Source organism: Silene latifolia, chromosome Y, assembly GCF_048544455.1.
Source record: "Silene latifolia isolate original U9 population chromosome Y, ASM4854445v1, whole genome shotgun sequence".
Taxonomy (NCBI): Eukaryota; Viridiplantae; Streptophyta; class Magnoliopsida; order Caryophyllales; family Caryophyllaceae; genus Silene; species Silene latifolia.
This window is the reverse complement of record NC_133538.1, coordinates 240,823,357-240,895,445: the sequence shown is the minus strand read 5'-3', so window position 1 is coordinate 240,895,445 and position 72,089 is coordinate 240,823,357. Positions and strand designations below refer to the sequence as shown.

Here is a 72,089-nt window from a genome sequence, read left to right as displayed (position 1 = left end):
TGTTTAGCATAACACAACAGTTTCAGGAGAAGTGCAATAAGAAAGAAACTGTCATAGCGGAATTGAGAGAACAAGTCGCGTAGTTAACACTCGCAAAAGACCAAGCCAAGCTTCTACCGACACGCGACTCAGCCAATGCAATGAATCTCCAAGTTGGCCTTACTCATGAAGAGCCAAAAGTACCAGAAGTCGGGGTTTTGATAGCTGAAGATACCCCGGAGGATGACATAGACGAGTTTCTGGACGAAATTGTTGCTGCGTGTGTTCCAGATACTCGATCGAGTGAAAAATCTACTCGATCGAGTGATTTAATTCATCCTGTCACTCGATCGAGTGGTAATTATAGTCGATCGAGCAGTGCACATATCAAGGATGGTCGATCGAGTGATATTCTTACTCGATCGAGTAAGTTTGCTGAAGAAATCACTCGATCGAGTGATAAAAATGCTCGATCGAGTAAAGCAGAAAAAGGGAATGGTCGATCGAGTGAGGAAACTGGTCGATCGAGTATTTCTCAACGTGAAATCACTCGATCGAGTACCAGAAGCGGCGGAGACCCTATTTTACTATCTAATTCCGCTACCGTGTCATCTTCCCCTGCTGTGGAGACGTCACGCATTGATAAAGGTAAAGAGAAAGTTGCGGGTCCACTCATTGCTACCAGAGCGCCCTTCCCAGGTCGTCTAAAGGATGCAAAGATCGAGCGACAGTACGGTAAGTTTGTGGACGTTGTGAAGAACCTCCAAGTAACTGTCCCTTTTACCGAACTAGTTACTCAGGTACCTACTTACGCTAAGTTTATGAAAGATATTGTGACGCGTAAGAGAGATTTAAGTGAATTTGAGACAGTTTCATTTATGGAAGAGTCTAGTAATTTGCTTTTAAACAAGGCTCCACCCAAAATGAAAGACCCGGGCAGCTTTTCTATTACCTGTATTATAGGCAATGTGGTCATTGATAAGGCTCTTTGTGATTTAGGAGCCAGTGTCAGTGTCATGCCCCTATCTATCTGCAAGAAACTGAACATGAGTCACCTTAAAGTGACTAACATTACCGTACAGGTGGCTGATAGATCTGTTAAGAAGCCCTTAGGTGTCTTAGAGGACGTGCCTGTGAAAATAGGCAAGCTCTTTATCCTAGTAGATTTCATTGTTTTAGATATAGCTGAGGACACCTGGACCCCAATTATCTTAGGAAGACCATTCCTTTGCACAGCTGGGGCCGTTATTGATGTCAAACAAGGGCGTTTGACTCTTGCAGTAGGGGATGACGCGATCACTTTCAGTCTGCCTAGTACTTTGGCTCGGCCAATGATAGAGGATACTTGCTATTCGATGATATAATTGACGAGTCTATTTATGACTTTTGGTCGGGTTCTTTTATGAAGGACCCACTAGAAGCTCTTATGCTTTTTGATGAGTGTGCAGATAGCCCAGATGACGATGACACTGTGTTGGATTTTCTTGTTGATGATTTAGATGAGCCTGAACTCACTGAAGCTGAGGGAGAGCAAGTGGAATAGATGACTAGCACTCTATGCTCCATTGAGGTAAAGGTACCAGAGCGTAAGCCTATCCCTTCTCATCTAAAATATGTTTTCTTAGACGATACTAAGCAATTCCCAATCATTGTTAGTGCTAAGCTTGATAATGATCAGCTAACCTCTTTTTTAGCTGTACTTATGAGAAACAGGAAAGCACTGGGCTATTCATTGGACAATATCAAGGGGATTAGTCCCGATATTTGTATGCACATGATAGAGCTGAAGGAAGATCACAAACCTTGCAGACAGGGTCAGCGCAGACTGAACCAGAAGATGCAGGATGTTGTGATGGCTGAGGTAATGAAGCTGCTCGACGCAAGTATTATTTATTCTGTTGGTCATTCCAGATGGGTAAGTCCATTGCAGGTGGTCCCGAAGAAAGGAGGGACAACTGTAGTTGAGAATGATAAGGATTAGTTAATACCTACTTGGGTAGTGACTGGTTGGCGGATGTGCATAGATTACAGACAACTCAATGCCGCCACCAAGAAAGATCACTTTCCCCTTCCTTTTATTGATCAAATGGTAGAAAGGTTAGCTTCTCATAAATTTTTCTGCTATTTAGACGGGAACTCTGGGTTCTTTCAGATCCCTATTCACCCAGACGATCAAGCTAAGACTACATTTACTTGTCCTCAGGGCGTTTTTGCTTATCGCAGGATGCCTTTTGGTTTGTGTAATGCCCCTGCCACCTTTCAAAGGTGTATGATGGGGATATTTTCAGAGTATATCGAGTCTATTATGGAAGTTTTGATGGACGACTTCAGTGTTTATGGAAGTGATTTTTCAAACTGTCTGTCTAACCTTGAGAAAGTGTTGCAGCGCTGTATTGAAATTAATCTTGTGCTGAACTGGGAGAAGTGCCACTTTATGGTCAACGAGGGAGTTGTCTTAGGGCACTTAGTTTCTAATAGGGGAATAGAGGTTGATAAAGCAAAGGTGGAAGTGATTCAGCAATTACCACCTCCTGTCAATGTTAAGGGGGTGAGGAGTTTCCTTGGCCACGTCGGTTTTTATCGCCAGTTTATCAAGGATTTCTCAAAAATTGCTAAACCACTTACACAGTTGCTTCTTAAGGATGCCCTTTTTATGTTTACTGATGAGTGTCTTTCTGCTTTTCACAGGTTAAAGAAGGTTGTAGTCTCTGCGCCGATCATACACCCTCCCGACTGGGACTTGCCGTTTGAGATAATGTGTGATGCTAGTGACTATGCACTAGGAGTGGTGCTAGGCCAAAGGAAAGACAAAGCTCTGAATGCAATCTACTATGCGAGCCGAACTCTAGATGAGGCTCAAGTAAAGTACACTACCACTGAGAAGGAGCTGCTAGCTGTAGTTTATGCCTTAGAGAAGTTTCGTTCTTATTTAGTTGGGTTAGAAGTTACTGTTTTTACTGACCATGCAGCTTTGAGGCATCTCCTTGCTAAGAAGGAGGCTAAACCACGGCTATTGAGATGGATACTCCTTCTTCAGGAGTTTGATTTGCAGATTAGGGATAAGAAAGGAGCTGAGAACGTTGTAGCGGATCACTTGTCGCGACTGATGCGACAAGAAGGGGAAGATTCTCTACCTATTGATGATTCTTTTCCTGACGATACTTTAATTGCTGTTATATCGTCTATTGTTAACCAAGAACCTTGGTATGCAGATATAGCTAACTTCGTTGTCAGTGGCAAGTTGCCACCTGACCTTTCTCATCGGTAGAGGAAGCGTTTTCTGTATAACGCTAAGCAGTACTTCTGGGATGATCCTTATTTGTTTAAGGAATGTGCAGACGGTCTCTACAGATGGTGTATTCCGCAATGGGAGGCCAAAGTAGTCCTGGAAGGCTATCACTCCTCTTCCTATGGTGGTCACCACGGTCCATCGCGCACCGTGGCTAAGGTACTTCAGTCTGGTTTTTACTGGCCTTCTTTGTTTGGTGATGCTAAGTCTTTTGTTTCAGCTTGTGATGCTTGCCAACGATCAGGAAACATTTCGAAGAGACATGAGATGCCACAAAATGGCATCTTAGAGGTTGAGGTTTTCGATGTCTGGGGCATTGATTTCCAAGGACCGTTCCCGTCTAGTAAAGGTAACAGGTATATCTTAGTGGCTGTAGATTATGTGTCAAAATGGTTTGAGGCCATTGCCTCACCCCATTGTGATGCCAAGACCGTGATAAAAATGTTCAAAAAGGTCATATTTCCCCAATTTGGTGTCCCTAGGGTCGTCATTAGTGATGGGGGAATGCACTTTAAGGAAAAGAAACTAACTTCTATTCTGTCTAAAGTTGGTGTCCAACACCGGCGTGGTTTGGGGTATCATCCCCAAACTAGTGGTCAGGTTGAGGTCTCTAATCGCGAGTTGAAAGAGATCTTGTCTAAGGTAGTTTCTAAATCACGGAAGGACTGGAGTCTTAAATTAGCAGACACATTATGGGCCTACAGAACTGCCTTTAAGACACTAATTGGTACATCACCTTATAGGTTAGTTTATGGGAAATCATGTCACTTACCTGTTGAATTGGAATGTAAGGCTTGGTGGGCAATTCGTGAGCTTAACTTTAATCCTAAGTTGTGTGGTCAGAATCGTCTTTTGCAACTAGATGAGTTGGAGGAGTTAAGGCTAAATGCCTATGATAGCTCGCGCATATACAAAGAAAAGACGAAGAGATGGCATGACAAGAGAATTCTACCTCGGGAGTTCCACGTTGGGCAAAAGGTGCTGCTGTTTAATGCCCGATTGAGATTGTTTCCTGGCAAGCTGAAGTCCAGGTGGAGTGGTCCTTATACGGTGACAGTTGTTTCCAAATTTGGATCCGTGGAGTTCGAAGACTCTGAAGGTAGTAGGTTCAAGGTGAATGGGCAATATGTGAAGCGTTACCACGAGGCAAATGAAGCAGACAATCGTGTTGATGTCCTGTACTTCGACGAGCTAGACGCGCTAGTTAATTGATGCTAGAAAGGTCGTGCCGGACCTCTTAAATCAGCGCTCTCCGGGAGGCAGCCCGGACTGTTTTATTGTACTTTTGTTGAACATTTTATTTTTCTTTAGCTTTATGTTGAACTTTAGACGCTGTTTCACGAACTTTTTATGCTTTCCTTGCTTTTAACGCGTATTTTGCAGGTCCAGTCACTCGATCGAGTAGTTTTTCTACTCGATCGAGCACTTTTTGGGTAGTTTTCACTCGATCGAGTGATATAATTACTCGATCGACCAGAGCCAAAATCACGCTTACTCGATCGAGTGGTTTTCTACTCGATCGAGTACTTCCATATACCAGTTTGCTCGTTCGAGCTGTTCCAAGTTGCTCGATCGAGCAGTTATGTCTTCCAGCTGCTATTTTACGTCTATGGAGCTACTGCTTGACTTTATTTGACCTCCCATGTTCATGGTCGGTTTGGGGAGGTCCCTTTTTACGACGTTTTTGTAAGTTTTTCGACTCCACTTTCTTTTCAGTTTGCATTTATTTCCCTATTTCTGGTACAATGAGGACATTGTACGGTTTGGTTTGGGGAGGTATGCATCCATATCTATGTCTGTCTGCATGTTTTTCTTGCATTTTTGCTTGCACGTTTAATTATTTTCGCATGCATTGTTGTTTTAATTAATTAAAAAAAAAATCACAAAAAAATCATAAAAATTCAAAAAATTCATGGTTAATTTGAGTCGGAACGCTTGAACACTGACGCCACATTGAATCCTTACTTGAGCCTTGCATATTCTTGACGTTTAGTTGGCATGATTATGTGGATGATCTACGAGTTTTTGTTTCTCTCTTATCTGAACGAATAGACTTGATTCATTATATCGGCAAGCTACATTACATTCTGAGGTTAGACCTTTATAAACTGATGACATTCATGACCGGTTTCATCTAGGATGTGAGTAGTACTCTCTTTAAGGCATGTAACATCAATTTGCATAAGCATGAGTCTAGTCTTCTTAATACCTGTATGCATTGGGTCTGTGGATGGTGACACATGTTAGGAGAGGTAGTTCCCTTTATTTCATTCTACCCATGAGCCCCACATATCCAAATTGCCTTTTTGTCCTATTAGCTACTTTCTATAATACTTCCTACCCTAGCCGAGCTAGTGACGAGTAGTTGTTGGAATGTTTTATTGCAATATGGTTATTTTATTTGATTTCAGAAGTTGGTTGAAGAATTGAAGGGAATGAAAAAGAAAAATGATGGATGAAAGATGAAAAAGAAAGAGAACGAAAAAAGAAAAGAAAAAGAAGAAAAAGAAAGAAAAATCATGTGTGGAAATAAATGAGAAATTGTATAATGATCTTCATTCCCATACTTTATTTATATCTTATGGGGAGTTGACGAGTTTGTTTTGGTGTTTCGTGAGTAGAGTGCATGGTTTTTGCACCGTTTCATCTTGTTATATTGAGTACGAAGTTGGGATGCAGTTCAAATTTGGATTTCGTTGTTGCTAGCCTGGCTATTAACCCTACATATCCAAATTCATCTTAGCCCCTTCTTACCCATTACCTCACTTACCCAAATGTAAGTCCTCGGCATGTGTCTTGGTCATTAGTATGGTTGGAATGCATATGTACGGTTGTAGAGACTTTATTCATGTTGACTGCATGCATGTTCTTATAGATCGAGTTAGGTGAGTGTCTTTACTTCTTCCTATCTTTCACATATATACTCACCTTGTGCCTAATTCTGAGTGATGAGCGACCCGTGAGAGTCCGATATCTTTTGAGTCTTGCAAGGTCGACGGTTCAGTAAGTTTGAAACATTGGTTTAACTCGTTTGCACTTCTCTTTTGCCACTTTGTCATTTGTTGCATTAAATTGGTTTTGGTGGGCGATTTGTAGCTGATGCGTTGGTCCCGTTCCACTGTTTATTCTTAGTTGCATTCATATTTTGCTTGGGGACAGGCAAAGGTTTGGTTTGGGGAGATTTGATGCGTGTATTTTTATATAAGGTTTTTACCTCATTTTTACACGCATTTCTGTACTATTTATGTAGCATCTAGCTACAAATACCCCCGAATATTCTACTTTGGTTCGTTTTATGTAATTTGCAGGAATAAACCAAAGAGGAGCTAAATCAAGCCTATTTTGTCCCAATTGCATGCATTTATGGAGAATAAGGAGCCGGAGCTTGGAATCTAAAATTTTGGAAACGCGTGAGCTGGTTTCGGAAGGTGCTTTAAGGTCTTACGTGCCAAGATAGCTCGATCGAGTGATTTATTACTCGATCGAATGCTTTCTATACTCCCAGTTGCTCGATCGAGCAGTTCAAGGAGCTAATCGAGAAGATCTTGCAAGGAGTGCACGATCGAGTGGTTTATTTCCACTCGATCGAGTGGTTTGGTGCTAGTTTGCTCGATCGAGTGGGTTATTTCCACTCGATCGAGTGGTTTGTCCTGCTTTAGTCTTTTTCCGCCTAATTTTCGTATGGGCTTTTGTAATTAGTCGATAGATTAGGTTTAGTTGGATTTTTCGTATAAGACTGAAGGAGGGAACAACGTAACTCCTCTCTTCTCTTCTCTTCCTCTCCTCTGACACTGACTTTACTCTATATTTTTCTACTGTTTATTGGTTTTCGCTATCTTTCCACACTTTTGCTACTCGGATTTAGATTGTATTGGTACTATCATTCTTCTTTAATCTCTTAATCTTATTTATTGCTTTAATTTCTTCTCTCCTTTATTGTTATCATAATTGCTTTAATCCGATCTTTATCAGTTTTGTCATTATGTTTAGTTTCAATTATCTATTTGTTATTATTGTTAGTTCAATGATGATGCGTAGCTAATTCCCCTCTGCTAAGACTATAAGGGATCCATAATTATGAAGGGAAAGTAATCGATTTATTAGGTTAATGCTGGTATAATCTTTGCTGTTAACTGCTGCAATTAATTGTATCTGTTTAATTGATTCGACGCAATTAGGCATTTATATCCTAGTGACCCTTGACCTGGACCGAAAGGTTGGAATAGGCGAGACTAGTAGCGAACAATAGGGCATTATAGTTAGGGCGAAAGCTAAGCTGTTTATGCTTTAGGGCGAATTGAGACCGAAAGGAGATATTCACTGCCCCTCAGACCGTATCTGCATTGACCTGAGACCTAGATTACTTGACTGAATGATTATGGTGAACCGTCTGTCTTAGCTGTTTTTCTCTACTTGGTTAATTTTTATTCTCTTATTCTCTCTTCCATCTCCTCTCATTAGTTTAGAATATCACAATTAAAAACCCCCCAAATTGGTTACCTTGACGGACTTAAACGAGACTGACATTTTCCCATCTCCCTGTGGATTCGACCCGACTTTCCTAGCTATATTAGTTAGAGCCAGTTGGTTATTTTTGATAGGTATACGACTGCCCTACCAGTATGAATGTGACATTAGTAGCCACGTCCCGTGCTATGGTTGTTAAGAGGTTTTCAAGTAATGGCTATTGGTTTCCATCCATGTATTTTCTATTCAATTGATCCGTTGTTTACCTTTTTCATATGATTCGATGCCTAATCTCATATCCATGTTTGGTTACCTTGAATGCATGTTTAATATAATGTACCATGCCTAACTCATTATGAACGCATTATGCCTATCTCATTATGATTATCGTTTATATCCCCTTGTTCATTATTATTCAAGTATGATGTATGATCAATATGTCTAAATAAGTTCTTGCTTACGTGTATTTTGACATATTGTGGCTGGGAGAACCCTGAGTTACTCCCCACTGAATGTGGCGTTCATGTTTACATGAATGACAAGTTTGTGATGCAGATTATTGGGAAGACGTGTGAGCTAGCGAGAACGTTGACCCTTGGACTTTAGTTATTGTTTTCTTAGACTCACCTATCTTTAGACTCGTGCCTATTCGTGGGATATCTTTTCCCCAACGCACTTTGTTTTTAATTGTAAAACTTATTCATCTTACTTTTCATTTTCATTTGATCACTTATGGTGGATTTCACACTTTAAACTCTAAAGGTTTTAAAAATCCCGTATTTTCCGCTTAGATTAATGCTCATGTACATCCTAAATATAAAGCATGGAAGGCGACCGAATTCCTCTGAATCTTTAAGTAATGCTCATGTACATCCTAAATAAAACAAATAAACATCAAAAAGTGAAGTTCCAGATTAATATCAATTAATCAAACATCTATACAATTAAATTACATAGTATAATAAATGAACTTACATAATTTGAGGTTTAGGTTCGACAGCAGAAAAAAATAAGCTCATAATGAAACAAATAAAATTTTTATTTAAATAGTTTAAATTTTTTTATTTAGATAATTTAAATTAGTTGAAGTTACAATTTTAGTATGGTAGAGTTACATATTTTGTTGATAAAGTTACATATTATGGCAGTAAGGGTTTATTCTGAAAAAAATCTAAATGACTAATATATAAAAGTCATAATTAAATATTTATTTAAATACTTTAAAAAAACAACTTACATCCACAGCACGGGCTTTCAACTCGTCGTCATCCTCAACTCCTTCAGGTAGTTCAATTTGGATGAAATTTTTGTCAGACTGCGGGCGAGAGGAAGATCCAATAAGAAACTGACGATCGGCGATAAGAGTGACCGGCGTAGTTGTGGGCGCATGAATGCAGTGCGGATACCTAACCGTAGACCATTCCTGGAGACCCAAACCTCTGTCCCCAACCTCACCCTTTATCCTACTCTTTAACCTCGCTTCATCCCAATGCTTGATAAGCGGCAGATCATGGACACAAGTATCACCACGGTAATCAAACCGCTGGAAGTAAGTAATCATAAGGAAGGGAATACAACCAAGCAAATGTGTGTGTCTTTTTTTGACGTCTAGGCCAGCAGTAACAAGGGCTTTTAAAACGTAAGAACACCAGTCCAACTGTGAGATGTCGCTAACATCTCCTACCGCCCTTAGAAGTTTGAAATCAACACCGTCATTAGACGTCGGGGCAAGAAATGACGACATACACAACAACACAAACAGATGACAAAAGTAATCTCCGCCTTTTATATCAGCTTCAATAGCCTTTTTAATAATTCCTAACGGAATCGAACCGTTTGAACTTTTCACACCAAACTGCTCTCTCCAACTATCTTTTAAGGACTTGTTTTCAGGGCTCTTAGAGCCTTTCATTTGTCCATTAGGAACAAGATCAAGCTCTTTCGGACCAAACGGTAGAAGGAAGCAATCATGTACATCATGTTTGCTCACCATAAATTCCTTCGACTCAGATGCCCTAAAAACGTATGTGTCATCATTAAAAACTTCCAAAAATAGTAGTACATCAAGAGGGAATTTCGGGAACCTCAACTCCAACAGGCCACCAAACCCAATTCTCCTCACAGATGTCCGTTGAGCTTCATTCAACTTAGGTAGTAGTTGAAATAACCTTTTCGCACGACATTTGACAGAGATTTGTTACGTAGGAGGGTCCCCCTCTTCAACTTCTTCAACTTCTTGGTCATATTCTTCATCAGACATCTACAATTCAAAGATTGAACAATTTTAGAAGATGAAACAGACAAAAACTTTAGAGAATGAGCATTAAAAAAAGGAAAATCATGAATATAAAAAGCTAAAAGACATGGGACTTGACAGGGGTTACAAACTCAAGCACTGAAGTTATATAAATATGCCATAAAGTTATAAAACTTAAAAACATGGGACTTGACCGAAGTTACAAAATCAAGGACTGGAATAACTTAAATATGGCATAAAGTTACAAAACTAAATGCCAATAAAGGGTCTGCAAGTGGGGAAAAGTTACATAACGAACTTGGCTGTAGTTACAATGGAATTTCAGTGGAGTTACAAACTTCACGGCTACAGTTACAAAGTTAAGGCCTACAGCTACAAAGTGTTTTGTGGATTTAAATTGACAGATTTACAATTTTAATAAACACAAAAAAACGAACTTGGCTACAGTTACAAAGGAACTTCAATGGAATTACAAACTTAAGGCCTAAAGTTACAAAGTGTTTTGTTGCTTTAAATTGACAGATTTCCAATTTTAATGAACACAAAAAAAAAGAAAAAAAAAACAGAAGTACAACAAATCTATATAATCTTGTAAAAAAAATTCAAAATTCAAGCGAAATAACAGTTAAAAAAAATAAGGTAATTAGTCTCTCTTAAATATTTTAGTCCGAACAAACCAAGTGAGTCTTAAGTGTAAATGGTGTATAATGCCAACTTTAGCAGACAAAACATAATTCATACACAGATTTAGCAAAAAAAAGAAAAAAAAAAAACAAAAACACAGATTTTACATAAAATAGAAAGAAACATAAAAACTACAACATAAATAAAAGTAAAAAAAACAAAAAAAAACGAGCAAAAATACCTTATCAAAGCGGGTTTATGCAATTAAAATGGAGATGATGATGCAAATGGCGGGATGAAGGAGATGATGATGCAAAGACGAAGGGTTAATGGAGATGAAGATGCAAATGGCAGTTTGATGAGTTTGATTTGGTGAAAAATAAAAACTGATAAAGAAGATGAAGGGTTTAATGAAGGGTTTGATGAATATCAATTTACTCTCTCCCAAATGAAAACGTATGAAAGAAGAGAAAATGTGTTGAAAATGGGATGGATAGTTAGAGTGATTAAATTAATTGCATGCATTGAAAATTGGTGTGATGTATTTTTTTAATTGCATGCATAGATTACTACAACCAGTAATCATTAGTGTGGGAGAGAGTGAAAAATGTGGGAAAATGTAAATTAATCTCAGCCATCCATCAAAACTAATCTAACGGCTTATATAAGAACTTATGGACTCAACTAAAAAAGGACTTACATGATCCCCTTTCTCTCTCTCTCTCTCTCTCTCTCTCTCTCTATATATATATATATATATATATATATATATATATATATATATATATATATATATATATATATATATATATTCTTGTAAGTTTTGTTTCTTATGGTGAGTTTATGCTTTGAAATCTCAACCACTGGATTATATTAGAGATGAATGGACAAGATCTAATCTCACCTGTCATATAAAACCACTGTTATTTACTTATTTTCTCTTTTTCTAGTGTTATTTTTTTTACTTTAATTTTTTTTTCTCTTTTTTTATCTCGTGTTATTATGTTGTTATTGTGCTTTTTTTTACGACTTTGGTTTTTTTTCTCGTATGTTTTTCTCTAATTTTCTCATTATGTTACCTTTTTTTCTATTTCTTTTTGTACCAGATTTTTTATTACTTTAATTTTTTTTTCTCTTTTTTTTACCTTCTGTTATTGTGTTTTTTTTAATTTGATTTTTTTTACGACATTGAATTTTTTTTCTCTTTTTTTTTTACCACATGTTATTGTGCTTTTATTGTTATTCTGATGTTATTCCGATGTCACTTTGATTTTTTTTACTACTTTTGATTTTTTTTTACTTTTTCCTACCACATGTTATTGTGTTGTTATTTTGGTGTTATTGTTATTCTGGTGTTATTGTCATGTTATTCCGGTGTCACTTAGATTTTTTTACTACTTTGATTTTTTTACCCTTTCTTTTACCACATGTTATTGTGCTGTTATTGTGGCGTTATTGTTATTTTGGTGTTATTCTGATGTTAATCCGGTGTCACTTTGATTTTTTTATTACTTTGATTTTTTTACTCTTTTTTTTACTACGTGTTACTGTGCTGTTATTCTGGTGGTATTGTTATTCCGGTGTTATTGTGATGTTATTCCGGTGTCACTTTGATTTTTTTTATTTTTTTTTTCCCGTGTTATTGTGTTGTTATTATAGTGTTATTTTGATGTTATTGTAGTGTTATTCTTATGTTATTGTGGTGTTACTTTCATGTTATTATAGTGTTATTGTGGTGTTATTCTCATGTTTCTCTAATTTTCGCAAAAGGCAAATATAAGAGAAATGAGATGGGTCACCGGCTAATACAAATATACAATGGCGATTTGCATAGACCGACATGCTACAGTTGCTATAAAAGCTAATGTTATGAATTGTTTCAACTTCCGTAAATAATATCATTAACTGAGGTAGCTACTTCGCTCATACTTTATGAATTTCGGGAAGCTAATGTTGTGAATCAGCAATACCAAACCCACGCACCTCCCTCCATCATCAATTCAAGTACTTTCCTGATGCCGGCGTCAAACGCCACAAATTGTGACAAAATCCTAACAAAAAAACCATAAATCCTTCGCAAATCCTTCAAACTCGTGATCCGTATCAAAGAACACGAACGCCGCGCAGAGCTCATCTTCCTCGTGAGCCGTTGATTCAATGATAGAGCTGACGGCCTGGAGCTCATCTAAGCCGATGCATCCGTCTCTATCTCAGTCAATCTCCTTTACCATATCACCCAGCTCTTCGTCTGTTAAGGATTTGTTAAACAGGTGTTTCAGCTCGTGTACTGGAGGCGGCGGAGCCGAATGTTGGAGGCGGCGGAGCCGAATGTGGAGGCGGCGGAGCCGAATCAAGCAGCTGAGCACAGAAACTTCGGGTGAGAGGGCGATTAATCGCCTGCAGCTTCGCAGGCCCGTTACAGACTCCACCTCCTCATCTAATTGTCACTACATTCCCTATATCTCCTAGAGCTGTTCTTCTTCTTTCTCCATGTCCTTTCTTCTGCTGAACTCCGCCTAAATTTATGCCACAATTTCACAACTGTTGGAAGTAATGCTAAGGCTAGCAATGTCGTCTAAATACATTGTATTAGAGAGATGCCTTCCATTACCTCATAAAAGCATCTCACCACTACTTGCATAATTATAGCCATTAACTCCATGTTTATTGCCATGTTTATGGTGGAGTTATGCCATTATCTTTGTGATTATTATGTTAATTAATCACTATAAATATGAGAAGTGTAGTCATTTGAGATACACATCTTCCATATATCTCTACTACTTCTCTATGATAATTTTGAGCATACCATATGAGTTCCAACTCCTAATGGTTGAGTATACAACTTTTAGGAGTATTGTGTGACCTTGGGGGACGACGCCTATATCGATTTGTACCGTAGTCGGGGCGATTTCGTTTCTCATTCAGTGGCCTTCATACCACGACACAACAACAAATACTCTCTAATTATATCTTCGCCCCTATAGTGATACTATATTTCCGACAATTGAGAAACGAAATTTTATTGCTATTATTGTTGTTGTGTTCATTATTTTTGTCATTGGAATTATTTCTATTGGCCAAAAATGTTATTCTTCGGGTATAAGAATCAGGCCGCGGAGGGTGAGACAGCAGTTTGGTATTTTGGCCATAACTCGGTCTCTAGAGCTTTGTTTGAGGTGTGTAAGATGGCGTTGGAAAGCTAAGAAGAAGGGCTACAACTTTGTAGTTGAAGCCATGAGCATATTCGGTCATCTACCATCCTTAAAATGGACAACAATGTCTTGGTAGTGTGCTGGAAAGTTTATGAAGATTTATAAAAGAATGGTATTATCTATAATTTTATTGATCAATTCCATTCTTGTGGTTAAGGTATGTTCTCGAGACTTTCCTTTAATATATTTATGAAGATAAATATGAAGGTTTGGTCAAATTATATATGCCTTAATCGTTTGTATGTTTAAGCTACTACTTTATTTGGTATGATATGTCTATAATCTAGGTAAAATTACTCTTTGATAATTGATTTCAAGAATATGTGAATGAAATTGTTCCAAGATTTTTGATTGACAAGTAGCTAGAATGATTAAGGGTCCAAGAAATTGTTATGTGTACAATATGTTTATCAAGCAAAATATTTCACACATTTGGATTGGTTATTTAGTTTTGATTATAAAATAAACTAAAATTGATATTTGAGTTATGAACCAAATGTGGGGGTTAAATATTTTGTTTTAAATTGATGTAGTATCTTGGATATGTGTGACAAAAATTGGAAATGATTATTTGTCAAAGCTTCATAAAAGTAGATTATGGAGAACATAATTTGTCAATTATTATATGATATCTAAAAGTTGAGATGATGAATGAATGAATAATGTGTATATTTTGTTTGAACGATTATGTTTGTCACTCATTTGTGGCGTGACAACATGTGGGGGAAGACGTTCAACTTATTTGATAAATTTATTCATCAAGTTTAGAATTGATATCTTATAATATGTGAAGAGTATGTATATATTTGATTGTGGGGGTGTAGAGAAAATGATAATCGCATGTTTTATACGTGACTAATTGAACCAAAATTAGAAGTATTAATTTGTTGGATAATGGCTATGTCAATAAATAATGGTTGCGTAAGGTTCAATTATTTATGTTACATTTTGCTTACACCACACTATGAGATTATGATGATTGATTTTATGTTTGTAGGAAGTCAAATTCTTTTTGTAAAATATTGTGGATTTCCAAAGAGTAAATATAAAGTGAAACAACCATCGAGATTCGTTGTTTTCTAATATAAGAATGATGATGTATATTGAGCTTTTAGTATATGATATGATTTTGGGTCCAAAATCACAAACACTACGTGTGTGCTTTATTCTATGTCAATTTATTAGAAAGAGAAAATAATAAAGAAGATTATTTGTTCTTTTAAACGACATGAGAGTACGAGCTCTATATTTAATTAGAACAATGATGTTAATGAGTTTTAAGAGAACATGTTTTGACTATTGTGAAAAGTCTAATATGTATAACTATAGTTGCTTCAATGTAGCTTATGCAGCTAAGTACATTTTGTTTGTGTATTCGTTACCAAAGTTATCATTCACATTTGATGAAATGCCTAAGGTGCAATATTATGAATTGCATTATGTTGGATAACTAGAAAGATATTGGATCGGCCAAAAGGTAATGATGATCGACAAGGGGAGATCTATGGTGAGTACTATACATTTCCACCTTTAATGGTGATCTTGTTTTAAGTCTATTGAGAAGACTATTATAACCTTGTCTATTATGTAAGCATATTATATTGCTCTTAATCTTGCTGGGTAAGATGCAGGGTGATTGTGAAGCTATTATTAGCTACTACTTAATTGTGGGGGCATAGAGTTTTGCCTAATGTTTATCTTTAGCGTAATACTAATATCAACTTAATAATGCTAAAATAATGTGTATAATGACTTGTAGATTTACACATCTTATGCAGATTTGGTTTGAGAAAGTTGATTGAGAATAATATGCTCACAAATTATTATCTTAGTGAAATTTGAGTGCAACATATTTAAGCTAATGGACTAAGAAAGAAAGAAGTCCTAGAATTGTCGAGGGGAATGGGGCAAAAGCCTATTAGTTGAGGAATTTGTGGTGGATACCAGAACTTGCTATGCAAGGGTGGTCTAACGAAGCCATAGATAACTCATACTTGTGTACACATCCCATTCCTATGACATGTACACTATTTTGGAAGGTTGAGCATATAGCTCTTAATGGTCTTATAGCCCAAAATTGGGTGGTCCTTGTGAGACGGACTTGATGAGATCACCGTAATGATGGAGGTTGAGATATTTCTCTTAATGAATCTAAATCCCTTTATTTGGGTGGTCTTATTGAGAAGGACTTGATGGATTCACCGCTATGTTGAAAGGTTCAGCCTTAGAGCTTTTAATGAATCTATATCCCTTTATTTGGGTGGTCTTATTGAGAAGGACTTGATGGATTCACCGCTATGTAGAGAGGTTGAGCCTTAGAGCTCTTAATGATTTTGTAGCTCATGCGTGAGTGGTTTATATGGAGATAAACTTGTTGGAATCATCTACGTGAGTGTGAAGGATTGGCCTCCTTCTATGAGAGACTAGGCTATCTCTCTAGAGCCCTCGTGAGAATCCCAAGGTTCATTTGGCCATAAATTTGTTGAATTGTATCGCGGAACTCGTTTGAAACTTAAGGTGAGGTATGTGGTTGGAATTTACCCCGGAGTCTAGGAGTTCAAGATTCGTTCACTCTCTAGGTGATGAAAAGAATTGTTCCATTTCACTAATGTGTTAGTTCAAGTCGAAAGACACTAATGCTTAAGTATCGATCCTTATTAATGTGCTCATAATTTTTTGTCTATCCTTTGCATTAGTGGGGGATTGTTGGAAGTAATGCTAAGGCTAGCAATGTCGTCTAAATACATTGTATTAGAGAGATGCCTTCCATTACGTCATAAAAGCATCTCACCACTACTTGCATAATTATAGCCATTAACTCCATGTTTATTGCCATGTTTATGGTGGAGTTATGCCATTATCTTTGTGATTATTATGTTAATTAATCACTATAAATATGAGAAGTGTAGTCATTTGAGATACACATCTTCCATATATCTCTACTACTTCTCTATGATAATTTTGAGCATACCATATGAGTTCCAACTCCTAATGGTTGAGTACACAACTTTTAGGAGTGTTGTGTGACCTTGGGGGACGACGCCTATATCGATTTGTACCGTAGTCGGGGCGATTTCGTTTCTCATTCAGTGGCCTTCATACCACGACACAACAACAAATACTCTCTAATTATATCTTCGCCCCTATAGTGATACTATATTTCCGACAACAACTTCTCGATTAAATTCTTCCAAAACTTACAATAATGAATCAGAAAAACCAGATAAAATCTACCAAGAAAATTTCAGTTGAACTTGGAACACAATCATCATTCATTACAAAAAATTAGCACAAGATTAAAACTTTTCTGATTATTCACAAAAAATCAAATCAAAGAAATCCAAAGACATTACAAAATATCAAAGTTCATACACAGATTCACAGTTTAAAGATTTTAGAAAAATGAAACCGAGTATAAAATTCTTTTATTTGTCAAGTTGTAACAAATTTCTCCTTAAATGTAAAAATTTACAATCGAATAATCACCCAGCTCATGTGCTGGAGGCGGCGGAGCCGAATGTTGGGGGTGATGATTTGGAGAGGGAAGAGGATAATGAGTTGGATTTGATGGAGTTGAAGATGTGTTTAAGGGTCACAGTGGTTGACGGGATGATGGTGAAGAGATAGGAACAAATATTTATTTATGGATGGCGATAGAGCGTCACCCGGTGGCACTGAATCTCGGCGCCACCATAATTAAAAATAAGAAAATAAAATGTTGGTTTTCGTTTTTGCGCCAAATGTTTAAGGAATGTTATGTAATTTTGCATATCTTATCTATATAAAAGCAAGAGACAATACTCATCAGAGAGCGCGCCACGTCATTAATACATTTTTTTTTCGAAAATCGAGATTATGGTGGGACCCATATGCGTGCATCGTATTTAATTACTGAGATATCCGTTTTTCAAAGCATACGCTTAAATCCGTCTCGCAACAAATTAAATAAAGTCATCGTACGGAATACTTCTTCAAATTAATATTATGATAAAATTTTATACATTCCGTGTTAAGAAAATGAATAACAATTACGCATAATTAATTACAAAAGCGAGTTACCGTAATTGAATTACATAATAACTAAACCAAAATTACAGAATAAAACTACATAATTTCGAGAAAAAATTACACTTATATACGAATAGAAAATACATCGAGAATGAATTACAAAATGAATAACAAGTATTTTTTTTATGAATAATTTTACCTTGCGCAGTAAATTTAATAAAAACATGATTTTTTAAAAATACAGTGTAGGAGATTTTTTTTTTTAAATATCAATAATGACGAGAAATGTACTTGGGATATAAAACTCGGCATCTGAAGTACCAGCCGTGCACACCGAAATTGGTAGGTGACAATGATAGCAAACCGAGTTAATATAGACTTCAGCAAGCAGTGAAAGCTATTTTTAATTTTTTTTTTACTCTACAAAATAAACAAATAAATTTTCATTTAAATTACAAGTGATTTAAAAATTACATTAAATTTTTTTAAAATAATTCACAATACTGCACGGGTTTTTTTAGGAATTAATTCACAATACTGCATGGGTTTTGTGAATTAATATTATTTAAAATAGTATACCCGTGCAATAAAACATATGCACGGGTTTTTGTTAGATTTTAATAAAAAAATTTAAACACGATACGAAAAGTCGAAACACTTTAAAATATGTTGTTTTTTAAAAAAGTAATCCTCTCAGATCTGTATAGAAAGTCGTTCATCACCGAGGATTATGTACTTGGAGCAAAAATTCTGGCAATTTAACTATCAGCCTCGCACTCCGAATTCGGAAGATGGTAATGATAAACTACCGAGTAATTTCTACTTCTACAAGTACGAATGTTAGGCAACGTTATTATCATCATAATAAATACACTTTGACAGTCCAACCATGAAATCCGAAACTGCATAAAATTAAAATAATCAGCATATTCTGAAATTAGGGCATATGCAGTTAAATATGGAATGGCAGTAGTTACAGCAGTTTCAAAGAAGTGGGGTTCATGGGTAATGGAAGTAGTGGGGGATTTAGGGTTTACAAGAGGTTATATTTTAGTATATATAGGATTGCAAACATTGAGATTGTCACAGAAACTCAATATTGCAAATTCAATCAAAAACTTGAGATTATGGCACACATCCAGAGTATTCCAATTTCGAGCATCACCAAAGAAACAGCAAGGATAGAGCAACTAACTGTTCAGGTTATGAGATTGTGGTACAGAAAGTCGGAGACAAATCTCTAGGAAGTGAAAGGTGTAGAACTCATCCTAATTGATGAAAATGTAAGTCTCCCTTTTCCCCTTTTCCTGTGGCGTTTTTCAAATTATTGTCACAAGGTATTAACAAATATGAATGAATGGAGGGAGACACAATTCAGGCATCAATCAACCAGAGGCTGACTCGCCTTTTCTTAGAGCACCTTAATTAAGGGAGCACATACAAAATCAGAAGGTTTAGTGTATCATCAAACCGAGTGGGACTTGACATGGCAACAATTCACCCGTGCAAGATTTGGTTCGAGTACAGCACTAGGGTGGTACCCATTCCAAATGTAGATATTCCTCTTTCTACCCATGCTTTCTACACTTTCAATGAGGTCGTGTTTGGAGCAATGCCAAATAGACTTTATATTGGTAAGCAACAATGGCCTACAATTAATTTTTCATATATGCACCCTAAATGTTAACTAACAAGTGAAAAATTTTGTTAACTAACAAGTGAAAAATTCTGTGTCAGACGTAATTGGAAGGTTGAAGCACATTTATCCAATAAGAGACAGCAATGGCAAGAGAAGGAGGACTATTGTTTTGGGCAATAATCTGTAAGTCGACTATATCCATAAACAATATGCCAAACTTAACACCATAATAAAATAATCATTACAAACCATTTTTTCAGGAACCAAAACTTGTGCTGCTCATTGTTTGGGGACTACGTTCAACAAATTTCAGAAATCGAGCAAGAGTTCATTAACAAACCAAAGCCAACGTTGGTTATGCTATTCGTAAAACGTTCTGTTTATGAAGGTATAATATTCTGATCATTCAAATATCTTTTTCAGCATTACAAACACTTTTATTACTTACAAAATTTAAGAAAAAAATGTTGGAAAAAAATTGTCTCATTATTTTCTACTATGCAGGGGAAGTTAGCATAACATCAACATGGGGTGCAACAAAGATATTGGTCAATCCAGATATGAACGAGGTGAAAGTGTTCAACAATAGGTATGACATCTAAATCCGTTTTATGTGATGTTATTGTTTTTAGGGGAATAGTAGGTGCAGTAATTGTTATTGACCAGAAAAAGCACAACATGAAAACTACAGAAATCGTCCACCAAATGAAGCGAAATGATAAATCACAAAAAAAATATTTGAAATAAACAAATCAAATACAATCCGAAACATTTTGAGTTCAAAATTTTTTTAACATTCCCATTTCAGCTTAAATTAATTAAGCCATTTTTCTTACCAGTTTTCCAGATGATGATGAACCCATCTTTGGGGCTCCAGAAACTGCTGGGTACCATCCTCCAATCCTCGCAAGTGCAAACATCAAAACACTATCAGAGATACCAAATTTAACCAAAGGAGGAGCATATGTCACAATGGCCAAGATTATTGAGTTAGATACATCTGGTAGTAGTTGGTACTACTACTCTTGCAAAGAATGCAGATCAAAAGTGAAGCAAGGAGAAGATGGGTTGTGGTATTGTGACAGGGAAAAAATTAACAATAATTGCACAATGAAGGGTGTGGGGGTGACATCACCAATACCAAGGTTTCAAGTTAAGTTTATTGTGACATATGAAGATCCAGATTCGGTTGAGTTCATTAATTGGGATGAAGTAATGGTTGATTTGCTTGGGAAAACAGCACAAGCCATCCTTGACGAAGATGAGGTAACCTAAAACTCATTTACATACAATTTGCAATAATATCTAACCAACGTATAACGTTACTGATTAACGTTTAAATATCGTTTCAGATGTACAATGTCGTCCCTCCCCCAGATTTCAGGCCTCTACTTGACAGGACATTTGTGGCAAAAATAAGAGTGACTGATTTATATAACATTGAGCAAAAATCAAAGTCTTTTGGGGTGATCAGTTTATGTGATGATCCAAGATCAATTGCTAAGTGGGATGCCATGAATAATGCAAGAAAGGTATAACATCAATTAATGACTAACATATACACGTAATATTTTTTTGTTTCAATTACTAATAAATATCGTCCACTTTTTTTAGGAACAAGCAATTTCAACTTCGACAAGGGACACATCAAGATCAGATTCAATGATGGTGAATTGAATTTTAACTTGAACAATTTTTTTTGATACTAATGGCATTTTTAGTAATAATTTTTTTTTGTTAGGAGCAAATGAGAGAGATAGTGGAGTCAGAACCTGTGCCGAATTCCCATGAGATCACACCACAGAAAGGAGTCGTAGAGACGGCTGAAGCATCCGACAAATTATATGTAACAAAACTGAAGGAAATTAAGATGGGCAAGCAGCCTATGGAGTTCTAAAAAAACATTTCAGCTATTAAGAATTTTCTGGACCATGTTGTTAAAGGACATTTGTGTTTTTGTTTTTGGACTTTGTTGTTTTCTGCACTGTTTTGGACCAAGTTTATTTTAGGTTGTAATAGAATAATTTAAGTTATCATATTTAAGATAGATGTGTAGCAAGTTTACTATGCAGACAAACAAAGAAGGTGAAGGACAAAGGGATGCAACAACATTCAGATATGGAGCCTAAAGGACAGAAAAGATTGGATGCAATTTTAAAGAATGAAGTGGATGACATCAAACTGGATAAGCTAGCAACATCATCGAACCTTATATTATGTTCTACTTTTCAACAATTGTATTTCAATTTGACAAAGAATTAATGAACTTTTCTCAACAATAGTACATTTAATTCTTTACTTTTCATTTCCAATTTACGATACAAGCCATTAGTCATTAATAAGTAGTAAATTACCAAAGCAACACATTTTATTCAGCCAACAGTAGTAAAGATGATGGACGAGTAATTGACATGTATTTAAATACATGGAAAAAAAACAGATGTATAGAATTGCACAATTTGTAACAAGTTTTGAGAATGTTATTGTAGGTTAGTCAGGGAATGCGTAAGAAAAAAACGTCGGGAAAATCAATGTAGGCCATTGTAGATATTTCCAGTTTACGATACATGTCATAAGTTTATAACAAGTTCTGAAAATGTTATTGTAGCATCGTCACGAAATTTTTAGGCAAAAACGTCTGGAAAATCAAAGACAATTTTTTTCAATAAAACTGACGGTTTAAACAGTTATGGTAAACTATCCATGTTGCATTACTAGCAGTTTCAAAATTAGTGGGCAGTAGTTGAGTCAAATAAACAAAGTAGTTTGGTAGGTTAGTGGGCAAGAGTTGAGTCAACTAAACAAAGTATTCATGCATACAGGTGAGAAAGTTAAAGCAAATAAATAAAACACTTTTTAGTTGACCAGTTTTTAAAGATCAATTACAAAGATAAGCAACTAGAAACTGTCAAATTTTGCACATATTTTGCATCATCTTGAGAAGCATCAAAATAAAGGTGGGTTGAACATGGAAAAGGGGAATTCAAGTACAAGCCAAAAAAAAGGAGACGGCAGCAAGGAATGAACAATGAAAACAGTAAGTTTCTTAATTTATTTCTATAAATTAAAAACTATTACATTGGTTATTGCTTACTTAACTTTTTCTATCTTTCACGAACAATATGCATGCTTCGAATGTTATTGGTTACTTAACTTCTTCCATCTTTCAGGAACAATATGTATGCTTCGAACGAGCCTGCATTTTAGTAACATATTTTCATTAGTATAAGTTGATAACTTAAAAGAAAACTTTTTTAAAGAAACAATGATTGAATAAAACTTAACTTAAATTTTTGAAACCTTCCTTTCAGAATGTTTCTACAAGGAGCAACATAAGAAATGTTAGTAAATTATCTTATCTTCCCAAAAGGGGAAATATGAAATTGAAATGTAAATTACAAAAGAGAATCAGTAAACGTACTTAACTTTTCACATGTCGATAAATGATCTGCAATAAATGTTCTGCAAACAAGTGTAGAACAGTTAGTATGATTTGTATATTATACAACAAATCTGACAACTGTGAAATCAATATGAGTTCAGAAATGTAACATATTGAAACCTGTGTGTGAAAGAAAAAAGTTGGGTTGGTTGGGTTGGGATAGGTCTGTCTAGGTTGGGTTGGGTTAGGTCAGTCTAGGTTGGGTTGGGTTGGGCTAGGTCAGTCTAGCTTGGGTTGGGTTGGGTTAGGTCAGTCTAGGTTGGGTTGGGTTAGGTTAGATCAGTCTAGGTTGGGTTGGGTTGGGTTAGGTCAGTCTAGGTCGGGTTGGGTTGGGTTAGGTTGGGTTAGGTCAGTCTAGGTTGGGTTGGGTTAGGTCAGTCTAGGTTGGGTTGAGTTGGGTTGGGTTAGGTCAGTCCAGGTTGGGTTGGATTGAGTTGGGTTGGGGCAGTCCAGGTTGGGTTGTAATTAGGTCAGTCCAGGTTGAGTTGTTATTGGGTCAGTCCAGGTTGAGTTGTTATTGGGTCAGTCCAGGTTGAGTTGTTATTGGGTCAGTTCAGGTTGAGTTGTTATTGGGTCAGTTCAGGTTGAGTTGTTATTGGGTCAGTCCAGGTTGAGTTGTTATTGGGTCAATCCAGGTTGTGTTGTAATTAGGTCAGTCCAGGTTGTGTTGTAATTGGGTCTGGTTGAAACCCGTTGTGGTTGGGTCGGGTTGAAACCCGTTTGGGTTTGGGTAGGGTTGAAACCCGTTTGGGTTTGGGTAGGGTTGAAACCCGTGTGGGGTTGGGTCGGGTTAAAATCCGTGTGGGGTTTGGTCGGGTTAAAACCCGTGTGGGGTTGGGTTGGGTTGAAACCCGTGTGGGGTTGGGTCGGGTTGGAACCCGTGTGGGGTTGGGTGGGTTGAAACCCGTGTGGGGTTGGGTCAGGTTGAAACCCGTGTTAGGTTGGGTCGTGTTAAAACCCGTGGTGTGTTTGGTAGGATTAAAACCCGTGTTGGTTGGGTCGGGTAATCCCATTTTGGGTTGGGTTGAACCCAAGTTTAGGTAAGGTTCTACCCAGACGACTAAAACATGCGACATTAAGGAAATTTAATTAATCAACATAGGGTTTTTATTTGTCATAACACCAAAAACGCAGCAATCATCAATGAAAACAGATCTTATAGTCATATTTTCAGATTTTTGGGCAACATTTTTAATAACAGTGATAAATATTGAATACTAACATAACTAAATTAAAAAAACTATTTTAAAACAGATTCAATACATTCTAAATCCGTCACAGATCGACTATATTACGAAAAAAATGCAATAAATATTAAGAAAAATTGATTTTAAGTTGTTAATAGCATGTATATCAAATAAACTCTTAGATCTAATTAAAAATCTTTGTATTTAAGCAAGAAGTGAAAATGATCTTAAAAAAAAAAATTATATGTCGATTTTCTAATTAGCTTCAAATCAAATATGTCATAAAATTTATAGATCTGACATTATAAACAACCATTTTAATTATATGTCGATTTTCTAATTACCATCAACTCAAATATGTCATAAAATTGATAGATCTAACAATATAACCAACGATTTTATTTTAAAAAAGTCGAAAAAAATTCCAAATTTACTTATTAAGCGACGGAAATAACATTAAAGAATAGAGTAAAATTGAACTTACCATTAATATATCTTCAATAAACGCTCTTAAGAACAACACTTCGACCTTCACCATGTTAAAGAATGACCGTGTGCATGCGGGAAGAAGAGATCGGACAATGAAGGGTTGCTAATCGGAATTAGGGTGCACGATTGGCGAGATGGGAGTGTAAGTTTTTATGAGAAAGTAATTTAGTAATGAAGATGTTTGGCTATGAAGGTAGACTGAGTAAAGGAGACGGTGGATACTTCTTTATTTTTAGGATTTTAGTAAGAGAGAGAAACAGCAGAGAGAGAGGGAGAGAAAGACGGAGGCGTGTAATGAATATGAGACGGGAATTTTAGGGTTTCATTGTGGGGAAAGAGGTATATATAGGTGGGGTAAATTATTAGGGTTATTGTGATTTGGGCTGGACGGGAAATGTAGAAAGGTTTAGCCCATAATTGTATTTCTATCAGCCCATGTTTCCTATTGTTTGTGTTTTTATTTTTGTTCGGGAATTGGGCTGGACGGAAAATGTAGAAAGGTATGAACCCAAATTACTATATAATAGGTTAGTATTAGGGTTTTTTTCTTACTTGGGCTGGACGGGAATGAAAGAACTGGTGAGCCCAAATTTGGGTTTTCGAGATGTTGAGTGCAAATTGGGTCGTTGTCAGCCCATATGTGAAATCTTTTGGGCTTTTAATTTTGTTCGAGATGTGTTTACATACAGTCCATGTTGTTTACAGTTTGAAAATGTACAATAAAATATAACGTTTCACATAATTTGTCTTTGTCGTTATGGTTTACCAATATAGGTGTTCGGATATCAGAAAGAAACTTGATGATTACGGACAATACGCCACAATCAATGTCAAATCCTCGAGTACCGCTATCTGACATTACTAATGGTACTTCTTTATTTTTAATTGTTAATATTTTACTACATATATTCAAATTTTTACATTTTTTTATTTTAATCCTGTTTTATTTGTTCTTTTTAAAAAATTATAATAAGTCATTACCAATTGTGAAAATTTCAGTTTCTCATACCCCATGTCATCGAAGCAGCAGAAGAACCACAAGTGAACAGTTACCCATAAGAACCCTGCCAAGTAACGTTTCTAATGATCCTACTCCATCATATGCGAACACTGTTATTCTAACGCCTAATAAGTTACGAGTGAGAATGGCAAGAGAAAAAAGACAGTCGCGATTCTCTAAGAAACGTGGTGGTAGCGTTCATAGTGACGTTTCTCAAAATACGGTCAATTGTACACGAGGAACCTCCAACGTGACAGGTATATATCTATATTTAATTTTTTACATTTAACATGTATTAACGTTTGTGAAAGTCTAAATTTTAATTAAAAACGTTGTGTAGAACTTATATGTAGTCCGACCGATGTTGTTGAGCGTTTAGTGAGAGATCTATGTGCTGAATATAGTGAAGCTTTCAATGAAGTGATTCCGTCTGTAAACCGAATTGAACAAACACCAGGTAGTTGTTTTTTGAATGCATCCTATTCACATGGCGAATCCTCGAGAGCTCAGCAAAATACTTCCGTGCCGTTAAATAATGATGGTTAGTTAATTCATGACTTTTTATTTTTTAATTTGAATTGCAACATGCTTTCGTTATTGTAGTCTAATTTTTATGTCTCAATTTATGAATTTTGTTTTGAAAACTGTTTAGCATGGGAAGGATTGTAATACCCGCCCTTTTAGGGACCCTTTGACCGTCGTTGACCGACCTTGGGAGTGGAAGTAGTCTTAGGAAAGTGTGCCAAAACTTGTTTGGGCTGCGTGTTGAGAGTGATACTCGATAGAGTAGAGGCTACTCGATCGAGTAGCTAGGGTACTCGATCGAGTAGGGGGCCACTCGATCGAGTAGGTTGGGTACTCGATCGAGTACCGTGTTTTCAGCGAGGGTTTTATATCGCGTTTTGTTAAATCCGCAAACCACTTCCGCCACTTTCCTCCTATCCTTCAGTCGCCCCTTTCCCTTCCCTTCACCTCAAAACCTCCATGGATGCCTTTTGAAGATTCTTGAGCCTTAGGAGAGCGTCTCTTGAGTCGGGTAGCGGTCTTTTGCTGAGTTTCCCCCTTATAGGTATGTCATATTCATCATCCGTGCCGTTGTTTCCATAGTTAGGGTTTTGCTTGTAGTAATAGATGTTTGCGTGATGGTAATAGGCTTTGCTTGTGCGCTGGATACTTGGTTTGTCGGCATGGATTGGTTGCGGATGCGTAAAGGTAGGTTCGCCTACTCAGTTTCTGTAGATGGTCTAGTGTGTCGAATATTGTGGTTGTGTTGTGTTTGGTTGTCTGCTATAATTATTGTATCGTGATGGTTGTGGTTGTTGTGGATGTTCTCGAGATGCGTTCTCGGCTGAGTGGGGTCACTTGCGGGAGTGACTTCACGCCCTAGTTTCGCCCTTCGTGGAACCCGCCACGAAAGGGGATGTGCACATTAATGGGACAGGGTTATCGCTCGTATGATGAGCGGGGCTTAGGTGGGAACGGTTGCGGTCCCCCACCACTGCGGCTGCGGTCCAAAGGGACGATCGATGGCAGTCCGGTTGGATTATTGTGATGGTGGTTGGGACTGTTGTCATTGTTCGTATTGTTATTTGTAGTTACCATTGTCTTGTCTTATCTCGCATCTTGACCTTGTTTGGTTGTCTGTTTGTTATGTGTCTGCCGTGATCCCTTATGGTGAGCAGTCGGTCTTAGCAGGTGTTGGTGTTGTGGATAGCTGGAGTCCGGGCAGGATGAGTCTTCACGAGACATGATGGTCATAGCGAGTAGTCTTGAGTTGTACCTTGTATTGTATTTTGGTTTGAATCACTTGTAATAAAGCTTAACAGTTCTTTTATTGACGTTTGATAACTACTTTCCTCGGGTAACCGAGATGGTAACGCCCTTATATGCTAAGGAAGGCCTAGTTAAGGCTCCTCTGGATATGGGGGTGTTACAAAGTGGTATCAGAGCGACGATTTTGGAACCTGTAACAAATGAACATAATGAACGTAGAGAGTCTAATAAAATGAACCTGGTGTATGTGTAATGGGAGCCCCGGCTGATGCTAGATTTTGGGTGAGTAGGCGCCCTCATTTCAAAATCTTGGCCCCATGACGCTTAAGCCAGTCACATGGGATGGGAATGTGGAGTCCGTGTGTCTATGTGTGCTATGTATGTTAATTGTGCCGGAGTACCTCCGGTTAAGTTTTGTTAGAATTAATAGCAGTGTGATAGTAATGCTTGGATCGAATATGGTAATTGTTGACGAAGTTATGGAGTTCTTTGAATGATTAGCGAGCTTATATGATAGCTATGTGATGCGTGACGAAATTTCTCGTCATGGAGATGCGTGAAAGTGTGAAATCGAATGTGTAATATGAATAGTGAACACGTGGGTAGTTGCCATAGAATTTATGATGACGGGAGTTGTAAGTGAGATTATAGATCCTACCGCGATGATTATAATGATAATTATAGTATAGACGAGTAATAATCCGAACCATGGTATATGGTAAGGTGTATATGCTTTGCTATTTAGTTGAAACTTTTCCGCTGCGTAATATTTGATTTAAGTAAGATAAATTGCTTATGATAGAATGTGAAACACGGTAGATTAATTTGTTTTGAAAAGTATGCATTTATGTAATACGTGAAAGAATGAACTAATATTAATTTAAATGTTTCAATTTGGTAGTAATACATATAAAGTAAACTTAAATGTAATACGACGATGTGGTTATGTCTATGGAAGATTCGGTAACAGGTAAACCGAGTAGAGTAATGAGTGTAGTGTAAGTGGAATAAACTCCGTTTGATTGACGATATGGTAGGCTTTGTTAATAATAGAAACGCATGAATGAACTTGATAATGAGTGCCGAATTCCGAACTTAGTTGGAATCGACACGCGGTGTTGTTTTGCAGGAATCTTCAAGTTACTTCGTACTTAGCTATACTTGACCGAGTAGACCTCACTCGATCTAGTTAGGAGGCGATAACGTCGGGATTTGGAAAATTTCCTGCAGATACTCGACGATTTAGCCCCTACTCGATCGAGTAGGGTGGTACTCGATCGAGTACCCTGCACTCGATCGAGTAGGTTATCATGGCAAGAATTCCTACGGGATTTCTTAAAACCCTTCTTCTTTCTATTTCTTCTTCTTATTCCTCTATATTTCGACACCCCCATCCTAATCTACTCTCAAATCCCTTTCTCCCTCTCAAATCCTCTCTTTCCCTCGGGTTGGTAGTGATTCTTGGGGTCGATTTTCCTTGTTTAATTCGTTTCTTTACTTTACTAATCAATCAAGGTATGTTATTCTTCTTAATTTATGTGATTTGTTACTTTGAATGTGTTAAAATAGTGAAATAATCTGAAAATTTCGATTCACATGAGTAAGTTGTTGTTTTGATGGTTGGAATATGATTCACATGCCTCCTATTCGTGCTTGTTGGTGACTAATTGCTGTAGATTAGATTAGAAACTTACATAGTTGGAATCGAAATTTCTAGGGTTACCAAAAATTGAAGTTGATTTTTGGTTGTTTTACAATGGTTAGATGGTAGAATTGAGCCTTAAGTATTGATTATATCATGTTGAAGGATAGATTTTGATGATTTTACCCTTGAAAAGTTGCCTTAAAACTCCGTCTTAAAAGTGCCTTATGGGAAATTCGTGATTTAGAATTGGAAAATTGATGTTGTAATTGACAATATAAGCATGAATTGAACTCCAATATGATAATAGAAACAATGATTGATGAATACATGCCGTAATTTTCACAGCTGTAAAGACCGTCTGAGAACTTTAATTGGGTTGTTTTACTTAATAGTGAAGGGTGATATTAATTTGTCATAAATTAGTCATTCTCTTGAATTAGTAACATATAATTAGCAATGTAAATGGAACAACCCTTAGAAGCATGATAGGGTATTCAAATTTGCTGAGCATATGTGGTCATCATGATAATTCCTTTCACCACTATGGCTTATGAGTAGTAATAATATGAACTTGCATGTTGAAATCGTAGAAACTGCTAACGAGCATGTATACTTATCTTAATACTCAAAGTAACAACGTGAAATATGTGCTTCACATGCTGAGAATTGTTGGTAAATTGGTGTGTACCTAGCTGAGCATCTAAGTTTAGTGGCATGATTGATGTGCTTCAAATATGGAACTGGTTGATGAATTGGTAAACTTACTAAGTATATAGAACCCAAATTACAAGAAGTATATTCTTGCATGTTTATATAAATTGTTTGAACATATGCCTTAAGCAGATGCCGAGATTGAACCTTGGACTACGCCAAAGCAAACGAGGGAGGGGTAACCCACCTGAGTTAGGGGAAGGAAGTGGGCCGGTGGTACCCGCAGTCCCCGAATACCCTACAGTTGTTTTTGTTGACTTTAAGCAAAGGGAGCGTTTTGTAGCCTTACAAAAACGCAAATTGAGACCTACAAAGTGTATAGACACCAGTGTGTTAGAGGAGTTGGAAATAGAGACGGATGTCCGTCACATATTCGAGACCTTGGGTTTTACGGGTTTGTATAGGCTGAGGAAGCATACTTACCCTTTTCTTACCTTGGAGTTCATGAGCTCTTTTAACTATGACCCAGTAATGGTCGATCAGTTTAGATTGATGAATACCAGCTTCCCGTTGACTATGGATCTGTTTGCCTCTCACCTTGGGTTGGCCAAGCCTCCCAAGGACTCCTTTACTGAGACATCCCACTGAGTGCGGCGTCTGCCGCCTAATGCCTTGCTTGACCGGGAAGCAAGCTCCCACCTCGAGCAAGATGCGATTAATGATGTTCAAGACATTACCTTGAGAGTCTTTCTCCGTTCTCTCTCGAACCTCCTCTATGACCGTAAGGATATCGAAATTGAACAACCATGAAGTCTTACTCTTGATGTCGTACCTCAACCCGGAGCGGGCCAGAAAGTGGTCTTTAATGCTCCTTCTATAGTTTGTCTTTGCTCTTGCCTTGATGGCTTCTTCCTCTTCCCGTACACGAGTTGTGGTGCCATTGCCACTCGGTTAGGCATGAAAAGCTAACGTCCTTTGAGGCTTCTCCGGCGTATGTGCCTCTAGCTACACCAGTGCCTACCATGGATCGTGAATACTACCTCGACCTGAAATGGTTGAGAACCTTGGCGGATGGCAGCCTAGCATGGAGGGTGCATGGGATGAGTTGGATGAAAATTCCAGCTCCCGAGCACCTCCCACCCACGGAGCCCTTGGAGCCGACAGTAGTGACGGCGGACTCCGATGATGAGGAGGAGGAGGATGAGGACATACCCCGCCAGCTACAGACCTATCTCATCGACGATACCATTCTCACGGAGATGCCGGAGCCGACGAAGGGTGAGAATGCGGGAGTTCAGGCGGCGGAGAGGCCTAGAGTGGTGAGAGGACCCCGTCGAGTGAGAGAGAGGGCCTCGGAGACTAGGTCACAACCTGTAGCACCGCAGCAGCAGCAGCCTTTTCCATGCTGCCCTTACCTCGACACCCCGGAGACGCGATCCGATTACAGCGGAGAGAGTGTCATCTACTTTGACACTCCGGAACATGCATGAGATGGCCTACGCGCAGGGGATAGGGACAGAGGGACCGCATCCGGTGTGGTGGAGTGGAGTTGGGAACTACGCGGGGGTTTTCCATGCCTACGGGGTGGATCAGTCAACGTGGGGGGCACCTCAGTCCTTCCCTTACGGTGGCTTGACCCCATGGTACGTGGGCCCAGGAGCAGGAGAAGGGGTGGATGCGGGGATCGGGTCAGCAGGAGTGTAACACCCCCATTTATTCAGGAGCCTTTAGCTAGACATTCCCAAATAAATAGGACTGTTACCATCTCGGTTTCCCGAGGTAGTGAATAACAAAGTACAACAATACCAAAGTACTTTAAATAAAAACTTTAATGATTACATATGTTTTACAATTTTAATCAACTAAAACTTAATATAAAAATAAATACATCTCGCAATGAAATAAATAAAGTGATAAAACATTCTATGTGGTCTAGACTTCTAGGTAGGTTGTCCAAGTCCTCACGCATTCCCATAAGCTCCCAAGTCGGCTAATCTTTGGTACCACAAAATCTCGCTCCCCATAAAACGGTTCACCGCAGGTGTTCACGAATACACAGTCAACCGCGAGGTTGAGTAGGAATAAAACTAAACAACAAGAACATACAATTATCAATCCAATTCCATTCACTTTCATTGCACAACCCCCTGACAACGTGCTCCTTTCCTTTACTTAGCACAACTCCCTTAACAACGTGCTCACATTACTTTGGTACCCCTCCCTTAACAACGTCCGCAATATGTAATAGTACCCCGCCTCACAACGTACATATTACCATCACCCCAGTGTACAAACTCCCTCAACAACGTACAACTGACTGTCGCACAGCTTTTTATAATAACCACATTCCAATCAACGACACAATCCAATTCACCTCATCAATATAACCGACACAAATCAACATAAGTCACCCTTCCAACCATTACGATATTATCAACCAACATATACAACATGAATCTCCTTTCCAACAATTACGATTATATCAACCAACACAATTCACATACGATCAATTTTACTTTAACGTAAGTAATCCACCATACCAAACATAGATAATTAAAAGTCGAGTTGAGTAGGATTATCCTTACCTGGCAAGCAAGCACTCCAATTACGCAATCCAATAATTAAAGCGAACAAATCTGATTATAAACTCTTCACAATTTCCGTCACCTATATAATAATAAGAATTACAACAATTATAATTACTAACTTTATTTATTTATTTATTCCTTTTATTTAATTATTCAAATTAATTATTTATTATTAAAGGTTTATGATAATTAAAACCCGATTTAACTACGAACCCGACTCACCCCGAGCTAATTAAATAATTAAAACCCGTCACAAAAACAAACACACACCACCCTAACACGGTTTATAACCATGGCCAACACCTCTCTTAAAACCCACCAAACCCGACACCACAAGCCACCACAGCCACCACCCAACCTCGACACCCCTAGCCTGCAACCCCACGCATCCAACTCGCCCTTAACCACCAGCTAAACCACCACCAACAACCCACAAACCCACGCCCTATCACACGACACAAACCGCAACACTCACCTGACATCCCATAAAACCCGTCCCAAAACCACCACCTAACACCACCTTCACCGCCACCTACAACCACTAATCAACTCACCAAACTACCCTCGACAAAATCCACCCAAAACCACCCCAACCCAGACCTCCTACAACCATTAAAAACCCCCTCGAAACCGCCTGCCCAAAACGCGAGTCACTCCCCTGTTTTCCCGTCACCACCGCACAACCACCATCTCGCCACCATACCAAAGACCACCAAAGTGGTCGACTCAACCACCCCAACACAACCCCTCTATACCCAGGTCACGACATAGCCAATTAGGGGTTCAATTACCCATTCCAATCACCCACAACCAACCCGTATAACCCCCCTGACCAGCCACCTTTAGCCGCCCTAAACGCCACCCTACCACGGTCAATGACGGTCAACAATGGTCAGGTTATAAACTTGGCAGTCCAATGTCGCTATAGGTTCAATTCCCGAGTCCTATGGTGGTCTATATAAGTCATACTATCGATCTAAAGTTGCTTGCATGAAAAGAATATAAACCGCTTTAAGCTGAGTTAATTACCTCAAGTCGACCAATTGATTTTGTTAATTCTTCTTTCTTTTCGCCTCCTAAAGCTTCTTCTTTTTATTTGTAATTTATTTATCAGATTTAAGGTGGTATTTATAGTGTAAGATTTAGAGAATACGAGGCCAATTAGGAAACCATGTAACTTTCCTTATTCTAATTAGTAGTAGGAATTGTCATTATAATTATATCATTATTATTTATCATATACTATTAATCCTACCATAACTATGATTTCCTCATATAATACTTACTAATTTATTATTGCCATAACTTTATTATTTATTATTATAATCATAATTACCTTGATATATTATTATTAATTCCCGATATAAATCCCGATTACACTAATACCAATTTAATAAATTTGGCCCATATAATAATACCACATAGTCCAACACTCGATTACCAACTAAGCCCAAAGCAAAAACATTAGCCGAACCCAATTCATGACTTGAATTATTAATTTATTATTTAATTAACGTCTTACTTGTATTTATTATTAGAAATGTCATTTAATTACCCATTAAATTACATAAATTATTCTTATAAATTATTATGAAAATACGGAGTATTACAGTCTTCCCCCTTTAAAATGAACTTCGTCCCGAAGTTCGCCCACAACTACCACCACATCACTTATAAACATCCATACAACTAAGTATCATTCAACACCATCATCCATTTACTATTATCATCCATACCAATCGCATCACAATGTATCTCAACAACAATTCATAACATCCGTAGTATTACATTCCTTCCCCCTAAAAATAAACTTCGTCCTCGAAGTTCGGGATTCTAAACAACGGGATTAAACAAACCATTTACTGTAATATCCCAAAACATATAATACACATTATTGCAGCAGAAGATAACTATTAATTCCAACATAATATTGATTTATGATATAATAAAAGTTATTAAATGGAAATTAAATAACTACAACCTGAAATTAATTTAGATTTATTGCTTGCGTGTTCGTTTCATACTAATAATATCTAACTTAAACATGGATGCAATTAAGGTAACTATATATATGGCTTAGGGCAACGCATTCCGCATATCACTAGACATGTCATCCTACTTCACATAATTACAACATCAAAATATCAAGAGATGAGAAAAAGACTTTTAGAAACTTTAGCATAGAGCTTCAATTTTCAGGAATGACAAAACATATTACAACTTCCAAAATCGTTAATAAATAATAACTTAGTGACTCCTTTATACTTTTTGGAAAATACAGAGAGTTAGTAAACTATGAGAAAAAGAATCAAGTCAAAACTCATAAGATCAATTTATAATGCATTTTACAAATTATTTGGTCGAAACAGAAATTTTACAGCAACTTGTCAGAAACTTAGGTCAACTTGTAAAAATCACCATAAATTGTCAAAATATTTTCTTAAAACGTGGCTTACCAATTTAGAAACATACATGAGTCTATTAAACATTGGCGTTGGAATTATAACAATTAATTACGTAGTTTTTAAATGAAAAATTTTACAAAAACATGGCGCGAAAACATCACTGTACAGGAATATTTCGACTACTGTCCATTGAAATATTTATTTCTCCTAAACCGTACATTATTTGAACATGAGACCAGTGGCATATGAAAGCTAACTCGTAAAGATATTACTCATAAAATTTGCATATGAGAATTTTAAACAGGTAGTAAATGGCAGCCAAAATAATCAAGGGTAAAATTCCGGGAAATCAACTAAAATTACGTTCTTTACAATTTCGCACAATTCCCTTAATACTCCACATGTTAATCACACATGCCAACATATTTATCTCATAATCACATGTATATATTAATGCTTAAAACCATATCACATCCCCTCTTCCTAAAGGCAAAGTTACGTCCCCGTAACCACAGTCATCAATGAAAACAATATTCAAACAAGGCAAACAAAACTATTAAGGCAAACAAACAGTTTTTCATTTTAGATTACCCCACACTCTCAAATATTCCCTCAGGGTTACCGGTTCAAAACTGAAAGGGCCGGAAGTTTGGTTTGAGGGGCCCTACTCATCCCAAGCCTTAAGTGGCTCCTAACAGTTTCTACCCGGGTTCATTTTATTAGACACATCCTATGTTCATTATTGTTCATTGGTTAGGCCTGAGAATCGTTTTGCTCTGATACCACTTTGTAACACCCCCATTTATTCAGGAGCCTTTAGCTAGACATTCCCAAATAAATAGGACTGTTACCATCTCGGTTTCCCGAGGTAGTGAATAACAAAGTACAACAATACCAAAGTACTTTAAATAAAAACTTTAATGATTACATATGTTTTACAATTTTAATCAACTAAAACTTAATATAAAAATAAATACATCTCGCAGCGGAAATAAATAAAGTGATAAAACATTCTATGTGGTCTAGACTTCTAGGTAGGTTGTCCAAGTCCTCACGCATTCCCATAAGCTCCCAAGTCAGCTAATCTTTGGTACCTGTCAAATCTGCTCCCCATAAAACGGTTCACCGCAGGTGTTCACGAATACACAGTCAACCGCGAGGTTGAGTAGGAATAAAACTAAACAACAAGAACATACAATTATCAATCCAATTCCATTCACTTTCATTGCACAACCCCCTGACAACGTGCTCCTTTCCTTTACTTAGCACAACTCCCTTAACAACGTGCTCACATTACTTTGGTACCCCTCCCTTAACAACGTACCGCAATATGTAATAGTACCCCTCCCTCACAACGTACATATTACCATCACCCCAGTGTACAAACTCCCTCAACAACGTACAACTGACTGTCGCACAGCTTTTTATAATAACCACATTCCAATCAACGACACAATCCAATTCACCTCATCAATATAACCGACACAAATCAACATAAGTCACCCTTCCAACCATTACGATATTATCAACCAACATATACAACATGAATCTCCTTTCCAACAATTACGATTATATCAACCAACACAATTCACATACGATCAATTTTACTTTAACGTAAGTAATCCACCATACCAAACATAGATAATTAAAAGTCGAGTTGAGTAGGATTATCCCTACCTGGGAAGCAAGCACTCCAATTACGCAATCCAATAATTAAAGCGAACAAATCTGATTATAAACTCTTCACAATTTCCGTCACCTATATAATAATAAGAATTACAACAATTATAATTACTAACTTTATTTATTTATTTATTCCTTTTATTTAATTATTCAAATTAATTATTTATTATTAAAGGTTTATGATAATTAAAACCCGATTTAACTACGAACCCGACTCACCCGAGCTAATTAAATAATTAAAACCCGTCACAAAAATAAACACACACCACCCTAACACGGTTTATAACCATGGCCAACACCTCTCTTAAAACCCACCAAACCCGACACCACAAGCCACCACAGCCACCACCCAACCTCGACACCCCTAGCCTGCAACCCCACGCATCCAACTCGCCCTTAACCACCAGCTAAACCACCACCAACAACCCACAAACCCACGCCCTATCACACGACACAAACCGCAACACTCACCTGACATCCCATAAAACCCGTCCCAAAACCACCACCTAACACCACCTTCACCGCCACCTACAACCACTAATCAACTCACCAAACTACCCTCGACAAAATCCACCCAAAACCACCCCAACCCAGACCTCCTACAACCATTAAAAACCCCCTCGAAACCGCCTGCCCAAAACGCGAGTCACTCCCCTGTTTTCCCGTCACCACCGCACAACCACCATCTGCCACCATACCAGCACCACCAAAGTGGTCGACTCAACCACCCCAACACAACCCCTCTATACCCAGGTCACGACATAGCCAATTAGGGGTTCAATTACCCATTCCAATCACCCACAACCAACCCGTATAACCCCCCTGACCAGCCACCTTTAGCCGCCCTAAACGCCACCCTACCACGGTCAATGACGGTCAACAATGGTCAGGTTATAAACTTGGCAGTCCAATGTCGCTATAGGTTCAATTCCCGAGTCCTATGGTGGTCTATATAAGTCATACTATCGATCTAAAGTTGCTTGCATGAAAAGAATATAAACCGCTTTAAGCTGAGTTAATTACCTCAAGTCGACCAATTGATTTTGTTAATTCTTCTTTCTTTCCGCCTCCTAAAGCTTCTTCTTTTTATTTGTAATTTATTTATAAGATTTAAGGTGGTATTTATAGTGTAAGATTTAGAGAATACGAGGCCAATTAGGAAACCATGTAACTTTTCTTATTCTAATTAGTAGTAGGAATTGTCATTATAATTATATCATTATTATTTATCATATACTATTAATCCTACCATAACTATGATTTCCTCATATAATACTTACTAATTTATTATTGCTATAACTTTATTATTTATTATTATAATCATAATTACCTTGATATATTATTATTAATTCCCGATATAAATCCCGATTACACTAATACCAATTTAATAAATTTGGCCCATATAATAATACCACATAGTCCAACACTCGATTACCAACTAAGCCCAAAGCAAAAACATTAGCCGAACCCAATTCATGACTTGAATTATTAATTTATTATTTAATTAACGTCTTACTTGTATTTATTATTAGAAATGTCATTTAATTACCCATTAAATTACATAAATTATTCTTATAAATTATTATTAAAATACGGAGTATTACAAGGAGCAGGTACTTCAGGTGGTGGTGATGATGAGGTGATGTTCGAGCAGCAGCAGCAGCAGGAGGAGTGATACTCCTCGTCCTTGTCTTTGTTGATAGTAGTTGATGTTAGATGGTGATATTGTTGTTAAACTTTGGTAGTTATTTCCTTTTATTATTGAGACTTAGTCGGATCTGTATGATTGGCCATAAGGCCGGAATTGCTACTCTAACCTTTTTCAGGATTAATGAGAGTCGGGGCATCATCCCGATTCAATTTATGTGACAATCATGTGTTATATGTTGGGTTTACGACGGGTTATGAAAAGTACTTGACCTGCAGTACTCGATGAGTACCCCACACTCTATCGAGTAGTCCGCAGAAAAAGGAAGAAAGGAGACATTCTGATCTCGGGCTACTCGATCGAGTAGCCAAGACACTCGATCGAGTAGCATGGCACTCGATCGAGTACCGCTAGTTACTCGATCGAGTAGCACTGTTACAGGGGTTTTTGGAAATTAAAAATGTTCAACTGTTTTATATTTGCGAGTTTAATGTTTAAAGTAGTTGTGAGTGCGTAGTAACACCTTTAAACCGTTAATTCATATGTTGCAAGTTCTGGTTGAACTTTTATAAGCATAGTTGTCACGATTAGTGAAGCGGTAATCATTTTCTTGTTACTTTAATATTGCATACGCCTCATTACGATCTACTTATCGGAATGGTAACTCCGCCTATATTTGTGCATATCATTTTAACGTGTGTTGTCAACGGTAACTAGCATTCCGGTGACTTGCGTATGATTTTTTTTTTAATTAACAAGTATGTAGTTAGGGAGTAATGTCCACAACAAATAATATGGTTTCCTTTAATATTAAGATACAATACTGTGAGATCCCTGAAAAAATCTCCTTTTTTGAAATATAAGTAAATAGGTGGAGTCGCCAGTAGGTTTTATAAAAAACATACAAAAATAAAGTTAACGGAAAAGGCCCCTTTTGATCCCCGGTATGGGGACTCGCTCCGTCACTCCTGGCCTGAACCAAAGATTGCGGATTCGGGGGTAAAGGTACGATCGGGGAAGGTGTTAGGCACCCGGATCGCCCATCAAACCGATGCCTCTACTATTTATTTGTAATACTATATATTTGACGAAATTAAGACGAAAAGAAGGTTAATTATACAATTTAATACAAATTATTTACAAAAACAAATTAACTAGGTTAGTAATACAAATTATACGATAAATAAATAAAATAAATAAAACAACGAAATAGAAAAAGTAAAGAGAACTTATTTGATGTCGCACCCTCGTGCCTATGTGGATGTTGACTATTAATGAATTTCGACTTTGTCGTAAATTAACGGCTCTTATGCGCTTCTATGAAAAGGGATGGTTTATTTGAATGGTTTGATTTGAAATCGGGATAAAATATTTGAGACGGATGATTTATGAGTAGAATTTATGGATCTCGGTAAGGGTATTATGATTTGTGTTTGTCTCTCGTCTCGTATATTTGTGTCCGTCTTATTGTTCTCTCTCGATCGGGGACTTGGAATATTTATAGTGACTTGCATTTGAAGTTTCGTGGGACATGGAATCTCAAAGTCTATCGGCAACAAAAGTTATGTGCTCCACCCGAATTCTGAACTAGGAATTTCGGTCACTATGTTAGTATTTGATTTTCACTTTGATTATGATAATGGACTTCATATATTAGCTGTCCTCCAATTTCCTTATCTTTTGCCTTAGATTGCTAATTAAACATGTTTTGGGCCTATGATTACTAAAACGGATTACTTGACCCGAAAGCTTAGCATACTCCATGATGTCCTTAGCCTATCCGGCTTTAGTAGCCTGATTATTTTCTCGTTGTTTCTCCATTGGTTTTGTGCCAATAATATGGAAGTGGGGTAAATAAAAATGTAGGGCTTAAGGGTGGTCTTATGCCATTTTAAGCGGTTTCTCGAAAATAAGCGTAAAGAGCCGTAAATTATAACATTGTCAATTTTCATTTAGTCATTAAATATTAGCCTCATCATCGGGTACCCTTAAGGCTAGGTAGACATTTTGAGGTGTCTCTGAGAAGCCCCCACTTTGACCGAGTCCGAGTAAGACGAAGGTCAAAGTAGTCCTGATCGGACAGATAAAAGGAAAAGAAACATACATGGGCCTCTTATAATACCCGTCTGGGAGCAAATGAAATCGGTACTAGCTTAGCAAAACTTTGTTTTACTAACTGGAATGAAGCTGAACCGGCATGGCAAAACCTTGTTTCGCCGATCCGGCGTGGCAAAACTTTGTTTCACGGCCGGAATCAGATCTGGTATAGCTAAACTTTGTTCACCGGGTTCAGAATCGTTAAGCAAAACTTTGTTTCGCTTTAAGAGTGAACCCGCAAAAATCGATTTCACAAGCTCGAATGCGCGTTAGGGCCCGCCGACCAAGGGATGTTTCTTAGTTTTGCGGGTGAACAAAACGTGAAATTGTTTAGCTTCGCAGTGAACGGTTGATCGTTAGTTTCGCAGTGAACGAAATGGATTGCTTTGCAGGTGAACAAAGCTGGATCGGTTAGTTTCGGGTGAACGAAACAGATTGCTTTGCAGAACAAAGCCGGATTATTCCGCAGTGAACGGAATGAGATTGCTTAGCTTCATGCAGTGAACGAAACCGGATTTGCTTAACTTCGCAGTGAACGGCCGGATTAGAACACAAAATTTGATTTTATGAACTAGGACGCGTGTCAGAGCCCGCCGACCAAAGAATTCAAAATTTTATTTTGAAAAAGGATTGCGTGTTAGAGCCCGCCGACCGAGGAATTTCAAAATTTTATTTTGAAAAAGGATTGGAATGTAAAATTTTATTTTACAAACTTAGATGCGTGTTAGAGCCCGCCGACCGATAAGTTTGAAAATTGCAAAATTTTATTTCGCAAAAAGGTAAGTTCAGAAAATTTTATTTTAAGAACTTAGATGCATGTCAGGGCCTGCCGACCAAAGGATTTGAAAATCGAAAAAATTTATTTCACGAAATGGGCTGGTTGATTGCAAAATTTTATTTCGCAAAAAAAAGCAAGTTCAAAAAATTTTATTTTAAGAACTCAAATGCATGTCAGGGCCTAGAATTCAAAATTTTATTTTGAAAAGAGAAGCTGATTTGAGGATCGTAAAATTTTATTTCACGAAAAGAGCTGGAGAATTGCAAAATTTATTTCGCAAAAAGATTAGACTTGGATTTTTGACAATCATTGATTTTGAAATTCGCAAAATTTTATTTTACGGGAAGATGGAACTTTATGAGAAAGCCCCCACTTTAAAAGAATCTGGAAGATGAATAACAAAGTAGTCGAGTGGAGTAGTTAGTGACAAATATATGACACCAAAAATGTAAATGCATGTCCTAGACACCTAGATATGATGCACTAATGAATGCAAAAATGAAGTTCTTTTTTTTTTTTTTTAAACATTTGAATTGAGATTTTTTTTTTGAAAAGATTTTAAAAAAACATGGGGTCTGACCCAAATGTGATCCAAGTAGAAAGACTGGACACTATTACTCTGGAAATATCTCTGGTGTGGAGAATATTTATCATTTTTATTTAACTTGTCAATTTGAGTTATATTTTGATGAGTTCTGCCCTTTTTACAGTAACAAGCTCTACTAATTAAGCAAAACTAATACCATAGAAACAAAATACTTATATGACCGTATAAACTTAGTGTACATCCCCCGAAGTCTTAGATGCGGAACGAGGGTGATAAATGGAATGGAGTAGAAGGTTCTATGGTGTTAGAAGACACTGGAGACCTGTGTGCCTCTCTCACTCACCTAAATGAATGAAAGGATCGTCCCAAGAGGTAAGGAGACAAAGTAACTGTGGATTGACTCGTCTGAGAGATGAAAAAGTGACTACTCTGCAATTTGATTGCAAATTTGACTGGAATTGTTTTATTTTTGTGGAACTTTTTTTTTGTCCTTTTTTTTTCTTTTTTTGACTGGAACTTTTTTTTTGTCTTTTGAATTTTTACTGGAACTCTTTTTTTTGTCTTTTGAATTTTTGAGATTTTTGATACGGGATTAAATTGCATCTTTTGCTGGATTTTTTGTCTTGTGATCTTTTGACATTGGATTTGATTGCAGATTTGACTGTTTGAGTCTTTTGACACTGAAGTGCAACTTTGATTGGAATTTTTTTGTTGACTTATTATGAGAGTTTTTGGTGTGAGTATTTTTCAGCTTGTATTGGTAATTGGACTCACATATTTAGTTCATTCTAAGGGACTAGTGGTCACCTATAAAATAGCACGGAGTGCGCGCTCCCGTGTCTTATTTAGTATGTTTGGACACGGTTGTATTGAGAATCTGGTTTGAATATTTTCGAGCTAGTTTTCTAGCACCAATGGGATTGAATGATAATATTCGCTAAAATGGTCAATCATATGAGTTTGTGCTCATCTGGTAGTCATTTGAGATATGAGAAACTACAAATATGGTAGACAGAGAGTTGTGCTCATTTAGATTAGTAGTCATATGAAATATGGAGAATTTGACAAATCGGGAAAAAGAGAGAGTCTCCAAACCTAGAGGTCACCTAGAGACACGGCGATCAAGGAACTATCACACCACAGAGATGGAAAAGATGGTCAAATGCACGCCCTCGTTCAGGCTGACTCTAAGAAGTCGATTGATCTACACTAAAGAGATACGCCCAAAAGTATTTCAAGTCTATTCTACTAGTTAAGGGTAAAAAGTAGAACAAGTGACTAATAAAAATGACATATGCTCGTTTTTTCCATTTATTTGACTCAAAAAGGACTAAGATGGTCCTAAATTATTTTAAATCCCAATCGTATTAAACTGACTTAGGAAAAGAAGAAAAAAAAAACGTGTCTAGCAAACTTCTGAACAGTGTGCAATCTGATTCCCTTTAGAATTCGTATAGAAAAAACAAGCCCTCTTTATCACTGACAGGCTATATCTTTCAAATTTGACTCACCAATTTAACGGAAGGATGGACAGCTGAAGCATCATCTAGTGAACATCACTAAGTGCTCTAAGTTATTTTATGTTCATTGTCTAAAGCTCAATTTCTTATTAAAGAGAATACATTAACAAGACTATTCGCGATTGTTTTAGAAACCTGTTAAGGATCTTGGAAAACTTCAATTTGGGGATAAATCGATAGTGGTTTACGCAATGGATTATGTGGTTGGTGTTGTACAATCTTATACTACGGATCACAAATGAGTTTTTTTTTTTTTTGGTTTAGAAAACTAATAAAGAGAAAATAAAAAATTAATGAAATAAAGGAAAAGAAAAAATTAAAATAAGACCCCTATTTTTCAACAAAGAAACGTTTTTTTTTTTTTTTTTTTTTTTTTTTAAAAAAAGTGATATGTATGACGACTAATGTAAATGATGGACTAATGACGGCTACAGTGGTGTGAAATAATGATGACTGAATTATGTAGTGTGGGTTTTATGTACATAGACTAGTGTAGGATAATTTTATCAAAACTTAAGACCCATAACAAACTCTGTACTGGTTCTCACGTAATTCTACTCGTGAAAACTTCTACACATGAATTCTTTTTAGATGGATAATGAGACAAACAAAATGCAAATAATCAATATTAATAAATATATACAAAATTGTCCTAATCAAAGGTTCTACGGGATCTATGGTTAAGTTTATGGGTTGGAAATTGGGTACTCAAGACATTAAAATACCCGAGGGTATCTCTCGCTTTTGTGCTCCCCCAGTCATATGGACCAGACGAGTTGCCAAAACGCGACGTCATGAGGTGGAAAATATGTGTAAGGCCTAGTCGGTCGAATGGACCTTCTAAGTATACAACATACTTACCGAGGGTGAATTAGGGTAGCTTAGAATGACATAATATTGGCTTACGGAGAGCCTATGTCTTTTTTTTTTATACATCCGAGACAAAAATATCACAATAGATAAAAAGAAATACAACAAGTATGATATATTAAGAATGATGCAGAGTACTTAAAAATATGAGAAATTGAGAATTGGTTTGGCTTTTGCCCTCTGTATTCATGCATGATTGCATGTGAACATGTGGTCTGTTAACAAAGAATTGAAAGAAGTGACAAAGTAGATGCATATGAGATATCAACAATGGACCGACATGCATATATATTAGTGAGTTCCTTTGTAAATTTTAATCTTAGTCGCATGAACAATACGAGCAGGCCCCTTCGAAGGTAAAAAAAAACAGTCAAATATATATCATTACAAATAAATTTCAAGTCTTACCCTCTTATAAGTCCCCAGCGGAGTCGCCACTGTGAGATCCCTGAAAAAATCTCCTTTTTTGAAATATAAGTAAATAGGTGGAGTCGCCAGTAGGTTTTATAAAAAACATACAAAAATAAAGTTAACGGAAAAGGCCCCTTTTGATCCCTGGTATGGGGACTGCTCCGTCACTCCGGTCTGAACCAAAGATTGCGGATTCGGGGGTAAAGGTACGATCAGGGAAGGTGTTAGGCACCCGGATCGCCCATCAAACTGACGGCCTCTACTATTTATTTGTAATACTATATATTTGACGAAATTAAGACGAAAAGAAGGTTAATTATACAATTTAATACAAATTATTTACAAAAACAAATTAACTAGGTTAGTAATACAAATTATACGATAAATAAATAAAATAAATAAAACAACGAAATAGAAAAAGTAAAGAGAACTTATTTGATGTCGACTTTCAGCCTATGTGGATGTTGACTATTAATGAATTTCGACTTTGTCGTAAATTAACGGCTCTTATGCGCTTCTATGAAAAGGGATGGTTTATTTGAATGGTTTGATTTGAAACTGGGATAAAATATTTGAGACGGATGATTTATGAGTAGAATTTATGGATCTGGTAAGGGTATTATGATTTGTGTTTGTCTCTCGTCTGTATATTTGTGTCCGTCTTATTGTTCTCTCTCTGATCAGGGACTTGGAATATTTATAGTGACTTGCATTTGAAGTTTCGTGGGACATGGAATCTCAAAGTCTATCGGCAACAATAGTTATGTGCTCCACCCGAATCCGAACTAGGAATTTCGGTCACTATGTTAGTATTTGATTTTCACTTTGATTATGATAATGGACTTCATATATTAGCTGTCCTCCAATTTCCTTATCTTTTGCCTTAGATTGCTAATTAAACATGTTTTGGGCCTATGATTACTAAAACGGATTACTTGACCCGAAAGCTTAGCATACTCCATGATGTCCTTAGCCTATCCTAACTTTAGTAGCCTGATTATTTTCTCGTTGTTTCTCCATTGGTTTTGTGCCAATAATATGGAAGTGGGGTAAATAAAAATGTAGGGCTTAAGGGTGGTCTTATGCCATTTTAAGCGGTTTCTCGAAAATAAGCGTAAAGAGCCGTAAATTATAACATTGTCAATTTTCATTTAGTCATTAAATATTAGCCTCATCATCGGGTACCCTTAAGGCTAGGTAGACATTTTGAGGTGTCTACAAATACGCGTTGACATTTGGGGTGATGAACTTCGGGGACGAAGTTCCTTTTTAGAGGGGAAGAGTAATGTCGCGAAATAAAAAGGTTGTTTTTGAATAATGCTTTGCCTATTTCCAATGTTGTTGGTATTGTGTTTTGCTTTAGTTACAAAAATTCCTGGAATACAACGAATTACTTTAGTTATTTAAAGTGAAGGGGTTGTATGTTTCAAGAGACGGTCATGAAAAATAGTTATAATGTGATAAATCGTGCTCGAATCACGTTGCCAAGTAACATGGTGGCGTTGGTTGTACCATATGATAATTAATGTGAGACATGTCCTGATCGATAGTTTGATAGTTGATACTGTATATCGGTACCGTGTGTCGGGTGATCGTAGATGGTGATTCGCATGATGAGCTTGATGTTTCGTAGGTATATAGAGTAACGGTTAACGGTAATAGTGCTTGCATGGTAGCAGTGAAAGTCTTTAGAGATAAGTATAGACGGTGATGATGATGACATGGGGGGGGGGGGGAATGGTGTTTCCAGGGAGTAGTGGGTTGAGCGGGAGGATGAGTGAGGTGTTATTCTTGTGTCTCAAGCGGGAGTTGGGTGAGGTGAACTTCGGGGACGAAGTTCTTTTTAAGGGGGGAAGACTGTAATACCCGCCCTTTTAGGGACCCTTTGACCGTCGTTGACCGACCTTGGGAGTGGAAGTAGTCTTAGGAAAGTGTGCCAAAACTTGTTTGGGCTGCGTGTTGAGAGTGATACTCGATAGAGTAGAGGCTACTCGATCGAGTAGCTAGGGTACTCGATCGAGTAGGGGGCCACTCGATCGAGTAGGTTGGGTACTCGATCGAGTACCGTGTTTTCGCCGAGGGTTTTATATCGCGTTTTGTTAAATCCGCAAATCACTTCCGCCACTTTCCTCCTATCCTTCAGCCGCCCCTTTCCCTTCCCTTCACCTCAAAACCTCCATGGATGCCTTTTGAAGATTCTTGAGCCTTAGGAGAGCGTCTCTTGAGTCGGGTAGCGGTCTTTTGCTGAGTTTCCCCCTTATAGGTATGTCATATTCATCATCCGTGCCGTTGTTTCCATAGTTAGGGTTTTGCTTGTAGTAATAGATGTTTGCGTGATGGTAATAGGCTTTGCTTGTGCGCTGGATTTTTGGTTTGTCGGCATGGATTGGTTGCGGATGCGTAAAGGTAGGTTCGCCTACTCAGTTTCTGTAGATGGTCTAGTGTGTCGAATATTGTGGTTGTGTTGTGTTTGGTTGTCTGCTATAATTATTGTATCGTGATGGTTGTGGTTGTTGTGGATGTTCTCGAGATGCGTTCTCGGCTGAGTGGGGTCACTTGCGGGAGTGACTTCACGCCCTAGTTTCGCCCTTCGTGGAACCCGCCACGAAAGGGGATGTGCACATTAATGGGACAGGGTTATCGCTCGTATGATGAGCGGGGCTTAGGTGGGAACGGCTGCGGTCCCCCACTGGGCGGGTCGGTCCAAAGTGGGACGATCGATGTGTCCGGTTGGATTATTGTGATGGTGGTTGGGACTGTTGTCATTGTTCGTATTGTTATTTGTAGTTACCATTGTCTTGTCTTATCTGAGTACTGACCTTGTTTGGTTGTCTGTTTGTTATGTGTCTGCCGTGATCCCTTATGGTGAGCAGTCGGTCTTAGCAGGTGTTGGTGTTGTGGATAGCTGGAGTCCGGGCAGGATGAGTCTTCACGAGACATGATGGTCATAGCGAGTAGTCTTGAGTTGTACCTTGTATTGTATTTTGGTTTGAATCACTTGTAATAAAGCTTAACAGTTCTTTTATTGACGTTTGATAACTACTTTCCTCGGGTAACCGAGATGGTAACGCCCTTATATGCTAAGGAAGGCCTAGTTAAGGCTCCTCTGGATATGGGGGTGTTACAAGGATATTGGGATTGTGGTGATGCGGAATATGAGTGCGAGAAATGTCACGCGTTGATGTGGTTTGAGGAGAGAAAAGATAAAAGACGTGGTACAAGACGTCCTAAGTTCTCACTTGTTGTTCTGATGGAAAAGTTGAACTCGCATTTCTACAAAGAATGCTTTGAACTTATAAAGTCGTTGTTGACCCGATCGATTTAGCAATCATTATAGAGAAAACATTAGAGCTTATAGCTCGATGTTCTCATTCACTTCTATGGGCGGTAAAATCGATCATTCCATCAATCAAGGTAAAGGACCGTATACCTTTAGGATGGGAGGTCAAAATTGTCATCGGATAGGGACTTTGGTACCGACCGGAGATGCAAGGCCAAAGTTCTGTCAACTTTACACATATGACACGGAAGAGGAAGTTCAAAATCGAAAAAATTCAATTAGGTAAATATATTTTCTTTCCGTAATAAATTTTTTTTGTATAATATTTTTTTTCGTAGGCAATAATTTTGTTTTTAATTGTAGTCCAGGAGATCCATCAAGGTTGATTGACGAGTTAATATGATTGTTGGAAAATATGATTGACTCGCACAATACAATTGCAAAGACATTTAGGAAGGTTAGGGATAGACTTACTGAAAATATAGACAGTGAAGTGAGTATCAAGCTGATTTCAAAGAGATCAAGTGATGGAAGAACTTACAATCTTCCAACAGTTTCAGAGGTAGCGGCTTTAATTGAGGGTGATATTGGTCCACATATGGAGAAGCGAGATATTATTGTCAGAAGGTCGTGCGGTGGTTTACAGCGGATATTTGAGTTGCACCCTTTATACACCCCCTTACAATATCCTTTGTTAATTCCATCCGGAGAAGATGGGTATAGGTCGGGTATCCTACATAGTGCTTCTTCTATTGGTGTTAGCACGAGTGACCAACCACGTGAAGAAACAGCGTGTAGGGAGTGGTTTGCTTATCATCTTATAGAGAGACCACCAGATGTTGAATTTCCAACGATCTTATTATCTGGTAAGGCATTCCACCAATTTTTAGTTGATTGTTATATGCTGGTCGAATCGCATAAGCTGAATTTCATTCGTTTTAACCAAGATCGACTTCGAGTTGATAATTATAAGAACCTCTCAAATGCTGTTGGAAGAGGAGATGTTGAGCCATCTTCGGCGGGTACTCGGTTTATCGTGCCTTCTTCTTTCCCCGGAGGTGACAACTGGAAAAAAGCAAATTTCCTCGATACCATGACTATTTGTAAGTGGTTTGGTTATCCTGATTTTTCATCACTTTCACCTGTAATCCAAAGTGGCCGAAAATAGTACGATTTGTTTCTAAAAGAGGATTGCGACCCGAGGATCATCCAGATATTGTCTGTCGCTTCTTTAAAATGAAGCTCGATGAGTTGATTAGGGACTTAAAGGATCGACATATTTTTGGAAGAGCGCGAGGAGGTACTACCAATTGCTAATCTTTTAATTTAATATATCGTTTCTGACATAGCATTACTGTAGAAAAATCTAATGACATTTATGAACGTCTTTTTTGCAGTCGTGTATACTATTGAATTTCAAAAATGTGGACTCCCTCATGCCCATATAGTATTGTTCCTACATCGGGAGGACAAATTTTCTACAGCCGCATATGTCGACAAAATCATTTCCGCGGAGATTCCTGATCTGACTACAGATCCCGTCTTACATAGTGTTGTTTGCGAGTATATGATTCATGGACCGTGTGGTAAAGCAAAGCCCTCATGTCCGTGTATGGTCGGAGGCAGGTGCTCAAAATATTACCCAAAGTCGTGCACCGAGAGAACAACGGTTGACGGTGATGGGTACCCTATATACAAGAGAAGCAAGAAAGGAGTTACGGTGATTAAAGATGATGTGCCCCTGGGAAATGATTTTGTCATTCCATATAACTCTCAGTTGTTGTTGAAATATCGGGCTCATATCAATGTCGAATGGTGTAATCAATCTAGATCCATAAAGTACCTATTTAAGTATATTAACAAGGGCTCTGATCGAGTTACCATGCAGTCGTCTTACACACGACATAATGAGGAGGACCCTAGTCGATTTGATGAGATTAAGAGGTTTTACGATTGTGGATATCTCTCTGCATGTGAAGCCGCTTGGAGAATTTTTGGGTTTGATATCCACTACAGAACTCCTGCTGTTGAAAGGCTACAATACCATCTTCCGGATGAGTAACCTATTGTCTTCCACGATGATGATTGGGTTGATGAGGTCGTAGAAAAGACTTCGCTCGGGGTGTCACAATTTCTTAATTGGATGGGCTGTAATAATTCGACAGTAGAAGAGATGCAGGTTGCTAAAGAATTATTATACTGTGAATTTCCAACCAAATTTTTTTGGAAAAAGAAACTTCGTCAATGGAGCCTTAGGAAAAAAGGCTTTACAATTGGTAGGTTGGTTCATGTTCCCCCGCAATATGGTGAATTGTATTTCATGAAAGTAATGTTGAATCACGTTAAGGGACCAAAATGTTTTGAGGATATTAGGACCGTGAATCATTTTGTTCATCCGACATTTAGAGAAGCATGTTATGCATTGGGATTAATTGGTGATGATTGAGAGTATATTGCAGCTATCAACGAAGCAGCTGATTGGGGGTCTGGCTTCTACTTGAGAAATTTGTTCGCGACGTTATTATTTTGTGGCACTTTATCTATGCCGAGCAGAGTCTGGGATGAAACTTGGCAACTGCTATCGGACGACATCCTTCATAGGCAACGCACTATTCTTAACAATCAAGGTGTGTCTTCATTTAATAGTAAACATTTACCGCTATTTTAATTAGAACAACTTTAAAACAATTCTTCATATTTCGCATTCTTACCTTCATCTATTCTATGAATTGATTGCTGCAGTATATAAAATCACATAGATAATATTGCAACTTTTTTAACCACAGATTTACAGCTTACCGATGAAGAGTTGCAAAACTATGCACTTATTGATATTGAAAATTCTCTTCAAATAAATGGTAGTTCACTTCGTCGATTTGAGGGAATGCCGTTCCCAGACATGTCTGCAACGACACATCATCGAAATAGTTTAGTCATGGATGCGTTGTTGTACGATAGACAGTCCTTGAGTGAAGAACATGAGATTCAGTTATCTTCAATGACTGACGAGCAGAGGTTGGTGTATAATGAAGTGATGGAAGCTGATTTAAATAACAAAGGAGGGGTGTTCTTCGTTTATGGATATGGTGGAACTGGGAAAAATTTCCTTTGGAGAGCTTTGTGTGCTTGTTTCAGGAGTAAGGGCGATATTGTTGTGGCTATTGCGTCAAGTGGAATTGCAGCAACATTGATACCAGGTGGTGTAACAGCTCATTCCAGGTTTGGAATTTCCATTAATGTAACGGAGGATTCCATATGCTCCCGAATTAAGCCCTAAGAGTGATTTAGTGAACTTTTGATACGTGCTAAACTCATAATATGGGATGAAGCACCGATGACTCATAGACATTGCTTTGAGGCCCTTGATAAAAGTTTAAAAGATGTAATGCTTGTTTTGGACGTGGGAAATGCTGAAGTGCCGTTTGGTGGGAAATTTGTGGTATTCGGGGGTGATTTTAGACAGACATTACCGGTTGTTTCAAAAGGAAGTAGAGCAGATGTTGTGGTTGCATCCCTGTGTTCATCGTATTTATGGTCTTTCTGCAAGGTATATATATTTCTTTCTTTAAATATCAATATTACCGTTTTATGTGAGTCTTAGTTAAATTATTTTTGTCGTACTGTATTTATATAATTTAAAACGTATACCACTTATAGGTACTTAGATTGACCAAAAATATGCGATTGCAAGTTGGTAGTTCAACTGACAATGTTGAGGAGTTACGAAAATTCTCCGAATGGCTCTTGGAGATTGGAGATGGTATAGCAGGCGTTGAAAATGATGGAGAAGTTGATCTAGAATTACCAGCCGACTTACTAATTCAGGATGTGACGAATCCTATTAAGACATTAGTAGATGTCACTTATCCGGATCTGTTAGGACAATTGTGGAATCCGGAATATCTCCAACAAAGGACAATCCTAGCCCCTACTCACGAGATTGTTGAATCAGTAAATGAATATGTTTTGTCGCTTATTAAAAAGGATGAGAGAATTTATTTAAGCTGCGATGAGGTGTGTAGTGATGACAGAGGTACAGGTGACGGTGACATTCACTCTATTGAATTCCTCAACAGTATTAAATGTGTCGGACTCCCGAATCACCAGTTGAAGTTGAAGGTCGGTGTTATGGTGATGCTTCTGCGAAACATTGATCAATCACGTGGGTTGTGTAACGGCACGAGACTAATTGTGACTGATCTGGGAGCACGCGTGATAAGATGTACTGTCTTAACTGGTAGTCATAAAGGTGATAGAGTGCATATTGCTCGACTAACACTTACTCCATCGGACACGAGTAGATTTCCGGTACGTTTCAGTAGAAGACAATTCCCCATCGCCGTTTGTTTTGCAATGACGATAAATAAGAGTCAAGGCCAGTCTTTATCTCAGGTCAGCATCTATCTTCCAAGACCAGTGTTTAGTCATGGCCAGCTTTATGTCGCACTTTTCAGAGTCACTCGAAAAGAAGGCTTGAAAATTTTAATTTGTGACTCAGATATGCGTACTTCTACTACGACTACTAATGTAGTGTATCATGAAATTTTTCAATTTTTAGAATAACTTGCATATGTTAAAGTTGATTATTAGATTATATTACTTTGCTTCGAATGTAAAGTTTTGTATGTATGCATTTTTTATTTACAAGATTATATTACGTTATTTCCTTATAAACCAGTGCATGTGAACACATGTTTTTAACAAATTTAAACATTAATTATGTACATAGTTGATTTAGAGCATTTAGATAGGTACAATAGAAATGCAAAAACAAATATACATTAAAAAAAATTCATTCTGGCCCAAATACATACCCGTGCAATTTTGCACGGGTTTAAAACTAGTCTAACAGGTATTTAACTAAAATCAAACTCTTAACTAAATCAAATTAAAATAATATTTACACCAAAATTACATTAAATTATATACAATATAATACGTTTCTTCATTTGTGTTCATCTACTGGTTCTCAAAATTTAATAGTGGTTATTAATTTCGACGAAATCTTTTTATGTTGCACAACATTTCTAGTTCTGTTATTAATTTCGACAAAATCAATTTGTTTTTTATATCTTAATTATTCTTTTGCTTCTACCAACTTTAACTTAATGTATTTCCAACTCTTTATCAATATATTTACAGTTGAGACGGGTATTACAGATATTCGGAGACATTAATCCATTTATCAATATATTTACGTCACATTCATTAACACCGATCTACCATTATCGAAGGGAGACACATTACAGAGCCAAAACCTAGGTTTAAGATCCACCTTGGCAATTGTCGGATAGATAATCAGGCAATAGTTTACATCGGGTTTGCAAAACAAATACCGATAGGACGGTCCAATACAAACCTTGATCAAGGTAGCGTGAGAAAACAAGAAAAGAGTATACTTTACCATTTTTATTGTCTTAATTTATAATATAAGAAGACGGTCCAATAGAAATGTTTGTTTCAACCATTTTAATTCGCAAAATGACATATTTAATATTCAGATTCTAACGAAAAAAAAAAACAATAATAAAAAAAATGTAAAATAGGAGTCTCGAACCCATGTAGTCGTTGACGCTCCATTGCGATAACATACCATCCTGCCAAACCCTTATATTGATCTCTATTTGGGACTTGCAATTATTTATAGCCTATAACTACTCTTGCTTCAATGGTGAACGAATATTGTTCCACAAAATATGCCTACCTTTTTGAGATTTTTTTTAAAAATATTTATAATTATCATTATTGTTACAACTAATTAATAATGTTAACTTCCTATATTACCCTTTAACACTATTTAGTTTGAATTTCAAATTTAGATGGAGGGAATGCAAAATAACTAACAAATTTACGATAAAACCCTCGGTGGCGCCCAAATTGAGCGTCACCGGGTGGCGCCATCTCATTTTCCTTTATTTTATGATAGACAAAGAGTTGTGGGTGACTGACAGAAAACACGAAAGTTGTGTGTTCTAATTAATACTAATTATCACCTTATTAAAGATGCGCACAAGCCGTTATATCTTTTTATTCAATGGTTTAGATTTTAAAGCACAAACTCACCATAAGAACCAAATTCACGAGATCCCGCCTCTCTATCTCTCTCTCTCTCTCTCTCTCTCTCTCTCTCTCTCTCTCTCTCTCTCTCTCTCTCTCTCTCTCTCTCTCTCTCTCTCTCTCTCTCTCTCTCTCTCTCTCTCTCTCTCTCTCTCTCTCTCTCTCTATATATATATATATATATATATATATATATATATATATATATATATATATAGAAGGGTTCTTATAAGGCCTTGATACCATATAAGGCCCTAAGTCCTTATAAGAACCCTTGGATGGAAGGGATGGAGGGATGAGATTACATCTCAATGGATGGCCATAAATCTCCCTCCCTAATCTCTCTTCCTAATCCTTGTACAACTCTTCCTAATTTGTATAACTCTATCCTCATTCTAATTCTCCCAACTCACTCACCCATTATTCACTCTCTCACACTTCTCTCATCCTTCTTTCTCTCTCATTTCCCTCACATTCTCTCAAAACAAAAAAAAAACCCAAATAAAAACAAACTAAAAAAACCAAAACAAAAACCAAAAAACAAAAAAATAAACTTGCTCTCCTCCTCCTCCTCACCCACGGCTCAACCGGGTACCACCATCCCGTCACCGTCGACCCTCCACCAGGCCCTGGCTTTCTTCTCCACCTAAGCGCCACCATTGTCGCCTTCCATCTCCTCTTCTCCTTCTCACTTTCTCCGCCGACCCTCCACCAACCACACACACCGACCCGCACATCCCAACAACCACCGCACCACCGCAAACTATCCCACCACCATCCCGACTCACGCACCGCCTCCTCCTTCCTCCCCCGCACCGCCTCCTCACGCCGTCACCCTCTCTCCTCTCTTTCTCGCCCCACACAACACCACTGCAACCGCAACAACAACAACACCAACCTTGCCGCCGTCTCCCTTCGCCGCCGACACCTCCATCTCTTCCTTTCAATTTTTTTTCTTTTTTCTTCCCAGATCTGGCTGTGTTCCCTCCCTGCTCTTCCTTTCTCCCTTTCTCCTTTTTCCTTTCTCCCTCCCTGCTCTCCCTTTTTCCTTTTGTTCGTTCTTTTTTTTCTTCAATTTTTTTTCGTCCTTTTTTTTCGTTCCTTTCATTTAATCAGTGTTTGTTTTTTTGTTTTTTGATTTTTTATTGTTTTTGTTTTGTTTATTGTTTTTTATTATTGTTATTTGGTTTTATTATTGTTATTTGGTTTTTGGTTATTGTTATTGTTATTGTTATTTGGTTATTTGGTTTTATTATTGTATTTGGTTTTTTGTTTTTGTTATTATGGATTTTTTTTATTTTTGTTATTATTTAATTTTTTTTCAGATTTAATATTTGTTGATTAATTACGATTTTTCATATTTATTTGGTTTTAATAAAAGTTATACTATTTACGACTAAAGTTATACACTTAAAACATTAAAGTTATACTATTTACGACTAAAGTTGTACACTTAAAACATTAAAGTTATACTATTTACGACTAAAGTTATACACTTAAAACATTAAAGTTATACTATTTACGACTAAAGTTATACACTTAAAACATTAAAGTTATACACTTTAGTCCAATTTTTTGTATAACTTTAATCCAATTTTTGTATAACTTTAGTCTTTTTTTGTATAACTTTGGTCTATTTTTGTATAACTTTGGTTCATTTTTGTATAACTTTAGTCCATTTTTGTCTTAGATGAAAAAAAATTATCTCACAAAAAAAACGAGATTTAAAACACGAAATCTTAAAAAAAACGTATAACAAGAAGAGATTTAAGAAAATGAATAAAAAATGAGAACTAACAAAATAAAAGACAACTAAAATAAAATAAAAGACAAAAAAAAAATAATGAATGGAAAAAACAACTCAAAACATACAAATTAACACAAAACGAAAAAAAAAAAAACGAGTTGAAAAAAAAAAAAAAAAAAATCCGAGTCAGCGGCGGTGGGGTGGCGGTGGCGGGGGTGGTGGGTGGTTAGTTGGTGTCGGGTGGGTGGTGGTGGGTGGTGGTGAATGAAGATGAGAGGAGTGGGTGATTTATTTGGGTTTTTTGATTTATTTGGATTTTTTGGGTTTTTTTTTTATTTATTTGGATTTTTTGGGTTTTTTTATTTATTTGGATTTTTTGGGGTTTTTTTTTATTGAGGTTTTGAGAGAAGAGAAGAATGAAATGTGTGAGACGAGAGAGAAATGGGTGGGTAGAAAACAAATATATAGTAAATTAGTGGTTAATTAGGGTGGATTAGTAAAGTGTGTTAATTAGCTTCTATAATGACTTTGGGTGGGTTCATCTCATCCCTCCATCTCCCTCCATCCAATGGCTCATAATAGAACTTATGGACTCAAATATATAAGTGGCCTTATTTGATCTTTCCTCTCTCTCTCTCTCTCTCTCTCTCTCTCTCTCTATATATATATATATATATATATATATATATATATATATATATATATATATATATATGTAAAGTTAAAGTTCTTATAAGTCCTTCATATGTTTTGACTCTATAAGTCCCTCTCATATCCCTTAAATCATGCATGGTGGAAGGTTGAGATTGAAAGCAAGAAACACACTTAACACTAATTAATTCACTTCTCTCTCTAGTTTTAGTAATACATTCACTAATTCATTATCATACACAATTAACACCCTCTTTTGTCTTATACTTCAAAGTTTTTGAAAATTTTGTTAACATTTTTCCTGTTTCGTTTTTTTTTTCGAGACAAGTTTTCGACATTTTAGGATTTTACGAGTGTAATTCTAACAGCAAAAAGTGTAATTTTAAGGAATGTTTACGAGAATTTTGCGTTTTACAAGTTTAACTTCAGTCTTTTTCGAGTGATTTTGACAAATAATATTTGAATTTTTGTAATTTTATCACATGTTATTGTGATTTTAGCATTTTACAAGTGTTATTTTAACGACAAAAAGTGTTATTTTAGTCCAGGTAAGTGTAATTTCAGTCCAATGAGATTGTTATTTTAGTCCAGGAGAATGTAATTTTAGTCCAGAAAAGTGTAATTTTAGTACAGAAAAGTATAATTTTCAGTCCACAGAGAATGTAGTTTTAGTCCATTGAGAGTGTAACATTAGTCCAATGAGAATATGACCAAGTCCATTGAAAGTGTAACATTAGTCCAATAGAAGTAAGTTTAATTCTAGCAAAAAAAAGTGTAATTTAAGCAGAAAAAAGAGTTATTCTAGCAGAAAAAAGTATAATTTTAACAGAAAAAAGTGTAATTTTAATAGAGAAAAGTGTAATTTTAATAGTAGAGAAAAAAGTAACTTTAACAGAAAAAAGTGTAATTTTAATAGAAAAAAAGTGTGATTTTAATAGAAAAAAGTGTGATTTTATTAGATAAAAGTGTAATTTTAATGGAGAAAAATGTGTAATTTTAACAGAAACAAGTGTAATTTTAGCAGAAAAAAGTGTAATTTTAATAGAGAAAAGTGTAACTTTAATAATAGAGAAAAATGTAACTAACAGAAAAAAGTGTAATTTTAATAAAAAAAAGTGTAATTATAATAGATAAAAGTGAATTTTAATAGATAAAAGTAATTTTAATGGAGAAAAATGTAACTTTAACAAAAGAAAGTGTAATTCTAATGGGAAATAATGGGAAAAAGTGTAATTTTAATAGAGAAAAGTGAAACTTTAATAGATTAACATTAATAAGTGTAATTTTAATAGAGAAAACTGTAACTTTAATAATAGAGATAAATGTAATTTTGAAACAACAAACAAAAGTCGGAAAAAAAAAAAGCCATACTAGATCTCGTTTAAAAACTTTGATCTTTTCAAAAAAAAAAGAGATCTAAAATTTTAAAAAATATACCTAAGTTCATACTATCACCCAAAAAAAAATGCATCTAACAAAAGAGACAAAAAATATAAACAAAAAAAAGCCACTATCGACACATATAAAAAAAAAAAGAAAAGAAAAATCAAAGAATACAAAAACGCAGACAAAACCAAAATCCACAAAAAAGCCACACAAACCCCACTTCTATCGACACAACAAAAGAAAAAAAAAGAAAAAAAAAAGAAAAATCAAAGAAAACTAAAACGCACTGCCAAAACCAAAATCAAAGAAAACCCACACACTCTTAGATCTGAAAATGAAAAAAAACAAACAAAAACCCTCTTAAATATGAAACGGGTCGGAAAAAGGACGACTTGTTGTCGTGATTTGTGTGGGATAAGGTGCGTTTGTTGGTGGTGGTGGTAGTAATGGCGGGTGTTGTTGTACGATGGTTGAAGGACAGCCCGATGGTGGTGGGGAACAGATCCGGAAACAAAAAAGGGGAGGAGGTGGTGTGGTTGGTGGATGTCGTAATGGTGGAAAGGAGGTTCCCAGGGGGAGTAGTGGGGGTTGTGATGGTGGCGACTTTGGTGGTGTTGTGTCGGAATTTGGTGTTGTTGTGGTGTGATGCGTTGTGGTAGTGGTGGCCGGATTTGGGTGTTATTATTTTCAGATCTATTTTTTTTTTTTTTGTGGTAGAAGGTAATGCAGTGGAGGTTGCCGGGGGGGGGGGGGGGGAGTAGTACGTGGGGGGTTGTCGGCGTTGTTGTTATTGTTGTTGTGGGGTGGTGTGTCGGATTTGGTGCGTGGTGGTGGGATGGTGGTAGGTGGTCTCGGGTGGTCGAGGCTGTGAGATGGTCAGCGTGGGTGGTGGGTGTGGCCGTGAGGAGGTGAGGGTGGGTGGTGTCGGGATGGAGGGTGAGGGTGGTGGTCGTAGTGGGGCCGGTGAAGGTGGGTGGGAGAGGAATATGGAGCGAATTTTTTAGATTTTTTAGATTTTGATTTTTTTTGGTTTTTGAGAAAGGAGAGGTTTTTGAGAGATAAAGCGAGTGAAATTGTGTTGATGAGAGATAAGTAAGTGTAAAAATAAATTATATATAGTGAATTAGTTTTTAATTAGGTGGATTAGTGAGGGTAGAGCTAGGTAGCACGGACACTTCTCTTAGTCAGCCGTCCCGTGTCCGACACCGTGTCGGACACCGACACTCCTCGGACACACGTCTAAACGTGTCGGACACCTATAAAGCCGTGTCTAACTTTCTACTTTTATTTGGGCACGTGTCCGGCGCGTGTCCATGGTATTTGGGCACGTGTCCGACGTGTGTCCTTGGTATTTGGACATCATTTGGGGAAAATGATGTTCTTTAGACAAAAAATGAGCCGTCGAATGAGATTGATTAGAATATGTGTTTGGCTGGGAAATGAAAACGAGTTATAATGAAGGCCAAATTTTACCTTCACTTATGTAAATTTAATATCAAATATTTTTACAAAAATAAAATAGAACATTGATAACTAAAAAATATATATTTTATTAAATTTAAATAACGTGTCTCGTGTCCTAAATTTCATGGGGTGCCGTGTCACGTGTCCGTGTCGTGTCCGTGTCGCGTGTCCGTTTTGGTGCTACCTAGGGGTAGAGTGAGAAAGTGTAAATTGGCTAATTAATCACTTATTTTCCCTTTTAATCTCAACCATCCATCTTCTTCATCCAATGGCCCATAATGGGACTTATGGACTCACATATAAGAGGAGGACTCATTTGATCTTATTACTATATATATATATATATATATATATATATATATATATATATATATATATATCATGCTAGTCTATTCATAAATCACTTATTCACTTTTACCACATCACATAAAAGTTAGAGAGAAAAGAGGGAAAAAGGGAATTGGATAATTAATTTGGGGATTTGCATCTACTTCCATTGGATTCAATCTTTTACTTTGTAAGTGCTTTTAATCTTTCTAAGATTTCAATTGTTCATATTCTAGACTTAAATTATAGTAGGTTATGGTAGAAGTCGTGCTTAGTAACATAAAGATTAGGTTAAACATGATTAAGTTAAAGAAAGAAAGTTACAGGAATTCTGTAAATCTGCGAGTTGTCTTGAACGAATTATCAGACCATTTTAAATTTATTATCTTCGAAAACGTAAATAAAAGATTTAGGTTATTTTCAAGTCTAGTTTATGCCTGTAAAATTTCGTAACAATTGGCCTTGTAGATTTTTCAGAATAAATTCGTTATGAACATGTCGACTGAGAATCCGCGAATGCACTAGTAACCTAAACGTTACTTTGTAAACCTAATTTAAAAATTGAAACATAGTTGGGTCTTTTACATATATTAAGTTTGAAGAGTCTAGATGATGCTAGGAATTGGAATTTCTCAAAAATCATTTGTTAAACTTGTTTTATGAATCGATACTTTTTATGCGATAAAATTTGTTAGTATTTATAAATCTTTCAAGAAAACCTTGATAAGTATGGAATTTGAGGAACTTCTATTTCACAAGAACTATAGATATGTGTCTTAGGGTTCCAACCCCACTGGTCTTGCATCGTTTGGATTTTTATTAAATTAATTATGAATTTTATAGTGAGGCTGAACTATGCTGTAAAACGATAGATTTAGAGATTTAGCTTTGAAGTTGTCAAAAGGAATAGGACAAGATGGGTATAGGATAAATACATGATTAGTTGGTTGGTTATGTAATAATTGTACATAATTATGTTATGTAGGTTATGTATTTGTAAAGGATCGATTTAATTGCTTGTGTGACTCGTGTGGCTCGAAAATTTCTTATCAGGTAGGATATCTACTCCATTGGAATATGTTATTGTGTTTTTTGTCATATGGTTATTATATGAAGAATGGATGTTGGTTTCTGGATGAATAGTATTGTGGTAAGGTTTTGCTTGCATGGGGATGTCTTGACATAGTGGGTGAGGGATGAATTTTGGAAAAGTAGACTTGATCATGACATTGGTAAGCTACATAAATGGTAAGGTAGAGCCTCCAAAAAGGCCGGTACATCTTTACCCAATCTCATTTAGGTGTGTGTAAATTCTCCTCTTGGTGTGCGTTACATCAAAACGCACAAGTATGACATTTGTTTCTTATTGTTAGACATGCTACGATAGTTTGCACATGAAGCTTTATTGTTATAATTTCTCACATGCATCACCTATTATTGAGCCTTTTCTCATTATATGCTGCCACATATTTGTTTCTAACTACATACCAAAATGCCTACCTTGTTGAGCTAGTTATCATCTTGGTGAGTTTAGGGTGCTTTTGTGAGGTTGATGATGTTGACGGGATCACTAATTCCCGATGTGTTGTGAAAGAAAAGTGAGAAAGGAAGAAGAAAAAAAAAGAGCCGAATTGAAAAAAAAAATGAAACAAAAAAAGAAAGATGAAAAGAAAAGAAATGAAAGAAAGTTTTGATGAAAAAGAGAGAAAAAAAAAGATGAGATTGATCTTCCATAGTTTATGAGTTGAGCAGTTCATTTTGTGTTGTAAAAGTATTAATTTGGGCCATATGCTGCTTTGGTTCAATGGGTTATTGCTATAAGATCGGTATTGGGTTATTTAAGCACTCTTTGCTCGTTTGGATGGTTGATTAGCTCGACCTTTAACTCCACTTATCCAAACTCGTTTGTCCACTTTTTACCCATTACCCTTAGTCTCTTTTATCTCTTCTCTTGGCTTCTTTTTGTGCATTATTGTTAGCATTGTCTTATTGATTTGGAATGTTTACCATGCTAGATTGCGGGCGCATTCTCTTGAGTCGTAGATAGGAGAGTGTCATTCACATATATATTGCCATGTTCATATTATGAGTGTGAGTGAAACCCGTGAGGAGTCCGATGTCAATAAGATCACGCAAGAGTTGAAATGTCCATGTGAAGTCCTTTATGCTACACCATCATATAAATTTCATCCATGTTGCATTTTCCCTAGGCCCATCTTGTTTCGGGATTTTATTCATTGTACTTTAAAGTTACTTGACGGGAATTGCATTTGGAAGGGATGATTGTTGCGTGTACCCTTGTCCTTGTCATACATTACATTGTATGCTTGCTTGAGAACAAGCAAGGGTTAATCTTGGGGGAGTTTGATAAGTCCATTTTATATATACTTTAACTCCCTATTTTAGTTCGGTTTATTTGATTATTGCACTTTTATTGATGTGTTTGTGAGCTAATTCCGTAGTCTATGTGTTTTTGCTCGTATTCATTGCATTTTTTAAGAAATGAAGCCGTTGATAGCTTTCTTTTCCGTCAAATTAGCAATTACCCAAGTTCACGAGGCTAATGAGAGCAAGTCTTGACCATACATGGGCGTTCCGGGAAGCATAGGGGCATTTTGGGAAGAAATTGGAAAACCCGAGCAAGAGGAAACTAATCTTGGTTGGTGGATATGTAAAGAAATGAAGTCAAAGTAAAAGCCCAAGTTCAATTGTCATTTACATTACTAATTAGTATGTTCATCTTTATTATATCATTTGTCATTAGATTAGTTTTCATTATGCATGAGTAATTCGCTAGTCTAGGGATTAAGGGAGCCATGCATGAGTAGTATTTGCAATTGTTGATATAGGTTGTTTAAATATCAATTCATTGTTTCTTTAACATGCTTGCATTATTTTGTTAGTCTTTGATTGTTGGCCACTATCTTAGATTAAATTTGTTAATTCACTTTTATAAGTCGAGAGGCACGAAATTGAATTAGACTAAGCATGTTTTAGTAGACGACTTAGCCATAGCGAGAGCTCGTTAGGACCTGTTCTATGGTTGACAATAAGGCGGAGAAGTGGTTGTCTTTAAGCCTAAACCCAACCAAACAACTCATATGTTTAACTTGAGCATTTACATAATTTGCATGTGTGACCCGGCCTCCCAAGACTCTTCTTTTATTAGTATTGTTTCATAAACCCAACCAAACCAATCGATAACCAACATTGATAGAATTCACCTCATAACAACTTGTATAGCATCTCCCGTCTTCTTGTGTCTGACCCCTATTACTACATTCATTTGTGTCTAGGGTATTTATCTTTGATTAGGTTGCGACATCCTATCATATTATTATTATTATTATTATTATTATTATTATTATTATTATTATTATTTTATTATTATTATTATTATTATTATTATTATTATTACTAATTTTTTTTAAATACACAAACTTTATTATTATTGTTGTTGTTGTTGTTGTTATTATCATCATCATCATCATCATCATCATCATCATCATCATCGTGATTATTATTATTTAAGTTAATATTCATTTAGTTCGGAAAAGTTAAGGTCATATAAGTTAAGTTCAGAAAAGTTAAGCTTCTATAAGTTAAGTTCAGAAAAGTTAAGTAAAAATAAGTTAAGTTCAGCAAATATAAGTTAAGTTAAGTTAAGCAAAAATAAGTTAAGTTCAGCAAAAATAAGTTAAGTTAAGTTTAACAAAAATGATTTTAGAAAGTTAAGCAAAAATAAGTTAAGTTCAGCAAATATAAGTTGAGTTCAGAAAAGTTCAGCAAAAATAAGTTAAGTTAAGCAAAAGTAAGTACAAAAGAACATGGCCTTAGTCCTACATACATCAAATTGGGTGATGCAAATCTGCTTTCTAATTATCTAATTATTGCTTAAATTATGAATATATGAGAGGGTAATTTGCTTTCTTCTGTACAAAGAAAGCTTATGTCAATAACTGTTCCCCTTTATTACGCTAACTGTACTAAAAAACAGGTTTGAAAAAATCGCAACGGACATGGATGCTTTGATATGCACATTGTCGACATGTTCAATCTACAATGTTCTGATATCATTTTGATTGTTTATAAAGGGAGTTGATGGGGACACTGAAAATAAGGGATGAGAAGGCAACAAGGGTGTGCAGTCACTGACATGCAAGTTCATGAAAGTCATAGACTCCTAATTATACTCCTCTAATTAGTTTACCAAATTACATTTTAATTTAGTTATAAATGAATCTATGTAACATACATGCAAATATAAATGCATAATTAAAAAGATAAGAAGAAAATTCTCACATTGAGAATATGGAAATGAACACTACAATCTAATTGTAGTTCTTGAGCTGCTATTTTTGTATGGAAGATCCTCCAATCCACCAAGACTTCAAATTAGATGTCTTCATTTAGGTAGATACCAAGATTTCACCCAAAATCTCTATAATTATTAACTAAATAATTATAGAAACTAGCCCTTAATATTATAAATATTACTACCCTAGTAATACATGGTGAATATTAGTGTATGTGAGAATATTAGAGAGGTTTGCATGTAGATGTAAAAGTGTAGCAAAAATAGAATAACAATTGCTCTATTTCAGAGCAATCGCACGACACACCGCTCCCCAAGTGGGTGTTTTTTTTTTGCTTATTTTAATCTCATGCAAATAGGTAGAGTATGCTAGAAATTTTAATGATTAAAGCATGTAGGAGTTGTCACTATCACTAGGTAGAGTGTGCATTTAGAAAAAAACAATTATCATTATCCTTATGCATACTTGCATCGTCCAACATGTGACTATTTTGGTCCATTTTGATTTTTGATATTTGTCCCACAAATACTTATAAATCATATGCTTAATTATCTTATATAATTAAGTATTAATTTGATCATTGAACAATTATGTGATACAAATTAATAAATAATATACACTTAACATTTAAGTGATATTTTACCATTATGTCAATATATAATGGGTCCTTCAATGCCCAATTAAATTAATTTACAATTCCTTGTAAATATAATTGACTAATTACCACTACCTCAAAATATATACAAAACTTCAACTAATTTAGTGAATTAACATATAATTACTAAATTAAATCTTATTTAATTATATTAAAATAAGATACAAAATTTATTAGTCAATTATCATATAATTGAATAATAAACTTAATTAACCCGAGTTCCAAACCCAATATAAAATAATTAACCCACATAACTATATATATATATATATATATATATATATATATATATATATATATATATATATATATATATATATATATATATATATATATATAAAAGAGAGAGAGAGAGAGAGAGAGAGAGAGAGAGATAGAGAGAGGATCATGTAAGTCCACCTTTTTTGGTTGAGTCCTTTAGATTTAATAGATGAGTGGTGAGGATTAAAAGAAAATGGAAGGCTGAGATTAAAAGCTCCCAAATCCCACCCAAACCCTAATCACTCTCACAAATCTTTCCACCCTCTCTCTCTCTCTTCTTTCTCTCTAAACTTCTCTCTCAAATTCTCCCTGCCGCCGCCGCCGCCTCACCAACCACACACCACCATGATTTTCTCTCCTCCGTCTTTCTCCTTCTCCATCGTTCTCCCCTTCACCCACCACACACCACCACGCCGACTCCCACACGCCCCGCCGCCACCTGCAGTCGCTCCCTCCCCTTCTCCTTTCTCTTTCTTTTTTCAGATCTGAAAAAAATAAATGGTGGTTGTTGTTGGTTGTTGGTAGTTGATTGGTGAGTTGGTGCCATATTTGTGGTTGTTTTTTTCAGTTTTTGATTTTTTTGGGATGGTGTTGCCGGGTTTGTTACAGGTGGGTTTTTTCGTTTTTTTTTTTGCCGTGTGTGTCGGAGGGGGAGAGGGATGGGGAGGGTGGTGGTGGTGGTGGTTGTGGTGGGTCTGCTGGTGGTGGGTCTGTCGCATCCTTCTGTAACACTACGGATTTTATAGGCTGGTATTCGACCGAGTATGGCCTACTCGGTCGAGTAAAGTGTGTTGGGTATTCTGTTTGGCTATTGCCCAGGAATACTCGGCCGAGTATGGGTAATACTCGGCCGAGTAGATGATACTCGGCCGAGTATACTCTATACTCGACCGAGTATCCGGTCTGACGGGTAATATTTTCCGCGGTTGATTTAGAAAGGATTAGAGTTATATTGAGACGCATTTTACAGTTTCTAAAACATTTTACAAAACCTAAACTACACAACGTAACTCTAATCCTCTCCAAATCTCCCTCTCATTTGCGTGGATTGTTCGTGAGTCTAACGAATCTTGCCTTGCGTCGATTATGTCGGTAAGTCTCTGATTTCATGAGTCTCATTAAGTTGTCTTTTAGGGTTTTGCTCTAATTATTGTTTTGGGTTAATTTGGAGGTTTAGGGTTTGGTCATTATATGTGTGTTGATTGTTGATTATAATTGTTGTAGGTGACGATGTGGTAATTGCTATGCATATTGTACGATTGATTAGAGCATATCGGATTGCAAAAAGGTAGGGTTTCCCTACTCGATTCTTTAAATTGATTTACGACGTGCTTGTGTTGTAATTGTTATTATCTGCTGATCATCGGAGTATGGGTGATGTGATGACGGTGGTGATGTGGTTGTGTTGTGACGGTAGTGGTGTTGTGACAGCTGAGATGCTGTGGTGTTGTGTGATTATGGTGGAGTCACTTGCGGGAGTGGCTTCACACCCTAGTTCGCCCTCCGTGTAACCCGTCACGGGAGGGGATGTGCACATTAAGGAACATGGATTGTTAGTCGCTCGTTGATGAGCTGGACTAGGTGGGGATGGGCTGCGGTCACCCACTAGCGGCGAGGATTACCTGTTGCGATGGGTAATCTGGCAGGGCTACACACTTCGGTGTGTAGTCGGTTACTGTGTGTGAAATCGATGATCACCGGTTGTATTGTTTGCTTTGTCTTATATTGATTGAGTAGTCTTGACGACCGTGTTGTTGTTTTGTAAAACCTGCGGTGATCCATTCGGGGATGGTGAGCAGATTGTGACAGGTGATACATTTATTGAGCTTGGGGCAGTTATGGGAGAGTCACCACGCTGGATTAGATGACACCACCACGAGCCTTAGTTATTGTTTTGGTAATTGTTTCCATTTGGATAATTCGTTTATTAGATTTTGGAGACTATGTAACTTTTATAACAACCGTACATTATTAAATGTGTTTGGACTGTTGCTTTTGATATATACTAACCTCGGGCAACCGAGATGGTAACAACCTTTCATGCTGGGGTAGTCCTGGTAAGGTACCTTGGTATGAGGGGGTGTTACACCTTCCCCTCTGGTTTTTTTTTTTTTAGTTTGGTGGGACTGGGGTGGTGGTGCTACGGTGGTTGGGTTAGGATGTCGTAGGTTGGTGGTGGTGGTGGTGGTGGTTGAGAAAGAAGTTTTATTAGGATAAAGTTACACTCCCGAGGACTAAGGTTACAAATTCAAGAACTAGAGTTACAATCTAAGACCAAAAAGTTACACCTCTAATGACTAAAGTTACACTTTTGAAGGAAAAAAGTTACAGTTAAAATGGCTAAAGTTACAATAGTAAAGTATATTAATTCAAACTTTTACATACAAACCACTATACGACTAAAGTTACGACTCCAACGACTAAAGTTACGCATTCAACGACCAAAATTACACTCGTAAAAGTATATAAATTCAAAGTTTTACATACAAACCACCATATGACTAAAGTTACATTTCCGACGGTTAAAGTTACACCTCCAACGACTAAAATTACCTTCATAAAAGTATATAAATTCAAATTTTTACATTCAAATCACCATATGACTAAAGTTATAACTCCGATGACTAAAGTTACATCCCCAACGACTAAAGTTACATTCGTAAGACACTAAAGTTACATAGACTTTTGTTAAAATTACATAAATTTCAATTTATAAATTCAAATTTGTATATATAAATTGGCCTTAAAAGGTAATATACACTTATAAATCATTAAATGATTAAAGTTATACTCATAAATGAGTAGAGTTACACTAAAAAATGATTGGCTAAGAATAGGACTTAGGGACTCGACCAAAATTAGGGACTCATCTGAACCTATCTATCTATCTATCTATTTATATATATATATATATATATATATATATATATATATATATATATATATATATATATATATATATATATATATATATATATATATATATATATAGGACTAATTAAACTATTTCAAATACAATTAATTAGTTATCTATTTGGGTCTCATCCTATAGGTGTGACCGAAAGGGATCAGCTGATCACCACCGTCAAACGACAGTAACGTCAAACTCTAGTTAGCCAACCGTTGTCGATATACGTTAATCAGTTGACTAGTATTGCCAGAAAAATATCCCAAATTAATTCCTTTAATGAGATTTATTCTGTAGATGTACTATGGTGAAGGACACCTACTCCAACAGTTCATACCTTTACTGTAATAACACGTTTTTATGAGTTCTGTTACTCGGCCGAATAGGGCTAACACGGCCGAATAATGCGTCGTGTGTTTTCTGGTCAGGCTACTGTTCAGGAACACTCGGCCGAGTAAGGGGTACTCGGCCGAGTATTCGCAATACTCGACCAAGTATCCGATCTGATGGGAATTATTTCCGCGGTTTGGTTAAGGATTATTAGAGTTATAAATTACGATTAACAGTTTCACTTTTCACTTTTCACTTTTTACCAAAATCTAAAACATTTCTACGTACTATAATCATCCATAATCTCTCCCAAGATCTTTGATTGTTCGTGAGTCCTTGTTCACTTCTCTCTTGCGTCGGTTGCATCGGTAAGTCACTAGTCTTATACCTTTCGTTAGTTTTGTCTTTTAGGGTTTTACCCTAGTATTGGAATTTGGGGGAAAAGGGGTGATTGCATGTTGTAATTGGATTTTTATGATTGTTGTTAGGTGGAGAATTTGTAGAAGAGCAATTATAGCTTCCATTTGTTGACTCGTATCAGATCTGTGCTAAGGTAGAGTTTCCCTACTCAGTTGATTGCATAATTGATTTAAGATGTGATGATTGTGATTTAATTGGCATGATTAGTATTGTTGTTGAATTGTATTCGTAATTGTTGGAGTTGTGGTGGATTGATTATGTTGGTGAGGTGCATCCTCGGCTGAGTGGAGTCACTTGCGGGAGTGACTTCATGCCCTTGATTCGCCCCTTGTGGAACCCGCCACAAGAGGGGATGTGCACATTAAGGAACATGGGTTATTGCTCGTTGCGATGAGCGGGGCTTAGGTGGGGAAGGTTGTGGTCCCCCACTAGCGGTGTGGATTATCTGTCGCGACAGTAATCTGGCAGGACTATACACTTAAGTGTGTAGTCAGTTATGAGACATGATTGGGAATGGAGAATGTTTGTGGAATTGTTGTCATTGCTTTTATTGTAATTGCTTATCTTAATTATACAATGAACTAATCCCGTTGTTGTTTTGTAAAACTGTGGTGATCCATTCGGGGATGGTGAGCAGATTGTGACACGTGATGGTTGTCTATAGCTAGGAGGACGAGTTGGGATGTCATCACTTCGAGTCTAGCTTCCGCTGTTACGAGTTTAGTTGTTTTGGTATCAGTTGTATTGAGTTTCATATACACTTTCTTTTTGTTTTGTTTTGAGACAACGTAATCGTTTAAACTTTAGACTTTAATAAATGTTTCGGAATGGTTATACTAACCTCGGGCAATCGAGATGGTAACAGCTTCTCATGCTAGGGTGGTCCTTTGTAAGGCACCTTGGTATGTCGGGGTGTTACATTTACTATAGATGTTCAATTGGTTATGTTGAACATCTTGTAGTTGTTTTTTGTTCGCAAATTGTAAAAGAAAGTTCATTTCATGTGCATAGCCTATTATTTAAATTATGAGCTACCTTATTAAAAGTACGAGGAATAAAATTGCGTGTTGGACAAGTTAAGGGCCTATGTTTAACACAAATTCTCACTTTAGACGAACAATATCCGTCTAAAGTAGTTGTAGACGGATAGTGTCCCTCTCACAAAATTGAGTGGATAGTGCAAGTGGGTGGGAAATAGATACCCCCACTTGCCCTCCCACTTGCATTTTGTAAGAGAGTCACCATCCGTCAGACGGTTAGTGTCCGTCTACAATGAGACGGTTGGTTATTTTATCCTCTTTTTGTGTGTCTAGAAATAGGCTTACAATGAGGTATTATATCGGCTCATCAAACAAAAAGTTAAGAGAGAAAGATGAGAGAGAAATACTCTCTTTTTTCTCTGAAAATCCTAGAAACTTGAAAGAGATCCATAATCTATTTTTTTTGTCCCTTTCTACCAAGCCCATCACCTCTCTTCTTCTACCCCTTTTTCCTAATCTTTTTCTTCCATCTCCACCTTTGTGTAGCTTTCTTGTCTAGTCTTCTTTAATTGAAAAGTATTTAGTTTTATTTCATGATTTTTACCTTCTTAAAGACTAAACTCTAATTTACTCTCCATTGTAGCCTAGGAGAGTTTATTTTAGTTATATGTCTAAGTTAAAGAAGGTCTAAGTCACAGAAGTAAGTGCAATATTTCAAGATTTTATCATCAAATTGATTATAGCATCATTGTTGATATTAGATATGTAAGTTTATGATTATGCATTTGGAGATCTTAATCCTTTTGGATTTCTCCTCAAATCTGTTTTTATTGATTACACGGTACTTTTGGGCCTTTTTTGTTTACCCTCTAGAATCATTCGGGTTTACATTTCTGGATGACTATTTTAGTTCCAAATTGGTACATTTTACACATTTTTGTAAGTGAACCAATTTTGTGTTTCTTTTTAGTCTTTGGATTTATGTAATTGTTAGTTCGTATCTTGTTGTGAGCTTTTTTTTCTGGGCTGGTTCTTATTCAAACTTTCTTTGAGAAGGGCTTCTGTCTTGCCCTTTTTATTCTTGATTACTTTGGTAATTCGAAAGTTTCGACTTCTTTTTACCGCTTACATCCACGAGAGTTTTATAGGTTGATTTCGATTAACCTGGTTCCCTTTCCTTAAAAAACAATGGGGTATTATATCAATGCAAGGTTTTAAGACATGCCTCATCTATGTACATATTAAGGTCATATCACTATTTGTTCTGTCAAAATTCAGAAAATTCTTCAGTATTCGTATACAATTCGTCTTATTGTAGACGGACAGTATTCGTCTAAAACTGTAGATGGATAGTGGCCCTTTCACAAAATGCAAGTGAGAGGGCAAGTGGGGGTATCCGTTTCCCATACACTTGCACTATCCACTATCATTTTGGAGAGGGACACTATCCATCTATAGATTTAGACGGATAGTGTCCGTCTAAAGTGAGAATTTGTGATTCATATAGCAGTGATGAGTCATATTTATATACATTTATATGCCTCCCCTTAGTTACTTTTAATATTGTTTTCGAGCTAAATCACATTATTTATATGCCATTTACTTTAGAATGTCGATACTTCCGCTATTTGCTGTTTAATGTAGGAATGATGCAATTGTGGAGCAAAAGAATGAAATATAGCACCGCAGAGTTGGCATGAAGGAATATACGAAGCATGGCACGGAAATCTAAAGGAATAATGGAAGAGAAGTGAAAAAGACTACACGAAGAAAAGAGCTGAAAATAGAGGATCCTCAATCAAATTGGCGAACACTCGATCGAGTGGTTGTGTACTCGATCGAGTGCCCTATACTCGATTGAGTATACCCCAAGCTGAAGACTTTCTGCACAATTTCCTAAAGTTGATTTATGTTTTATATAAATACCCAATTCGTGCCCTATTGTATTCTTACGTCTTATTTACTCTAAAAACTCCTAGAATACTTTAGATTTAGTTTATTTACGCATTGCTTCCGGATCTACACTCTTTAATTATGGTACTTGTTAATCTTTTCTCAGTTATTATTAATTCAAGTTTTAGTTTCTCAATTACTCCTTTGTTCATCTTTTTATACTTGCAATTATGTCTTTTATTCATCTTATTGTTGTTAGAACACTTTTGTTGATGATGACATGCCTATTTTGACTATGCTTTAAGATGTTCCATTTCAGGATTTAGCCCTCTTCCCCAATCAAGGATTAATCAATGTTCAAGGTCAAGAAGTGTTGATGAAGCTACGCAAGAATTGTGTTGTAATAAGAGTCACTTATGTAAGGGTAAGAGAGTATGGTACTAAGGCAACAATAAGTAAGACTGTTGTACAACAACGATCTGCTTACTAAGGCAACAGTAAGCAAGACTGTTGCTTTAGCTCGTGTCACTTCAAAGAAGTCTTCAGTTTCAAAAATACTCGTATTTCCAAATACAAACTTCTATTTTTGAAATGTTAATTTCTGGTATTTGATTTTTATGAAAGGTTAACTACACCAATGCAAATCTTTAATGGCATTTATCTAGCAGCGAATAATAGAAATGCCACCTTACATACACTTAACGTGGCATTTAAGCTGACAAAAGATCTAAATGCCGTAATAACCCTGTTTTGGCTCCGCGGGCCCTTTTACCGCTCTTTTCCCCCAAATTACTTCACAAAATTTGATTACCTCCAAAAAAAAAAAAACACAAGACACTTCAAATCCTTTTATCTCTCAAAAATTACACCTCCAAACCCTAACTTCATATTGTCGATCGGTGCTTTTATCTCCACAGGTTTGATCTTCTCTTCCTCCTCTTTTTTAATCATCAATCATATGCCCTCTATTTTCCTGATTGATTTGAACATTTTTGTGTTGTTTTGTAAATTTGTTAGATTTACACTCAAATGTTTTGTCCATTAATTCTGTTGTTATGTCAGAAATTAGTTTTTTCGTTAATTTGGAGTAGCTTAATTAGTTTATACTAATTTTTTTTTACTCTTGAATTTACACTGTATAGTTTGACCTTGTTTTGATTCTCTTGAATTTACACTTGTCTGTTTCTGAATTCTGAGTATAA

General features: G+C 36.7%; 3 protein-coding genes across 3 annotated transcripts; all 3 read left to right on the top strand.

Annotated features, from left to right (window-relative positions):
- Positions 1–19,325: 19,325 nt before the first annotated feature.
- On the top strand, positions 19,326–20,753 carry LOC141630337 (uncharacterized). Its single transcript, XM_074443173.1, has 5 exons — positions 19,326–19,473; positions 19,577–19,661; positions 19,739–19,866; positions 19,983–20,067; positions 20,318–20,753. The coding sequence occupies exons 1-5, from the start codon at positions 19,326–19,328 to the stop codon at positions 20,751–20,753; spliced, it is 882 nt and encodes a 293-aa protein (XP_074299274.1).
- A 27,154-nt stretch (positions 20,754–47,907) lies between these two features.
- Positions 47,908–49,554, top strand: LOC141630336 (uncharacterized). The gene is made up of 3 exons (XM_074443172.1): positions 47,908–48,636; positions 48,735–48,792; positions 48,890–49,554. The coding sequence occupies exons 1-3, from the start codon at positions 47,908–47,910 to the stop codon at positions 49,552–49,554; spliced, it is 1,452 nt and encodes a 483-aa protein (XP_074299273.1).
- A 1,272-nt stretch (positions 49,555–50,826) lies between these two features.
- Positions 50,827–57,979, top strand: LOC141630335 (uncharacterized). Its single transcript, XM_074443171.1, has 3 exons — positions 50,827–51,039; positions 51,150–51,741; positions 57,753–57,979. Exons 1-3 carry the CDS (start codon positions 50,827–50,829, stop codon positions 57,977–57,979), a joined length of 1,032 nt encoding a protein of 343 aa, XP_074299272.1.
- Positions 57,980–72,089: the final 14,110 nt, after the last annotated feature.

What these genes read in the sequence shown, in the direction of transcription:
- LOC141630337 (XM_074443173.1), top strand. Translation starts at nt 19,326, where the DNA reads ATGGCAACAATTCACCCGTGCAAGATTTGGTTCGAGTACAGCACTAGG. An exon ending in GCCAAATAGACTTTATATTG is followed by an intron (nt 19,474 to 19,576) that starts GTAAGCAACAAT and finishes ATTCTGTGTCAG; the next exon opens with ACGTAATTGGAAGGTTGAAG. An exon ending in ATTGTTTTGGGCAATAATCT is followed by an intron (nt 19,662 to 19,738) that starts GTAAGTCGACTA and finishes CCATTTTTTCAG; the next exon opens with GAACCAAAACTTGTGCTGCT.
- LOC141630335 (XM_074443171.1), top strand. Translation starts at nt 50,827, where the DNA reads ATGACTCATAGACATTGCTTTGAGGCCCTTGATAAAAGTTTAAAAGAT. An exon ending in ATTTATGGTCTTTCTGCAAG is followed by an intron (nt 51,040 to 51,149) that starts GTATATATATTT and finishes TACCACTTATAG; the next exon opens with GTACTTAGATTGACCAAAAA. An exon ending in CTTAACTGGTAGTCATAAAG is followed by an intron (nt 51,742 to 57,752) that starts GTGATAGAGTGC and finishes GTGTGGGATAAG; the next exon opens with GTGCGTTTGTTGGTGGTGGT.
- LOC141630336 (XM_074443172.1), top strand. Translation starts at nt 47,908, where the DNA reads ATGATTGACTCGCACAATACAATTGCAAAGACATTTAGGAAGGTTAGG. An exon ending in ATTTTTCATCACTTTCACCT is followed by an intron (nt 48,637 to 48,734) that starts GTAATCCAAAGT and finishes TTTAAAATGAAG; the next exon opens with CTCGATGAGTTGATTAGGGA. An exon ending in TTTTGGAAGAGCGCGAGGAG is followed by an intron (nt 48,793 to 48,889) that starts GTACTACCAATT and finishes TCTTTTTTGCAG; the next exon opens with TCGTGTATACTATTGAATTT.